The sequence below is a fragment of the Plectrocnemia conspersa genome, unplaced genomic scaffold, assembly GCF_051122295.1.
Source record: "Plectrocnemia conspersa isolate PC_06_02 unplaced genomic scaffold, ASM5112229v1 ptg000012l, whole genome shotgun sequence".
In the NCBI taxonomy this organism is placed as follows: Eukaryota; Metazoa; Arthropoda; class Insecta; order Trichoptera; family Polycentropodidae; genus Plectrocnemia; species Plectrocnemia conspersa.
Window position 1 is genome coordinate 19,365,926 of NW_028277176.1, and position 72,089 is coordinate 19,438,014.

At 30.8% G+C, this 72,089-nt stretch overlaps 1 long non-coding RNA gene and 2 other non-coding genes across 3 annotated transcripts; all 3 read right to left on the reverse strand.

Moving 5' to 3' along the window:
• Positions 1-15,408: 15,408 nt before the first annotated feature.
• TRNAN-GUU (transfer RNA asparagine (anticodon GUU)) lies at positions 15,409-15,481 on the reverse strand. Its single transcript has one exon. It is a non-coding gene; the product is annotated as a tRNA-Asn (tRNA).
• Positions 15,482-19,539: 4,058 nt separating this feature from the next.
• On the reverse strand, positions 19,540-19,612 carry TRNAN-GUU (transfer RNA asparagine (anticodon GUU)). Its single transcript has one exon. It is a non-coding gene; the product is annotated as a tRNA-Asn (tRNA).
• Positions 19,613-50,032: 30,420 nt separating this feature from the next.
• On the reverse strand, positions 50,033-53,471 carry LOC148228503 (uncharacterized). Its single transcript, XR_015811622.1, has 4 exons — positions 53,344-53,471; positions 52,059-52,653; positions 51,789-51,995; positions 50,033-50,600 (listed from the first exon to the last, which is right to left on the reverse strand). It is a non-coding gene; the product is annotated as an uncharacterized LOC148228503 (long non-coding RNA).
• Positions 53,472-72,089: the final 18,618 nt, after the last annotated feature.

A 72,089-nucleotide genomic window follows, 5' to 3' on the forward strand; every position in this document is an offset into this window, starting at 1 on the left:
CTTTTGCAGAAAACAAAACCTAACATTTTATTAAACCAAATAGACTGAATGTGCGGTTTAACCGAGCAAACTTTACACAAAAAGAGGGTCCCACAGAAGTGGTCCAAAAAGAAAACAAACATGGTACAACTACTTGATCTTGGGCTTTGTACACACGCGGATCCGCAAAGTAATCAAACAAACATAACCTCGGATGGCAGTAATTCGATATCGTTGAATATTTCTTCACCAATACTCTTGCTAGCACTGTATAAATGTTTATACGCGTGTAGTGTTACTACGTGGGGCGCAAACACTATGAAAACGCGTATACTTTTGAATGAAACGAAAACTTGTTCGCGAAATTTGATCCCTTTTCAAGGAGGGCCAAGGGGACATGGGAAGTAGGCAAAAAACGTTTTCCCCAGCCGCACAGGCACAACTGTTGCTCCTGACTGGATTTTGGCTTTAAACTCATTTTTTAGGCGAATAAATATTTTTAAGAATTTCTAATTAAATTTGACTAGCTTTTCCGGCATCTATTTCACTGCAAAGTCACAATAGCAAATTTAACTACAAAACTCAAAAGAATTAAAATATAATTAGGTCAAATCAAATTTTCTTTACATTTATAAAATGTATTGCTTTACAATATTATATGTATATTTTTTTTTGGAAATCCCAAAAAATCATAAATCCCAACTTGGATAAAAAAAGTCAAGCTCAAGAATACATAATAAAAAACAGTATGTCCCAGATAAAAATCAATTCCTACACACAACACTTTATTGCGTTGTAGGGTCAGTTTTATTACTTTCGCAGAAACAGGGCCAGGCGCGTAAGCGAAACATCCGCGCTGGAGGTTTCAATATAGTATAGATGAGCGTTTCCTGCGAAAGCATTTGCACAGGGCCGGATTCAGTTAACGTCGAGCCGTTAACCTTTTACGGGCGCGCGGCGCTCATTACTCCCGGCTCGTGTCCATCATCATAAAACGACGTATTGCGAATTAAGAAACGAATTACGCACACCCCGCAGTACACAAATTAGCGAATTAGCCCAAACTCTGCCGAGTTTCGGGAGCATTTATTTTTTTGACGCAAAAGTATAGGTTAATGAGCCGCTCACGGTGTAATCTAACATAATACCGTTATATTATATTCACTGGTTCACAGATAAATATAACGCATTTTAAAATATACATAAAAAAATAACAGATGATTTAGCTAACGAGTTTCCTTATTTTGGATGAAAATATGATTATTAATATTATGCTGTACAATAATTAATCATCAGCGCAAAATTTTACATGTACATTCGGGATATTCTATCTTTTTATTTAAGTGTAATATGCGTCGCTCGTAGTCGCAAATATATTTTGCCTGTCTAAACTCTACGAATTAATTTAGCCAATCAGTCATATGGAAAAGACAGTCTTGCACAAAATTCTTGGTAAATAATATATAATTACACAAAGCATGTATAGTCTGTCCAAGATGTTAACGACCATCGTCGTTGTATTGTAAATAAGGGTGCGTGTACGCATTCATGCACTCATCTACAGTTTTCCACGAATTTTTTTACACCGATATGAGAACGTTACCAATACTAAATCAGGGATGTTTTTAAAGTAGGGTGACCATGCGTTGGAAATTTCATTAAAAACTATAATGTTTCGCGCTCAAACACGTTCGCGATGTTATTGTTCTTTGTTTACATATATTATTAAATATTTACATTCTGTTCCGTACAACCCATAAATTATGTTTTAGATGTCTCTGCGCTTATACCCGCACCCGATGGTTAACCGTATTTTTTGTAAAAATTTGTCCCTTAAGTGATTTTATGACGGGTCATAAAATCGGGCCATTTTCGCTCGCCTTTATTATTTTGCGCCAAAGTTGCCGCCATCGGTATACGTCTTAAATAATATTTTGGTGAGTGCTGTCATGTTTTTGAGTTAAATATGTATACAAATAAGCAAAATAAGTAAGCAAGTGTTATTTTACATTTTCCTCAACAAATAAAATTAAAAAAGTAAAAATTAATTGCACTTGTAATTTCACATGGTCACCCTATTAAATTCTCTCACCAGTACTATGACGATGGTCGTTCATATCTTGGACGGGCTGTACGTACATATGTGCTAATGATTCATTCTCAGAATGCTTTAATATAAAATTCAATTAGCTTTCAAGTACGACGAATCTAAAACACAAATAAATTTGCTAATGCTTTATTATAAAATAAAAAGCAACTTTATATTAGAAGGTATACTTATTTTATGTAAAAATTTTAGCGGTGTTTTTATGCAATAATCTATTTTAGAGATTCAATTGGCGACGCAGATATCCGAAAGCTTAAAGAACTCTCTTAAATTTTTTTAATAAAAGCTTTGCCACCAATCTAAGACTGGCAGTTTGAATGTATTAAATTTCAAGTATTCCACCAAAGATGAACCAACTCAAAATTTAGTTAATGTTGATCTAGTGAAATCTATAACATAGTAAAACCCAGTGAGATATATTACATTTGGTTTATAACCAACCCTATGTGCGACTCTAAATAAGATTCTTTGCCACATTTTGACTAAAAATAAGTAAAGAAAAATAATAAAATTGAATATTCCATGTAACAGAGTATACAAACTATGCAGTTTTTTGAACGGGTTGGAAGCGCCACTGCTATCCTAAAACAGGTTTTAATAAATGAAAATTAAAAATAAATAATTTTGTTTATTTATTTATATTAAGAGGTAAGACAAATCACGTATTATACTTAACATTTCCTATCACAGTTGAATATTTTGAAATAAAATAATAATCTATCAAATTCAGTTTAATTAGAATTAGTAGAATTTGCACTACAGTGAATATTATGTTTTATTGCATATATATAAAATAAATTAACAAAACTTGACATCATTTTAAGTTTTTTTAAACTAAATCGAGAATAAAATATTAGTATCTGTACATGTTTATTAAGAATTTAACTTAAAAAGGTAATGTTAAATTACTTCTAATTTTTGTTCTAGAATTATTAATTATTGGCATATTAAAATTCGCTGGGCAAAGTTTTTTACATAAAATTTATAAGATACCCATATTCTACAAATGAACACCTTCCTAACTTCTTAAAAGTAGGTGACACGTTGAGCTTTTTTGCTAGCTTCTGTATCGTTACTCTTGGACCTGCTTTGATGGCAGCCCTAATATCCACACTAAAAACCCCTAAGGACTATCCGCCCTCACGTCAAAAAATATTGTCAAAATTCCCGGAACAAAATTTTTAGAACCACATTTGACACTTTCTAAATTTATTGGCATCCCTGCCCATTGCATTACATATATTTTTAATTGGTTACTAAATATCATTATTGATACGAATAATGTAAACAAACACCAAAATAATAGTGAAAATAACTTTAATTTATAAAAAGTTTTACCTTTTTGAAAATGCAAAAAAAAAACACAAAGTCGAATGGAACAATATGATACTTTATCTTTCAGCACCTATTTATGAATTTTCGGGTTCTAAACATTTGAAAAAGACCACAAAAATATTTTTTTCAATTTTTAACAAATTTATAGTCTGTTTTAGAGTAAAATTTAAAAATTTTAGAAACACAATATTTTAGCCTTTTTCACAATATTTTGCCCTTTAAATACTTGAAAAGTTATTTTTTGGTTTTATACCATTTTAAAATATTTAGACAAATAATAAAAAAAAACTTTATATTAAGTTTTTTTATACGATTATTTTGGCTCAAAACAGACTTAAACATATTTTTTTTTGGTTTCCCAACAAATTAATAGCCTGATTTGAGTAAAAAGTTAGAAATTAATAAAAATACAAAGTGTCCTTAACATAAACAATAAAAAAATTAAAATTACATTTTTTGCCTCGTCGGTGATTTATGTTCATTGCAATCGCAAATAAGAAATATATATTGGAGCAAAAAATAGTTATTTGTTAATGTTGTAAATTTTGTTAAAAAGTTTTTTCTACGTAAAACAATTAAATAAAAATTATTAATTATTGTCAAAAGTATCAATAATTCAATACTTGTTTTTTTTAAATTTCTGTTCCATATTATTTAATTATAAATAGATAAAAAATTCTACTTTCTATTTTTATATATAAAATCTTTCTTATTTTATTTTAAATAGAGCGAATATCTGATTAGTTTTTTTAATAAAATGTTGTGCAAATATTTAAAGTATATTAAAAAATAATTTTTAAAAAAAGGTAACCTTAACCTTATATAACGAGAAATAAAACATATAATAAGAAAAAATAGGGATAATTACAATATATTGCAACCAAATATTTACAATCTTTTTCGTCCACAAATTTATTGATTTAAATAAGTACTTAAAAATTCCTCAAAATTCTTCTAAGTTTCTTTTTGAATTTTATAAATTTGTAGCATATGATTTTTTTTAAATATTTTTGCAGAATTCTTAAACTGAAATTTTTGTTAAAGATTTCATTGAAGGGAGAAGGGATAAGTTTGTTTATTTCTATTCTAATTCTACACTCTCTAAAATATTTTTATTTACTATTATTTTATTTATACTTTAACACACTTAATTTTTACCTGATATTATTTAATGATAAAAGATATAAAAAATTGTATTTATTTCCTTAAATTGTATTTATTATATATATTTTGTGAATTGTGTTAAGATTTCATTTTTGCCAATACTTAATAATTTTTTTAATTAAGAAATAAATTGCTTAGCATGAAACCCGTATTTTTTAGTTTAAATTTGATTTTACAGATAGCTCACACACGCTTGAGAAACCAATGCTCTTGTATATTGAAAGCATTTTAAGTATTTTAATAATTTATTTGAAAAAATACAAATGATATGTATCCAATCATATAAGCTCTTGATAGCATTATGCAATTTTAATCAACTTTGTGTCAACTTTAATAAGGCATTAAGCTATCTCTCCTGTGAGAATACGATCACATTGTGTAACCAAAAGGGTTGTACTGTAGGGATTTGTTTGATTTAATATTCATTGATTTGTCTGCAGCGTTTGGTAATAAACCTAATAACGTTGAAATTATTTATAGGCAATAATTCAACCGAGATTTCTCATGTTTTATAGATATTAATAATCATGTATACATACATTCGTTATTAACTTATGGTCATATGTTTCGACTAGCCATTTAAATTTCAAAGTCCTCGTTTAAAAGTTTGTTCCGACACAAAATTAATGGCCAATTTGCAAATATTTCTCTATAATCGGGACCCCTATTCTCCGTAATAAGTATAATTGAAAGTACCCGTTGGTTTTTAAAGTGCTCTGTGTATCAACAACGTCCCGAAAAAAATGTAAAAATAACCGGCAGTAAAACTTAACCGTGCTGCAAGAGGTAATCATAAATCGAGACCTCCTCTTAACGGTCAGGAGTGAGCTTAAAGTTTCATGATGTACGCAAAGGAGTTTCAGAACACTTTCCTCGATATGAATTTTGCGTTGAGGTAGGGTTTGAGTGTTTCAATTTTTATTTTAATTGCCCACTTTGCTTATTTTCTATAAAATATAAAGACAAGTTGTATGTACAACTATAGTACATGCTTATATATATTATTTATAGTGTCGGTTACATATACTTGTTTTATAAAATATAGTTCATAGAAATATAACATCAATGTACACATCAAATAAAACAATTCGCCCACTGTTATTCGTCGACATTTAGAGACGTTGCTGAAACAACGGTCAACGGAACAATTTAATAAATAATTTTACTTATGGTTTTTAAACGATATTTTACAATTATTGTGACGTATGAGAATCGCATTCATCTGAGGGGCAAATATGTGTTTGTTTGTTTGTCAGCTTTGGTCTCAATAGATATAATTAAAAAAAAATTAAAACCGTAAATATTTGATATCTCGAATCTCGAAAGACTTTTTTTAATTAATCGGGATTTAAGACCCCCGAAAAATTTGAGCAAACCATCCCAGAATGACCAGTTGTTTCATAAGAGTATGTTTTAAATTAATCCATTCCTAATTCCTACTTTATTGGAATATAATAAAGCCTCATCAAATGCCTAGATTGTTTACAAACTAATTAAATCAATCAAGAGCGAAATCAATTAGGCCAATCCAAATACATTTTAGGATCGTATTGCTTTAATTACCACGGCCCTTGACTACAACTACGTGCGACTATCGAGGCGTAATAGTGCGGTTCGTGGTGCGGTCGCCAAGTTTCCTGCCCGAGGAAGTCTACCGAACACCATCTGTTGACCACAAAGAGAGGCTTCGAGGTATTTGCATAATGTCTACCATCGCTGCATAATGTATGCACACAGTCTTTGAGTGTTGGCGTTTCAATCCGCGCATCGGTACATAGTGTGTAATAATATATTCACAACTGTGGCCGGGGGCGTTCGCCCGCTGGTCAGAGCTGATCGTGATTCGTAATCACATCTCTGATAAACATTGACAGGATTGTCCTAATTCAAGATTAGGAGAGGCCAAACTTCAGTCGGAGTAATTGTTATATTTGCGAAGAACCTCTCAGACTCGAACTATGTATAATGTTGAAATTCGATCTGTAAATTACTTATTCAATTCGCGGATGGTATAGATTTACATTTACAGGGCGACTTAATAAAACCAAGCAATGTTTTAAATACTGATATGTATCAAAAATGACTCGTAGTAGTGGAAAACCACACATATCACAATAAAAATGTTTTACAAAAATCAGGCTCCTCGGATCACCATCCTGTGTTTTTTTTAGTAATCAATAATAATCTCATTATTGTCTTTGACTATAAAAATGCTGATCAAAAGGGTTTAAAGGGTATTTTCGGTTCCTGTTTAGTGGTTGAATATAATAACTATACCCCAACTAATACTAAAACAATCGATGTTGATATTCATTGTTAAACAACCATAATCGGAGAAGTTAAAATATCATCAGTAGTCATTACCCACGCGTATTTTTTTATATAAACGTTTAATAAAACATATTTTTTAAATCAATATCAACTAACTTAATAAAATCTATGCATAATAATAATAATAAATTTTTAATGATATATTTCTTATCGCTATTTTGATTAACTATAGCTTATACAAAATCTATCCTAAGCTGTATTGCAGAAAAATTTATAAATGAATAAAAAATACAATTTCATTCTTTAAACACATGCTCTTATTTTACTGTGAATAAGTAAAAATAATAAACAAGAATTGGGTCGCGAAACCCATACCTGAATTTGTGTGAATTTATGGATAACCAAGTGTATTTTATTATCTATATCAAATTAATTTACTTTGCCTCCATTCTGGCAGAAGAAATATTATCCGAATTGATCGTTCTGAATTTTGAATGCATTCATTAAATATTTGTTTTTGTATGCATTAATTGAACACTGCAACTAGAGGTAAATATCTGAACAATAACCTTAACCTAACTGAAATTTAATGCAAAAGTAAACACCGAGTATATAATATTGCCGGCGCACAAATTAAAACTACGATATCAAAAATTGTAGCGGAAACGATTTAAAAAAAATAATTAATACTCCTATAAGTTTAGTGATAAATTGGTATATAATATTTATAAAATATAAATTTAAACTTTTGATTTAACTACATAATTAATTCTGGCGTAAATCAATCATATTTTCGTTACTTGCAAGTGACGAGTTTTATATGTCAGACTATATCTTAATAATGAAAGACATGATGTTATTATTTTTTTAAAGATAAAAACTTACTAAAATCACTAACAATTAAAAAGGTAACATTAAAGATAATTAAAACCCTAATAAAAGTAATTAATGAGAATTAAGCTGCAACTTGAAAAATGTGATTGTCCAATTTTTATTGAATTTTCAAAAGAAGCTAAAATATTATTCTAATGATAAGTATTCTTAAAATGAACTGTTTTAAAGACGAGATTTTATATTAGCCTTGATTTCTTTTGAAGATGTTCAGATTTAGGTTAAAAATAATAACTACACAGAATAGAGTATAAAACACGTGAAGTTGATAATTATTAAGTAAGCCAATTTATTATTCTTATCATCAATATGGCGCTTAATTTTTAATCTTATTTAACGTATATGTATAGTTCTGCAGCAGCAATTTAATTAAATATATTCACCATATTTATTACTTATTCCCAATACATAGCTACTATGTTTATAGTTTCCACAAAATAGTTGAAGCTTCTATTCGAAATTATCTAATTACAAATTTATATGGAAGTAGGACGAAAATTTCCATTATAAAGTTGTCGAATGCCCAAAATAGGAATTGGATTCTCAGACATTGTGTATATCAGGTGAGCAAACGTTTGCTTTGGTCAGACGAGTGAACTAATCTCGTAAGCCAGAACAACCGCAAATTCCGGCCGCAACGTGAGCCATGCCCGACTACTGCCTGCTTGACACACTTGTCTTTGGTCACGTCAGATGCTTCCAACCGACGATTGTCCTGGATGTACTTGATAAATTTATTGAATCCCCAAGAGGAAAAGCTGCACAGTGTCAGTTCTATTGACAGCCAATTGTAACACTAAAAATTGTAAGCTATTTGTGAAATTTTCAGAATGTAGGTTATTCGAATGTCAAAAATATTTTTTATTTTATAAATAAAAATACATAATTTATTTACAGTCTTCGTTATGTCCAGTAATTTTTCTATAGCTAAGAAAGCTCATTGAAATCCTTAAAAAAATATTCTGTTTGGATCTGAATATACTTTGCTAAAGAATCTTAAAGCATTTTAAAGAAATTAAAATCACTGTATACTGATGTAGATCTTAGCAGATCTTAGATATATGCAACCATTTAATCAGCAGTACGGGATCGGTTATTGTCATATTGCATTAAAATACAACTGAATCGTACTAATTACAGGTTTATACCTGTTGACGTAGTGGTTCAAGTTTACCCTTATTTAAGGCAAAACAATATTCAGCTGCATAATACGGAGACATCACGTAACAGAGACGTGCCAGAAAACTGAATCGACACGAAGGACATCGATGACTCGTCCAGATAACATCACGAGAACGCATTATGAGGACACAGCTCACAGCCGACAATAATACAACTCGACACTCCAGCGAAGACTCTAATTTTCTAAAAACCTGTCATTTTAACTCCTTTGTCTAATAGAGGGATCTAAATTTTAAAATATATATGGTAATTTATATAAGTTTATAAAAATAAATTGTCAAGTTTGTTGTTTATCAAGATTTGAGATTTAAGCCTTTTTAGTGCATTGATTTAGTGATTTGCTTTGCGTGAATTCTATTCTGCATAATAAGAATATAATATATTTACATATTATTTTCTGTGAGACATAAACATTCCTACAAAATAAAATGTGTTTTTGATTAAAATATTTTTAATGAAAACCAATAAATTAATTTTATATTAAGCAATAAAAAACGACGCTTCAAATCGCTTTACCAAAACCGTCCCCTTAACACACACATACACCAATAACGTATCAATAAATTCATTTAAATTGAATTTCATGAAATAGCAATTAGGGCCACCCGGTAGTAGGGCGGTGGGGCTTAACCCTTTCGCGTCCCGAATTTAATAAACTTTCTCCAACGTCCGGCAATTTTCGACCTCGCGATAAACTTCCTTAAAATAAATACGGGCATAATTTAAATTTGACGATCGGTGCCCCCCCGGGGAGTTTAACGCCTAATTTGCGGTTCCTACGGTTTTTGTTCGCCGGCACTTGGCAGCGGAATTTTCCGACGATTTATCTGCCGTATTAAGGTCCACACACACGCGGAGGGTCGGAAAGTGTGAGGGTGTCGTGAAAAATTACCCCTAGCCTCGACTGCTTATGACTGCCGCTTTTTCGTACTCTCGGCGGCCGTAAGTCACGCAGACGTATTATACAGCGCTTCAAATCCGGGGGTCCGAGGCAATTTTTATTGCGGCCACCTAAAAAATGCACCTAGATTAGCTTCCAGGTAAGACCAACGTTCAACTACAAGATAAAAACATAGTTAATGTTTAAAATATGCGCCATATTAATTCAAGCTCTTAGGTAAATACATATGTGAAGCTTAAAAATATTTTTGGGGTAGAAATCGTTTAAGATGTATTAAATATTTTCTTTTAAGATAAATAAAATATGACTATTAAAGGTTACGCTTAGATTTTTACGAACTTTTGTCTGCAGTATGTGACCAACAAGTTCCAGGATTCAACCATGATTAATAAAGTTATTCAAAGTTACATTTTCATTACACTCTCACTCTTAGAGCTCTTACTAATTCTGTATGAGCTCAAAAAGAAGTATATTACGAACATTTAGATTTAATTTCAAGAAGTTTTCTAAAACCTGCATGTTTTATATGTATAAGATAGTTTTATATATAAATGTAACACAATAGTAATAATACATAAAAATACATACTTCAAAATTACGTAAATATTACTGGTTTATAACCATTTTATCTTTTATGAAAGAAAATTTGAGAACTATTGTTTAAATCTATATCAATAATAATTAAATCTACATCTATAATAATTAAATCAAATTTAACGTTTCTATTTTTTAAAAATAAGTTTAATTTTTTTTAGAAAATCATTATTGTTTTTTTGTGGAATATACTGCTTATAATTATTATATCTTATGAATTAATTATATTTACATTCTAGTAATATTAGCGATAAATATCGTGTAATATTTTGGTGACCATATATTAAAATTAAATTCCATTTGACCTCTAACACGTAATATATAATATATAGTTTATAGTAGGTCTACAGTTTGTATAGATTTGATATTTTTTACCTTTTGCATAAGTAGTTGATTAAGTTCTTTTAACATTTTTAAAGAATTGTATCTAATATGAATTTAGATTTTATAGTATTTAGCAACCAATTATATTTAAATTGTACTATTGCTGGCACATTAGATTAGGCTTTGTTTTTTTTACTTTTTGGAAAATTTAATCCGTAAATAATTTATTTTTTTGCTGACTTACTATATGTATGATATCAAAAAAGTTGCCCCACAAGTAAAAGGAGTAGAACCTAGCAAAGTAAATTATTTCAATCAATTCCATTTAGAACAGTTTGCTTAAGTACAGAAGAGGCTAGCGGAGCCACTTAATAAGCGTCGTGCAGAATAATCAAATTATCCATTTGAGTGCAAAGCCTACTGATTTAGTTCAAAGGCGGATGGCACCACCCCTGAACCCCCTTGTTCGTAACGGTTGCATTAAAAATATCCACTGACGAATCTCACTCTATTAATTAAACGCTAATTGTCGACATAGTGCAGCGTCGTCGCTCAAACGATCGCTTCTCAAAGAGAGCTAAAAATTATCGACGATGGTTTTACAGACGATTTGAAAAACACAGTAAGTTGCATAAAATAAACTTTTACTAAAATATAAAAAATAATAAAATAGTGTACTTGTACAAAATTAAGTTATGTATCCATTTTACTATTACTGTATTTTTACTTTTTAAATCTTTCTCGAATAATATTATGAACAAATTGTGTCTGTTGTACTCTTAGTTGATGTTTAAAAGTGCACAATACTAGTGATAAGCGTATATATGTAGTGCATTCGAACATATTTCGCACATGAAACATTTTCGTTTCGTTGTGATTGCGAAGTATTGAAGCGCGCGGCATAATAGGGGAACACGGCTTATCTCGTTTAATCCCTTGCTCCACTTCCGTACAAAGAGCTTATTACTGAGACTTATTTATGTGTCTTCCCCTTTTGAACAGAACTACGTAGATGTTGCGGTTACATACATGTAGGAGAAGCAAGTTTCGCGCAAAAAATATTTTATTAAAGAGCATATATTGCAATATCAAAATATCACCCCAAAGACGTTGCAATGTCTGCATACGTACTATTTATATGGAAAATATTTTCTCTTTTATTTTTTCGGGTGAGGGAAATGTTTGTAGACTAAACCATAAATAAGAACTTCTTATTGAATTCTTCGCGCGAGCAGAGTTAAACTTTCCCAACAAACGCTTCGAGGGTTAAGTCTGGATTCCAACAATCGCTTCGTTCCCTTTGTGAACGCGATCTACGTGAATATTTCGATTTTTTCATCTCGCACAAAGAGCATCGGTAATAGTAGTAGATACTGAAGCGCGGAGCAGATATGAAAATACCGGAAATTGCAATGCAATTGTGCTCTTCGCGACCCAAGAGCAATATTCGCATTTCAATCTAAACAGCGTAATTGCCCGAATACGAATTGCAATCGACCACATTACAAAAGCCATTAGAATTATTGCAAGTGCTATTAATTTTCCATACATATTTAGATTTAAAATTAAAAATAACCAATAAGTAAAATGCAAAAAAATATCGTACATTATCATATTTGATTACCATGTTTTTAATATTGAAAGCCAAAATTACTAAAGTGCGTTTTTAAAACTCTTATTTGTGCGATGTTAAAAAAAGTGTACCATAAATACATATTTATCCCCTGGTGATGCTAAAGGACATCTTTGTCGTACAAGCATTTTTGATGATAAGCGTCACCACCACGCTAGAAATGGTCGATAAAATCTATGAAATGATAAACGACGATCGATGGATGACTATGTGCAAGATAGCTAAAATCATGAATATTTCTATCGAACGGGCACTCAATATTTTGCATAAATATTTGGGAATACGGAAGCTATCTGCCAGATGGGTGCGGCATTTGCACTTTGTCGACAACAAACGTGATCGTCTGACTATTTCGGAGGAGTGGTTGATAATGTTGAACCTCAAGAAGGACTTTTTACGTCGCTTCATAATCGTGGACGAATGACGGATACATCACAAAACACCAGAGACCAATGAGCAGTCGAAACAGTGGGAAGCTCCAAAAAAAAGCCAAGGTGTATTTATTGGCCAACAAGGTCATGGCGACAGTTTTTTGGGATGCGAACGGTATAATTAACATCATTTACCTTGAAAAAGGAAAAACTATCACAGGAGTATATTATGCAGAAGTGTGGGACCGATGTGACACATTTTTAAAGCAAAAGCGATCGCATTTGTCGAGTAAAAATGTGCCCTACGAATTGCTTCCTCATACACCATATTCTCCTTATTTGGCCAAATTTGAAGAAATGGCTCGGCGGTAGGAGATTTGAGTCAAATAAGGAGGTGATCACTGAAACAAAGGCTTATTTTAAGAGCTCCGAAAAATTGGTGAATCGGTGGAGAAATGTAGAGAGCTAAAAGAAGATTACCTTGAAAGATAAAACTAGTTTTGACGAAAAAATATGTGTTTTCTTGCATAGACCGATTAATTATCAACCGACCTTCGTATAATGCTCTATTTTTTAATATTGCTTTCAATATTTTTCCACATCTCAGAAAATTGCTGAATTTATAATGACTCCAAAACCAGGAAAAGTACACGAGAAAGTATTTTTTACACACAAATTAACTGAATTAGCTTAGCATAAGTAGAATTAACATAAGTATTCGGAAAATTATTTCTAAAACATTTGAAATCCATAAACTAAGAAAAAACCTAATTTCAAACCATTAAGTTGGTTTCTAAAATTGATACAACGTGATTGAATTAATAAATTAAATTAAAGTTAATAGAATTAATAAAAATATAAATAATGATTTAAAAGAAATATATTGTTCTGCAGTATTTTTCGACATCAGTCAGGCATTCGACCAGATGTGGCAAGAGGGTTAAAATAAACTCAAATTATATCTCCCGTCACAAGTTTTTAAGCTATGGTAGTCATACAGATATTTTCACGTAATAATCAACAAGGAATACAATGGGTAGTGTACTGGGATCAATACTTTATTTGATATTTACTGCTAATCTTCTAAGAAAAAGACGAACCACAATTGCGACATTTGTGAACAACACAGCTGTGATGGCTTCGCATATAAACTTATCGAAGGCGACAACGTATCTTCAGGGGAACCTTGACAAAACAGAATAATGGTTGGAAAAGTGGAAGATCAAGGCAAATGAAGCGAAATCAACACAAATTACATTCACGCTGAAAAGGTAAAAATTGCCCACAATTGTCTTTAAATCAAAATCTTTACCAAAAAAACCCAGCTAAGAATGATAAATAGCGAATCAAAGATGTCACTGTTGTTGTACAAAGTTGTACTGAAACCAATATGGACGTACAAAATCCAGCTCTAGAGGAGTATTATCGCCATAATCCAGAAATTTCAAAACAATGTGCTGCATATAATAGTACATGCTTCTTGGTATGAACCTAACAAAGTATTGCACGCTGACCTTAAAATGGAAACAGTTGAGAAGAAAATCGAAAATAGTTTTATAGGATACACGAAAAAACTAAAGATATTCCAACAAACTCACAATTGGACTACGAGACTAGAAATCTGACGACACTTAACTGACATAGCAATTAGACACGCAAACCATTAGATCATACAAATGTATTTAGAAAATTTATTCTATATTTCTCTTTTATTGAATATATGATATTTTATACTTTATTTTAAATTCTGTGAAAAATAGCATCCAACAGGCTGTTTCTCTACATGTCAATAAAAGTGTTAAAAAATACTTATTATCAATCATTGATAGATTATAAATAAATATCGTTTTAGGGACTTTCCCAAGAAAATTATTATTTACATGTGTATAATATATCCAGATATATGTACATATAGTTATACATGATTTGCAACTATTGTAACTTAAAATAATTTTTATTTTAAGCCTCGCATTCATAATTCCTTTTCTGTTCATTACTTTTTGTCTTCCTAATCCTAATATTTGCTTTACTCTAATATTATTCACGTGTGCGATTTATAAAAAAAAATGTGTTCTACTACTCAAACGATAGGTTTGCGAGTATTGATTTATATTTGTTTAAATCATATTCTATTGATTCATTTAATCAATACTATTATGTTTAAGCTAATGGAAGATATTTGATAATGATCTTTATTTCTATGATTATAGTGTTATTTTATAATATTTTTTAATTGCACTGCGATGCATTATATATGTATATGGCTTACGTAAATTATTTTTATTATAACGTATTAAATTAAAATTGTTTTTAAAAATAATTAGCTATTTATAAATAATGATATTTAATATAGCGTAAAATAAACATATTTTTTTTACAAGAAAGTATCGATCGTCTCAAGTGTAAATTGGCTCCTCTCCATTTTTTGGTAAAAATAACTGGATAGTGCTACTTCTGATACAAGAACTATAAAAACTCAGGTCCTTAAAATATAAAGTAATCATAAAAAATTTGGCAACTATATTGATAATCGTCACTGAAAGCAACACTGCAAATGCTCGCAAATATAAACTGTACTTGTGAGAATTTTCTGTAGTTTGACAAAAATGAAGATCAAATTATCAGCAACCATCGTTAAAAAAACTAAAAAAAACTACGCCCCCGGGTGGGCTCGAACCACCAACCTTTCGGTTAACAGCCGAACGCGCTAGCCATTGCGCCACGGAGGCGAATACATGTCATATTAATTATTATCGAGTGATGGAATTATTTAATTGTTTTATAAATAATATTGTTGATAACAATTTTTGCATTATTTTCCTTATCGTACTAAGAATGATAACCTTTTGTTTGCACTGATTACCTGGTTAGTGATTTATTATTAATTTAATATGAAAAATTATGTGAATAATAATCATGAAAAAATATCACTCATTTAGTTTGATTTTGAAAAATAATCTACGATAAATTTTATAAATAAAGAAGGCATATATAAAGACAACACTTTTTATCGATTTTTACAACATCAAAATGTATTTCCTAGTCATTTCAAATCAAAGATAAAAAAGTAGTTAAAATATACTGAATAACCAGTTTATGTAAACAAAATGCACCTTTAACGAAATAAAAACTCTAGGTTAACATTTTATTATGTACACGGTACAATATTTATGCTACAAATATAATTTGATTCATATGTAAAATGACATGATTATTTTTTTAAAATTGCTTTGCTAAAATACTCAAATTATTTGTATTAAATTTATCACATTGGTTATGTATATTATACTTATAATTATTCTTATTTACTGATATTAATAATATACATCACCACATATTGTTTAAATAAAAGTAATATTCGAAATGTAAAGATGTAAAGTCTATAAAATATGTAGTACAAAAGAATTTTATTTACACAACTTTATTGGTTTTACATTGAGTGAGCCTATGTATTATATTTTTGACAATTAGCACAGATCTTTTATTAAAACAGTTGTAAATATTTTGAGTACTTAAACGATTTTTTCATTATATATTTGAATGAGTGATCCATTGAAAACATATGGTATTTTACACATTTATTTATTATGAATATTATGAATATATAGGGTCGGAATTGCGACGTCCAAAGGGCTTTGACTGGTAACACAGAGACCACCGGGTCGAGCCATACCAGCAAAATCGAATTATTTATAAAAATGCGCTAATAATTAGAACCAGTCATTGATTAATAAATTTGATGCACATAACAATTTTAAATTAATTATATAGATGTCTAGTGGTTAAAACTTTTTGTATGTAATTATTATGTCGGATTGATTTATCCAGTCTGTACAGTTTATCCCATAATGAACTGTTACAACGAAAGATTAAAAAAATAATGTTAATTTAACCTTTAAATTCACAATAATATTTAGCCTTTGCATTGCTTTAAACAAGCTAGCGATAAATTCCAACATCAGTATGTATTATACGTATATTCAACGGTAGTGATATAAAAAAATTGTTTCCATTTTACTAGCTATCTTAGCTAAGTATTTAGAACATATATTTGTATACTTTTGAATGTGTATATTTCCATTTTCTAGCATTTTTTTCTGCAAATATATCATCAAAATAAACTATTTCTGGCAAGCCTCTTTGAAATAAACACACATGTCACCGGTAGCAAATCATGTTCAAATCTCACGAGTCAACTCGAGAAAGATCAAATATTTCCACATCTTCTCTCGTGCCATCATAGTGTGCACAAAGATTTGAATCGATCAAAGTAATCCTATTACGCCAGCGGAACAGTAGCGTGGCACGCGAGCGCTGCCACAAGTAAACCACCGCCATTGTCCGATGTTTGGATTCGGAACCGCTTTTGGGAACCCGGCTTCGGGTCCGGGGACCAATAAATGTATTTACTGCTCCCGTGGTTATTATTACTTGACGTATGGGACGCCATCCCTCCGACTAAACCCTTTGGGGATGAACAGAGTCGCGCCGCCCTAACGTATCTACACAATTGCCGAACGAGGGCGGTTTAATTCCACGGCCACTTCTACGAAATTAATTCATGGTGTTCTGGTAATAGATAAAGCTTGAGAATATTTTTTTATTAAAATAAGATAATCTCATATATTTGTAAATATATATTTAATTATCAGAGTTTATATGTATATAAAAAAAATCGTTTAAAAAATAAGAACATTACAATATATTCATATTTCAAAACACAGCTATAAGACGACTTAATAAATTGTAAGATAATATCTGTTTTCTACGGGTTCTATACTTTTAGTTCAATTTTGGTCTATCCATTTTAAAGTTTAAATATTTTGACAAGAAAAATCGACTAGGATTTTCTTTGTATCTTTAGCGTTTGTTTGTGAACATAGTATATCGAATTAATAATACAATTTCGAGTGTCACTGCCGGGGCTCGAACCCGCAACCTTAGAGTTACTAGTATAAAACGTTACGGACTACGCTATTCAGTCCTAAATAAATCAATTATAAACAAATGGCGATACATTTTGTTTATCTAAAAAATAAGTACATGAATATCTCGAAACACTTTTCAACTAAATTCACAAACAAAACTAAAACAGCGATAATGAAGGATCTAAGCTTAAAAATGCACCATCATATGAGCAAACTACAGGTAAAAAATTAAAGAAATTGCCATAAAAAGGCAATAAATTAATTAAATTTATATTTAAAGCCATACTAAAAGAAGCATACTATCTAATGTTAAAAACTCCTGAAGATGCCGGGAAAATCGCCGGCGAAATATAGAGGGACTAATTCAAAAACAACGCGAGAAAATCACGTAATTCAATTTTTTTTAAATATATATATATATATATATATATATATATATATATATATATATATATATATATATTTATTTATATAGAATTTATATTTCTGTTGAAAAAACATGCAAAGGATTAAAGCGGATATTTGAGAGAGTTTGTCGTCGTCGAACTTTTTCATGCCTTGTTGAGTCAGTTCGTTCTACTTTCCCTCGCCGCTTCATACGAACGATCGAACTGGGGAAAATTGAAAATTGTGAAAAAATGTTTTTCCATCTTTTCGCGATCGGTTCAAGATGTCACCGTTGGTCCCCTCGTCCCATGTTTGTTTTGATATGTAGCCCCACCGGATTGTTCTCGATATTTGCTACGTTCTCCGAATAAATAACGTTTTATTGCCAATCACAGACTCCGTAGGTAAGTAGTAGGTTTCTCGGGAGTCGGCTAAAGTTCGATTCACCTAACATTTGCACACACACATGCCGAATTTTCCCATACATTATAAAGGTTTCGGCGCAAAACTTATAGCGGCGTGCGAAAGTTTTCTTAGCAAGTTTTGCCGGCTCGGGTAATTACCCCGGGAAAGGTGCCTAATGGTAATTGGTCTTGTCCCTCACACATGCGTTCAGAATCAGAGTTTCGACCTAAAAGCTCCACAGTATCACATTTCCATTACCGCCTTGAAGTAGTGAAAAAAGTTGCTATGGCAGAGAACAATCATAAGCTTTACGAAAGTGCCGCTTAAAAAAATATGGGATTTGAAAGTTATGGGCCGCTTGTATTAATCGAAAAGTTTTCACTTTTGCATTATGCTCATAAAAATAATTCAGAATATTACTTTGATGGTAAATAATTTAATAGAAATCTTCCAAAGTATATGGATTTTATTTAATATTATAAAATTTTGTTATTATTTATTGAATATCCCTAGCGATTATGTTTTGACTCTCGTTAAAAACTTTTTAATCAAGCTATTAATAATTCAACTTAAGTTGTATTGTAATTAATACACAACAATAACTTATTGATTATAACAAAAAATCATTAATTACGTTTTATAAACTAGATTACGTATCTTTATAATCAAAATTTGTTTAACATATTTTTTTAACGGTTCGCAACTGAGATTCTATATTTCGACAGTAATGTTCAAACTATGGGCAATTTTATTTTAGTACAGTTAAATTACATAAACAGTGAAAAATCTTATGATAGTGAATTTTTGTTATGCAGTTTTATTAAGACATGGTACAAAATTTTGTAGCACTTAATTTAAGCAAAACTAAAATTATGACTGTGCTGGAGAGTATTTTATCATATGGATGTGTCACGGTTATTCTAATAAAATTACTATTGACATTCTAGAATCAAATATTAGAAAACAGAATTTATAAACAGAGTAGTGACTAATATAGAAATAAAAATAATACTTAAATAAATTGGTTATCTACAATATTCAATAAAATAAAATTTAAAAAAATTATACGCCCCCGGGTGGGCTCGAACCACCAACCTTTCGGTTAACAGCCGAACGCGCTAGCCATTGCGCCACGGAGGCGATTGCACTTTAATATCAATGCTTGTGAAATCGGTCAAACATTTTTATATTAAAGAGTGAACATTGAATGTTTTTAATCAGACTTATTGAGTACTTAATCTAAAGTCGTCCCACTTGATACAATTCCACACAAAGCCCGCTGTCGCAGCATCCCACGCCACAGACCGAAGCGTTCCGGAGAACTAAGAGCAAATACACAACCCGGCGCAGCACCGAGATAGTAATATGAAATGCATAAATAAACCAAGCACAACGACGGGGTTTTCAGGTTGCATTAGAAGCGGTCGCCGGTTCGGGAGCACGTTACATGTGTCCCGGTTAACGAGAACACCGTTTAGCTTTCCGCAAACAAAAATGCTCCCATCGGAGCTCTCTCTGAAATCCTTACACTCGGAATGGGACCCACGGTGCATTTTTCATCTTCCGAGGTCGGTTATTAAGCGATGGTGAGAATTTCTTCGAGTATAAGTATATAAGGGGTATATGTGTTGCAGTGATAAAATTGCGCTTCCATTTCTCTTTATTGTTGCACACCATCTGCATTGGTACTACGATGCACTGTTGCGGGATATCTTCACTCGGTTGTATTGCACTGGTGTAGTTATAAGTCTTATATATGTTTATAAACGCGTATATATGTATACAATGAACCGCTGCAACAATATAATCCTGCTAGAAAATAATTCTGTCTCGGCTTGAGCTTTTAAATTCGCTTGCATGGTTTTGTGTGTTGTGCTTTCGGTTATGCAACACTTTATTTACTACTCGAGTTAAAATGCTAGTTATAATAAATATTTATATTATATGGATATAGAAAAAAGATTGACGGATTTCCTAACTAACCAAAATGTTCAGAGGCGATTGAACTGATGTTTACTACTCGGGGCTATTTTTTCACCATAAAACAGTTTCAGTGTTTTGAATTAGCAGCTAATGCAGAAAATATTGTATTGCACAAAATTGCTATAAACGACAACAGTACTACTATATCTTTACTCGATAAAGTCTTTAAAAAACTATTTACTTTGATTTAAGCAATATTGAACTAGAGTTTCAGCCTCAATTTTTGTTTTAATGAAGTATTGCATGATATCAGTTTTTCGTTTTTAAAAGTTGACATGTTGTTCATAGACAAATAGATTATGTGCATACTGTGAACTTTATGAAATCAATATCTATAAAATAGTGTAAAAAATGCATTCTTGCATCAATCAAACAAATTGTAAATGTATCCAGTGAAAATATTCGTTCACATCAATATCATGACTTATGCAGAAGCTATTTTAAAGATAAGTCATTGTAATTTGAGATTTTCATAGCTCTAATTTTTTATGCTCCAACTTAGTCTTTTTGAATTAGTATATGAATTTATTGCCATTGCATTGATTGATTTAAATCACAATTTTTTTAACTAAATAAGTAAGCTTAAAAATAAATTTGCCTTTTCATTGTGTTTTTCATAAAGAATAATCGCAATTATCTTCTTAACTTCGAAAGCTTCTTGAATTACAATTGCATAAATAGCCAACACACTTCACAATAGTATAGAAGTGAGGTGTATTTACCTCTCATATGCATACACAACTTTCCAAACGACCTAGATTTTAATACTACTGTTGATGTAATTTACAACTCTTGTGAAAACATTGTTAAGTTCCTCGCTTACATTTTTTGATGCAAGCGTTGCTCCGTGTGGCATGTAGTGATTTCAGATAATTTCGAGAGATTTATTTTAAGCTAATGCTTGGGGACTTGCTGTATGTCCTGACATCGACTATGAATCCAATGCAGTGATTTCACTATATCAGTCAGTCTTATAATAAAAAAATCATTGAAAATTACTATTCAAGAAATCGAGTTGCAAATTTTACTGTAACATATTGAACGTATGCAATTAAATAAACATCTTAAGCTTGATCTGTTGCCTCATCCCCTTGAATGGCGAATTTCAAAGCATCGCAAAGATATTCCGATATATCATAAATTCTTTTTTCAACTGTATTATTATCAATCGGTATCTATCGCAACTGTTTTCTATATCATTCCAGAAAATAAATGCAACCGTGTCAATAGACGCTGGCAAAACGAAACTTTTCTTCTATTGTATGTGTTTTTTCTTGGTACGATGCTAACAATACATTTGATAAGACAGAAACTACTTGTTTGCACGCTTATTTTTGTTTAATAAACTCATCTAATATTGTTTGAAATAACTTTATAGATTTACCAATGTTGTTTTTTTCAAGCAATTTATCAAATACTTCCTCAAGATAAATAAGATAGCAATTCTGTAGTGTTTCTATTTAATTGTAGTATTTCCACTGTATTGTTTCAACATCAGTATCTTCATTATTAATGGATTTTTATTTGTGACCAGTCAAAAAATATTTATTCCTTAATAGATATTAGAAATAAAAATATAAAGGGTTTAATGTTATACTTTTCGCGCTCCTCTTTGAACTAGCTTGAGTCTCTCAGATTAGAAACCCTTGATTTAGAAAAATCTTGATTACAAAAGAGTGCGAAGTTGGAATATTTCCATTAATTATAGTAACACATAAGTATGTATTTATTTACGATTATTTGCTCATTTTGTTACATATTTGCACACCAAATGAATTTGCAAATTCAATTATTTTTTTATTAGACTAAATCATTAATAAAATATAATAAAAAAACGTAAAGGGCAACTGATAACTTCAAGGTTTCAATAAGGTAGAAGTCCAGACATCTTAGTTGGCACAGCAGAAGCTTATGACAACATAAAACTATAAAAGCATATGGTAACTAGAAACGTGTGATTTTTAAGATACGAGAACCATTTAGAAATATATACAGATGACCCAGCAGATTGGAATGTTAATGAACCGCTTATAAAATACTAAATTCATAAAAACATTGCTCAAAATATAAAATTTTAATTTATTAAAAAAAAATAAACAGCGTAGCAACAATAAATGAAAAATGGTTATTGAAAATTTTTAAAAGAAAATGGTTCATCGTGAACTGTGTAAATAGTTTTAGATCTTTAAATCTTTTCTGATAATTTGAACAATAAAAACAATGACTACAAAAATGCATCTGCATGACTATCGACACACCAAAATAATGTCACGAATAATGAAAATTGTTTAATGTGGGAAATTCGTTGCCAAAAAATATGCTTAGATTCGATTGTCATGTTTATATTGGAAAATAATCTTACGACGTATTATTGCTGTTATTATTTATAGTAGCTTGGGGAATAAAATGAGATTTTTGGTTTGTCAGAAAATATAAATTACCTTTGAATATTAAAGCTGCTATCATAATACGATGTGTTTTTAACGACAAAAATTCAAAATTTGGCTTTTTAAATTTGCGTTTTTAACGACAAAAAATTCGAAAAGATACATCATATTTGTATTAAGCTGCTATTTATATATCTTTCTTGCTAATCTGTTAATATAAGAATTTATTCTTTTTTTTATAAGTATGAAAACGTATACTGCTATACTTTGATGACGGTATACTTTTAACATATTTACTTTTATAACCCTTAACTTCGCATTTATTTTCTATTCTTTCTTATCTGTGACAGAGAGATAATGTATGAACTTATTTATCTCTCAGACCTACACTATTTACTGTTTAAATAAAGTCGGATAAAACTATGTGAACTTACTAACTTTTTAAATTTTATTAAGTTTATCTAAATATATTTTACTGTGTTAAACTACATTTTAAATAGATATATCTTGTTTTATAAAAACTTTTACTATATTGTAATAAATATATTGTAAAATCACAATCTGTAAATAAAGTAATGAAATGTTTTAATAAATCTAAAAGCATTTTTGAATTTATAATAACATTTTACTGTTGTGTGGAAATATAACCACAGGGTATTATTAATACGTATATATTCGAAAAGTTTTCAGAGTAGACTATGCGCAAAGGATTTTTTCTAAATCTCAAGATCGTCGTTTCTTATACATGTACTACGTCTGAAGGTAGTCAGAGGAACTGCTACGTTAAGGGGCTAAAAAAAGTGCACATTCTCCTCAGCAAAGCTGGTCGCAAGTTCTTGGATACTTTAGGAAACAAGTTGAAGTTCGACACCGGCGCAAGTGGAGTGTGCCATTCTTGTTGAACGTGTGGGCATACCAACTCTGGAGCCTACATTCCATACACTTTATAAAGCATTCGTTAAAATAATAACCATAGTTTGTTATTAGATTAATTGAATATTTTTTATGTTTAATAGTTATTTTGAAAACAAAAATGTCTATACAATATTTTGACAATGTATTTTGTAATTTACGTATATTTTTTATTGTGCGGTTTTACAAGGGTCGTATAAAAATCTAATATGACCTACATGTTTCGTTCGTGGTTACATTTTATAGGGTCATCTTGGCAATGATACGATTTTATAGACGGTAAATCATCAAACGTACTAAATACTGACCTCTTTTTTATTTTTGTAAAATATTTTTTATTTATATAAAAACATATTTCATTTAAATAATTGATTAATAAATGTTTAATAAAATACATTATTGCAAATAAAATATGTAAGTATTGATTCCTAATAAAATATGTACCAGATCAACATTTTACAGGATAACTCATTAATGACTAAAATATGGAATTAAATGGATGTTTAATGAGCTTAAATTTAAAAAAAAAAATATTTAATAATTTTCAATTATTGTTATAAATATTCAAATTATAAAACTATCTTTTACACTTCGCTGCCTTGTTTTGTGTAGTATTTAATAAAATAAAATTATCACACGAAACATGTTATATTATTTAATTTACGTTTATATACATTGTTCAATATTCAGTAGACCGTTTAACACTGAATTAGAGAAAGGCTTTATCCCAAAAAACAATAAATCCACGCGTACAAATATAATTTCAGACTGGTCTATTTGCCGTCCGAGCGGTCTCTTATTGCTTTAATGGAAAATTCGTTGAATTTTTCCCGCATCGCGAAAATCAATCAATCCAATTTATTAATTAAAATCGCCCATTGTGCACTTTGTCCGTGCGAAAAAACTAAATAACGGTCAACGGAAAAAAAAATCCAATTTTATCGAGGACCGTATGCCGAATTGGCGTTGGCGCGTAAAATAAAATAAAAAATAACCGGAAAACGTTTTTTTCCCTTTGTAATTCGAACGGAGTGGTTTGATTGAATGATTGTTGGCACGGCTCGGTACTAAAACGGAAAAATCAACAAAATCTCTTGTTATTATCGGAAAGTGAAAAATAAAACACGATCGTGTATATAAAGCCTTGCTTTTTTTATTTGCTGAATGTTGTATATTTTATTGTATTCAGGAATACAATAATGACTCGTTTTTTGCGAGCGACAGACGATCGTATCGGCGGTTTGTGAATCGACAGAGGGTTAACTGATTTTACCATAACAATCGAATCGTAATCGTTTTATGAATATAATATTTTCAATTGTGCTATTTAAAAATATCTAGGCACGTTAACTTGTACCACTCGTATACTGAAAAACGAATATAGTATTTTATTTATATAAAAAATAAAAAATCACCTAAAGACGCCACGAAACTTTGAGCATTATTTTATGTTTATTTATATATTTTAACGCTAAAAATTATTTTAAGTTATTGAACTATACTATTTCCAAAATATAATGGCATGAATTAGTACCCATTACATATTGTAAAAGTGCTAGATAGCGTGCAAATATACCAGCCGAAGTGGAAGAGTTAAAGCATGAACACATATCGTGGGTGTGTCCAAGAAGCCAATGCAATTGGCTCGCAAACATTATCATCTGCTATTCGCTAGAGTTGTTTCAAAACAGCATTATTAGCTTATAATGTCACGAAGTCACAGCAACAGAGACGAACCAAGAGAATGCACTAATGAAAAGAGACATTACGAAAACACATCATTAACCGACAATAATGCAACTCGACAGGTTAGCAAAAACTCTTTGACCTCAAAGACTTGGCATTTTACCTTTTTAGCCTCATAGCAGTATCTACATTTTTTTGTATATATTAATAACTGTAACCGACCTTTATCGTTTCCAAAAAAGTAAAGAACAATGACGCCGCCTAACCACAATATGCACTAAACAGTCACTTTTTGAGCATGTAATGGTCTCTTGTGAATCAAATGAAGACACTTTGTACACGCGTGTATATCGACAGCTGTCTGATTTACAGTGCTGCTAGCATAGGTAACTCGGTTTGGATCATTCTGTATATAATACTTAAAGATTTTCCTTGAGATATGATTTATTCAAATCGTATGATTGTCGCTCGATTTATTAAGCAATCAACGTCTGCCGTATCACTATTAGTCATGAATCACATGTCGTGACAGTAAAATATTTGTTCTATTCCGCGCACTGTCGGTGTTGTCAGAAGCTTTCCTTTTACATGTCTAATAATACGTGAAACCCAGTGTTGCCAGCTCCTTAGTAGCATTACTTGAGCATAAGGGGCGTGCATCGCCAATACGCTCGCGTGAGAGGCCTATATTAAAATGCTCTAATGCTTATCCATTTCTAGTGGAAAAGTAATCTGGTGAATTTCTCCCCGGGGCGTGTGCATTGAAATTGTACGACGGGAAATGCGTTTCCGCAAGGATAAATGCCAATTTATCACGATGCGTTTATATGTGGGTGCATATTTAATATCACAAATATTTATTTATTTCTAAATTAAGTCATATAAAACCAGAATTGTGGCTAAAGCTAGTTATGTATTAAACCAAAATACTATAAATATATAATAATATTGGAATGGACATTCACTAAAAATACATTTAATAGTAAAAAATATTAAAAAATGTTGAATGGCTTCATTAAAGTTTACATTTGACATGAGGTCTAAAATTAACTTACACATCTCGCAATACAAAATAATGTTGGTAATAAAGGTAGCAACGTATTGATAATGTCAATTCTATGTGTAGCGTACTACATTATTTTTTGCTGATCATAAAAGGTCAATAGAGCAAGAACATAATATAAAATAAGGATTTAATAGAAGACTAAGCCAATTAAAAATAATCGTAAGATATATTTATTAAATTATTTAAATAAAATGAAGATCTTCGTGACCTAACAGGATACCTCAATGCGTCACGACTATTAAAAAATCATCCATAATTATTACAATACACAATAAATGTAATACAAGTAAGATAAAATATAATACGTATGAGAAAGATAAAAAATCATAAGATAGTAGAATTAAATGGTACGAACAAGACCAGCTCTTCGTAGCTTACATTAAACAGATTAATGTGCAATACCAGCAAGGAGAGGAGAGCATAAAGGAGCTGGATGGCAACAGGCCATAAACAAATGTGATTGTGCGGACGTTTTGACTCTAATGGGCTTCAAAAGAGGACGCGATCGTAATTCTTGAAGACGTCACGAAACCCGAAACTAAAATTCCTCGATTAAAGTTTACTAGTAGCACCCTTCAGAAGTGTAACTTTCTGCGAAAACTCGATAGTGAATCGTGACATGCTCTTAATGGAAATGGGCTTGAAATCAAAATCGAGTATACATGCAATTATTATTTATAATGTTGCATATTTAATATCAAATATCTATAGTTTAGTGATATTAATTTGGTTACTAGCTACCGTATAATACAAGTTCTTAGTATTTGATACACTATATTGAATCATGTATGTTCATACGAAGCATTGCATAATACAACTTCATGATAGTGTGCATATCATGTGTGGTGTTAACTAAGACGGAATATCATTAATCGATTGACTAGGTAAATGCAAAATAGATTTCTAGTAAATTATAAATTAAAATTTCAGGTCAATACACTGTACTCGACTAGCAAACATATTTAATACATAGTTTATGTTACCATTAATTTATATTGATTTATGTTTTATTCATAAATTATTAACTACTTTTTTATAAGAATCAACGTCACACTTCTAGCTCAAATTGAGCATATAATAAGTTCAAGTTACGGACGTATAATTTGTAATACAACTGCACATACATATATTATCATATTGAATAATATAACATGGGAAAAAATATCAAAGGCTCACATTGTGTCATGGATATTTTTCTTCCTGCAACTTTTATGCAGTCGTTTGCGAATTGTGAGACAATGAGCTTTGGATTGCTTTCAAAGCTCTATCATAAATCGCTCTAGGTAAGAGAATAATAAATTTACGACCAATAAACGCGTATTATTGTCTATATAAAATTATTAAAGTGTCGCATGGCAATAAAACCTCACTTATATATTGTGAAAAAAAGCTACCCTATGTATTCAATTATTTTATAAGTGATTGATTTGATATAGGAAAATAAAAAGCAATTGTCTAAATATTATTATCATGATTATCTACCTTACAACGCCTCCTCCAAGAATGTTCTTCAATTATTTTGGTCCTGCGCCAGGTTCCTCCAGTAGTTGGCTCCGGCTGCAATGTCATTTTTTGTCAAATAATTATAATTATGGAAATGTCTTAAATTAACTCTAAAGTCATTTTTTGACTTAAAATTGAGTTAACGTATATTATTACTGGTCTAATTAAGCTTTTATCAAACGTAAGAAGTCAACATTTTTTTTATTTCGTCCGTTCAAAAAAAGGCTTTACCTGTCAAACTATTATATGAAACTGATATGTTAAAATAAAATCTCCATTAAGCAAAAGTTGAAATATTGATTTTTTCAATATTAAGCAAAACCTTATTTTTATGATTATATGAAATTACTTATGTCGTATAGAAAATAGCTATATTGTGATGCATTCAGTTCAGTTAAATATGTTAGGTGCTATTGTTTTAAATCATCATAAAATTACTAACCATTATCATTTATTAAAATAAATGCACTAAAGACCCAAAATATAATATAATATGCTAATGCTTAAATTAACTTATTTTATTTATTTGAGAGCATATACAAGTAGATAAGTTGATTTGTTGTGGTCAATAAAAAAAGAGTTGGGTCTTTCCGCGCAGTGCCGTTTGTTTCGCTCGTGTGTCCACCGGGGCAAATTAAAGAGATTATCGTAAAAAAATATTGGACGGGAAGGGGTTAAGCGTACCTGTTTATTTTTTTGTGCAAGATAGGGGGCAACAAAAGGACGCGCCGGTAATCCCGGGCTGTGAAATATGGCGCGGCCGAGCTTTCGTTAAAGCTGAGGCGAAGTGAAAAAATGAATTATGCCCAGTTATCCTCAGCCTTTTTCCCACCTCGCTCCGACATCATAAAAAGCTTTGTTCATAAGTTGCGACGCTCTGAAAATTCACGCAGAAATATTATAAAATTTATAAATTGACCCCGTGTGTTTCGTCGCTTTGTTTAAACATGAGCGCATACATATGCAAAGTTTAACATTGTTATATATTACATAATAGATATTATATATGAATGGCTTTTTAAATATGGGAATTGTTTAACGAACGTGCTTAATGCATTTTCAGTTTCCATTGTTGAAATATAATGACAATGCTAAAGAGTATGCTGTATTTATATTTTTTATCATTTGATAAAAAAATATATAAAACTTATTTTATATAATTCGAAAATGTATTTTTTAAATTGTGCATTTTTACAGAATTTGGTAATATAATTCTTTATAAAAACATAAGAGCAAAAGCATTATTCTAAATTTTGATAAATTTTGCTCTGGTTAAAATATGAATAAAAAGTACAGATTATTTATTTATTAACTGTATTTTATAAAAATAATTTCATTATAGTATTATTATTTATTAAACTATCACCACAAAATTTTGTGGTGATATTTAAGACAAATTTAGTAGTGTTAGGCTCGTTAAAATATATGAAGCACATGTAGTCGTTTCGATAGTAGATCTTCGGTATTTAACGGATTTATTTCACACATTACTTTTTGAGATGTGAAGGTTACTTACTCGCATTTCGTTTGTGACGTTCCGACCACCAATGCTTACGTCATCATCTTGACCATATTTCAGCCGCCGCAGACTTATTAGCTGCGTCGTATTTAATTAAAAATTGTTTTTTGATATTGTTTGTTTGTTACTAAGGTGCATTAATTTTCGATAACAAGTGCATTAATTTTTGAATTGGTTTATTCAAATGAATTTATATTTGTATGATTTAAATTAGCTTGTTTTATAGGAATCCGAAATTGGTTTCGCGTCGTCTCTATTAATTTCGATTTTAATTGCTACTCTTGAATTTTTAACAATTATGTTTTTAATTTTACTAAAAGTTTTGGTTAAAGAAGGTGTAAGAACTATTTTTAAATCTCATCATATTTGGTAAAATTATTTTGGCCAAAGAGGGTGTTCAAACTATTTTTTAAATCTTATAATAAAATAGGAAGCATTCTATTGAATGAAAAAGACAACATCTATAATGAATCAAAATCTTCTCAATAAAAAAATCAATTTAGGCAAACCACACTTTCGATTGAAATTACCATATTTATTTTGATTCAACCAAAACTTTAGACATTTATATACATAACTAAACTCTGCGATTTCTCGCAATATATAATTTAGGAACAACTTCTGATTTAAAATTCTACAAACAATTATTTGTAGTTTATTTAAAAGTATTATGTAGTACATGTGTTAATGCCTTTTTAAAATCAACGTATATCTTAGCTTTATGTTTTCTAGAATTGACATTAAATTTTATTTTGGATCTTTTCTAAGGCCATTTGGATATAGATTTTGAGAAGAGACGTTACATTATTGAAGCAAATATATTTTAATGCAGCTTAACATGGTACGTCTATTTTTTAGCATTTGTAGCGACAAACCTATCATAAATTAGCAAAATTAAATTGCATAAAATGAGGCAAGCTATAAAACAAATAGACCCAATTACTTATTTCGCAAGTGCACAGAATTTAGGTGTGCCACTAAAAAATAAATTTAATATGGCCTGACACAATTAAAATAAACGAGTAATGTTCGCCTAAATATAAAATATTAAGAAATCCAGCGTTGTCTGACGCAATGCAAGTTTTATAAGATAAGAAAAAGTCTAGACAATCATACAAGTCTAGACAACGATATAAAAGATATTGGATAGATTAAAAACGAAGAAATTAAGCAGAAGTCCTGCAGCGTTGTGTAGACGTCAAATCCGACAAATAAAACGTCAGACTGTCCTCGACAAAAACCCCCTTTTCTTTCCGATACAGCACTCTTGTGGTGGCTAGTCTTTGTCTGTCTATCCTCTTTTATCCCTTTCGTTAACAGGGAAAGTCGTTTCTTTAACAGGACACCGGAGGATCGTTCCACCGATACGAAGATTGCTATTATTTATATACCACAACTTAGGTATGTGTTCAGGGGTGAAAACACATAAAGAACTTTATACGAAGAAAGTTGTTCTACATAATAAAGTTTGCAATCTATTATATCCGAAGTGTTATTACACAGTACATTACCCTGGCACCTTAGTGCGACTTTATTTAATTAACCCTAATATTATTCCGTAAGATAAACCCTAATCTAAAAAGATAGAAATTGTAATATATATAATATTTGTATTATGAATTAAGAATCAAAACATACGCGAAGAAAAATACATATAACTTAACATTGCTCTCGTTGCAAGAATGTGTTTTATATATCTTCTGAGAAGACTCATTGTAAAATATCTAATGGATACAATCGTGCAACTGGTAATAACATTTTATCGGTTTTATTCAGCTTATGAAATATTGTTGCATATATAGTAATAATAATAATGGTTTTAAATTACGTGTAGTATATTTTAAAGACAGCTAAACTCTTTCTAACATTTTTATAAATAAATTATTACAATTATCTTTAAAATAAATTGTTTATCTAAAATTAATTTTTAATAGTATACACAACTTACTAACTATATATATTTATTTTTATTGTTAAAACTGATATTATAAATAAAATATAATTTAAAATTGTGTCGCCGTCGATATTGATTTTCAAGCATGTAATATTCCAATTAGATATCACCGATATCATAAGTTGTAACTCTACCATGAATAGCTAGAGTATCATATCTATTGCGAAATAAAGAGAAGCCAAATAGTATAACAAACATCATAAAAACGTGAATCTACAGCCGCATATGAAACACACACCATTGATTTTGTACATCACAAACTCAAAGAGTTCATACCATTACAGATTTCATTTCATCGCGATATCTGAAGGCTTTGCTCTGCTCCGGAATGTCTTTGAACCGAAGTTTTTTACCCCTCAATAGCGGTATTATTTCGCGTGATTTGAGTGTTCCAAGGATAACGCTTTTTCTTCTCCTCCTAAGAAAATAATATCTGATTTTATTTCTTGTGTATCCTTCGAAAACAACGTAAATATAATATATTTATGCTTTTTGTCATACATGTTTTTTTCACGTTAACGCCGAATTTATTTGCTATCAAAAGCGCCATTTGTACCGAGTGTGTGTACTCCAATTATGAAAAATTGAATTCCCACTGTGAAAGTATTAATATTGTACAATTTGGGTCAAAAATTGTTATTCGTTTTATAATTAAGCGCGAGCGTAAATTATTTTCAATTCGTGCATGCAAAAAACCTATTATAAAAACCCGAATAATTGTCCTGTCATATTTCCGTATCTGATCGAAAGATCTGAGGATATTCGGATTGCATTCACCACATCCTGTTTTTGTATAAAAATCCGGTCTATTCATAAGTATTTAGACAATATAATGCGGTCGATTTAAAAAAACTTTCAATTGCAGGGAAACGGCTGTCTCAAGGACCCTCTGAGTTTTCAAATCTTTTATTCGTCGTCGGGAGAGCACTTGCAGCCCTAAATAGGACTCTACAAAACCTTCGTATTGATCCAAGAATAGGGAACTCGACACCGATAGGAAATAGATTTGAAAGGTTTTTGATGTCGCACGCAAATATACTCCCTACGATTATCGCATTACATTTACATATTTTTTTTTGTACACAATTAGAACATTACTATTTACATATAAAGAATATGTGTTAGGCAATTTAAGAAACACAGTTAAGAGATATAACATTTGATTACTAGTCAAATAATTAAAAATAACATTTAAAACTTCTGAATAAATATTATTTTAAAATTATAACCGTACATATTAAAAAAAATACCAAAAGTGCCAAAAATTAATTAGAAGAAACGATTATAATACACAAAAAACTCTTATACCCAAAATAAATTATGCGACCCTAAGCCTTAATTGCATTAAGCACTTTAATATGGTAATGTTTCTTACTTGAAAGAAAAAACAAATACGCAATAAGAAATGCTTCAATTTATACACATATAATAATATGCAATATTTATTTACTGAAAAAGAAATTAGAACGTTTTTAAATCTAAAAAATTAAAGGGTTTGCATTTTCGTTAAAAATAAATTTTGATCCATGATTAAGTCCAAGTGGAAATTCTTTATCAAGCTTACACAATAAATTAAAATTATGTTAAAAAATAGAATAAATTGTGTTTGTCTAAAATAAATTAAATGGTTTCTTTAGTCTCATAATACGCCAAGAAGACACAGGGATATAACCTATTAAGCAGCAGTAATTTAAAAATTTCCAGAGAAAGTCGTCAGATTAATTACTGTTATACTAAACTTACTTATTACTTTAAACTATTTTACAATCTAACAAATGGTTGCTTAAATTATAATTTTACTGAAAACAGAAAAAATAACAAACGGTAATGCCTTCTACAGACCAAAAAGTTGAAGATATTAGAAAAAAATATTATTAAAAATAATAAAACCGTTACTTAAACACTTACCAAATCATTTATTTGGTTTTTAAATTAAACATTCTGCAATAAAGCAAGTGAATAGGTTGGCAAAATATATTAATGGAGACTCTAAAAATAAAAAAAATATTGCTCAGCCGTATTCTTAGATATAACTCAGGGTCTTGATAAAGTGTGGCACTCTGGATTACTTTACACTAGAGTCTCCAATTACTCGAACCATCAACTACTCGAGTATCGAATATTAAAATTTTAAAATACTCGAGTACTCGAGTACTTTCGAGTATTTACCAAATGTACCAAAATAGATATTATTCAAATTCGTGCACATATAAATAAATAAATAAAATACTTAGTATGTTAATTTTTACAATTATTTTAACTTCACGAACATACTTTTTAAAAACAATAATGCAAAAAGTGTCTCGAATTTAATATTACTGCTAACCTTTGGTTTTATTATTCCCGTTATGGAAAAAACCCTTTTCGTTGCTGTTGATGTTGGTCTTTTTGTCATTAACGCGTTGGATAAGGCTTCTAATTTATATCTGTTCGCTTTTTATAGATATAAAATTTTTTGAACTCTCTTTTCATGTTTTTTTCTATCATTCCCTTCTCTGCTTTTCTCTTATTTCCTTCGACTATTGACAACATAGCATTTTGTAATTCTTCTTGAATATATTTTTTTTCTTAACAATATACAATATTCTACTCCTTCTAATTAATGCAAAGAATTAAAATCTATATCCTTCGAAGATGTATTTGGGTGAATCCCTTTCACTCTAGAGCTAAACGGTTCGCAAAGAACTGACTTTACTTTAAATGCCTTTAAAACACACAATTGTTTTGATTTATATTTTAAGCTGAGGGATTAGTATAAACAATTTACAACACTTAACGCTACAACTGCATAGTCATAAAACCTAAACTTTTTTTTTGTTGATATTTCATATTGTTCATTGCCATAAATTAGATAAGTCGGGACTGTCGAACAGAAAACACAAAAGAAATTTCTCCGTCGTACCCACTAACATAGCCGACGACCGGAACTATGCAACTATGGAACTATGAAAAAATTATACCTGATAGTAACCGCTCTAACTCGGGACAAGCGCCAAATAAAAGCAAGACGTTAACCTTTACCGGACCGAGTTAAAATTATTTTAGTTTCTGAAATATTTCAAAATTTTTGTATTTCGAGTATTAATCGAGTAATTTTCAAAATACTCGATTATCAAGTACTTGAAAAATAGACAAAAATACTCGAGTATCGAGTACTCGATTACTCGAATTGGAGACTCTACTTTACACAATATATTTATTATTTAAAACACACTTTTTAATTAAAATCGAAATAATAAACACAAAAATGTACCAAATATCATAAGGTGTGCCTCAGGGCAGCATTTTTGGACTGATGCTGTATTTGTTATACATGTAGCCTTCATATTTCATATCAATATTCTTGAGAGATTCTAGAATAAATTTCTCAGGTTGTTGACTGGTGCTCCATGGTTCGTGCTTAACAAATATATATTTAGTGACTCAAATTATGTCAATGTAAAAAAGCAATTATAAGATAAGTAAGCAATATTTTACCAGATTATAAACTCACTCCAATATACTGTCAAGTAATCTGTTAAAATACATTATTATAGCTAAACATAGACGTAAGTGGGGAAAATATGATAAAACTAACAAACAGATTAAATTTACATAAGCAAAATCATGACCACTAACGAAAGTACTACCAAATAACCTATAATAAAATAGAGATAAGACAATAAAACATACTATAATTTTATGTTAATTATTTAAAGAAACCCTCTAGTGGAAGACTTCCTTTATATTATTTTTTCCTTTCTCAAGTATCTACATAGTTGCTGGGAGAAAAGAAAGAATATAATACATAAAAAATAGTCCTCTAATAAAATTATTAAGCTTTTAATCTTTATTTTTAAATTATCCCATTTACACATGTAGTGTATATATGCATATAAAATATTTACTTTTGCTTAAAGCTAATTTAATTTATGTTTTAAAGAGGAAATATAATAAGAAATTGCCTCAAGAAGATAATATAATACAAGTCAAATGATACAAGAAACCCATTTAAGTCATAGTGGGAGACAAATGGACCCCGATATCCGAAACAAATACTTTCCCCTGTCCTGGCAGACGTTATTTGCTCTACCATTGACAGGGCCTGATATCGGTTAAGCATGATTTTCAGTTACGCGCAAATAGCGTGTTTACACCAAACACAACCTTTGTCTCTTAGCTCCGCTAAAATATCGGCCCGTTGTTAACACGTTCGCCAAACCCAATCTGATCTGAAAGGATATTTTTAGACAAAACAACCTTAAATGGATCGTTTCGCATGACTGATTCAGAAATTATACAAATTAAAAGCGTTTACTATAAATAAATCAACAAATCTGACGTTTACTAGATTATCGCACTGTGATAACTAGTCGGAGATATTAATTTTAAGAGCAAAACACGCACTGGCTGTCCCTTGGATTCGCAAAATAAACAATGACCCTTACACGTCCCTCGCATGAGCAAACTTTCATAGACAAGGCAAACAATGCGAGAAGAAAATAAAATACCTACCTGCGAACATGGTTTTGCTGAGTTACAAACTTCCATATTTCAGCCCGAAATCGGGCGAAGGAAAAACCTCACAGTAAATATTGTCTAAAATTAATGCGCATCCCCTAGAGATACGAGATGATTAATAGAGTATTGTATAGGGACGCAGGCAAATAAGGGATGCTTTAAAACGATAGACCCTTGATTTGCTTAAGAAATTGCTTTTGCGTCAACAATGCGAATTTTGTTTTCATAATAGCAGTTTTATAAATATTTTAAGTATTGCCACATCAGATTTTCACCCCATTTTTATATTCATTTCTATTATTTTTAAACTTATATATTATTGATTTTACATGTTACTTTTATACAATACGGATCCAAATAGTAATAATATATAAAATAATTCAATGTTTAAAACTAAATATTTTATCAAAATTTAATTATTAATATACACTGTACACTTTTTTGCCTTGTTTCAAGAATAATAGATAATTAAAGTGCAATTTTTAACGTTATATAGTTATCTAACGAAGTATAACGTGTCTTGTTTTAATAAAGGTGTATTTCTTTCATTTAAAAAAACACAATTATAATATTTTAGCCTTCATCCTTCCCTCGGGTATTTTTCTACACAAAATGATTTTGTTATTCGAATACATCGCAAAATAAGAACACTACACGTCTGTAATTTTGTGACTTTAGTTTTTAGACTGTATATATATTATTTTTGTATGCAAAAAAACTGAATAGTTGTTTCACCCATGTAAAAATAATAAAATTACAGACCTTCGAGCTTAAAATGACCCATGTGAGTTTTCTTATGAATTAAGGTCTATTTTCTTATTCACATTATTATTTAGGACTCAAACAGAAGTTAAAAATTAAAGACAGTATTGAAATAATTATATAGTTCTTAAAAATACACTGCACATTATTCTGAAAAAATTTGGCGATATAAATATTACAATAGTTACCACGACCAGTTCGATCTATATGTATAAAATTACCACTGATCTAATTACAAAAATGGGTATACTTAAAAAAAATTTAATACTTAAAAATATTTTTTAGTGCAGGTTTGCTTTCAGGCCGGCTAATAGCCGGCCACACACGGGCGGATTTGCCCGTCGGACATCTGACGGATTTGTCCGGGCTTGGCCACAGACGCAAAATGTACGAGCTCGGATCTGTCTGACTGAGCTCGGTAGATATTGTAGAAGAAAAGTTAAATTTATATAGTGTTTAAAGTGAATTCTAAATTTAAATGACATTTATTATTATTAACCTTGATCTCCTCATACATTTTCAATAATGATAATAACTTTAATTTTAGTATAATTAATATTATATTTTTTATTATGTATTAATGTATGTAATATTTACATATCTAGAGTCTCTAAGTGCATCTTAAATTTATATTATTTTTTCTATTGTATAGTGATATAAAAGAAATGGGTCATAAAATAATAAAATTTTGAAAAAATTTAGTCGTTGGCGGCAACTTTGGCGCAAATTAATAAAGGCCCGGGTCATAAAATTATTTAATTGGCAAATTTTAACAAAAAACACTGTAAACTCTGCTCAGATCTGCTTGTCCGTGTCCGATCCGTTCGTTTTGAGCACGGACAACAGTCAGACAACAGACGGATCTGTCCGAGAGTTTTAACCCCACACACTGGCGGATTTGCCCGTCTGACTTCCATTTCGGACAAATCCGACGAGCAGATCCGCCCGTGTGTGGCCAGCTATTGGTTTTATACCGAGGAAAATGTCCATTTTACCAATACATGCAAAAAAACGGCTAAATATGGCATATAATTGTGGGTGCAGTGCAATAGAAAAAATATCATATTATACATGAAGTACATGAAGGAAATCGAGGCAGGCGAATAGTTTAGATTTGTGTCAACAACAAAAAATTATAAACCTAACAATTTATAAGTATTTTACATATCAACTTGGTAAAATATTACTTACTAAGAAAATGATTTTGATTGATTTTATTTTCAAATATTAAAACATAAATGTCACCAGTATTGTTCAAAGTAAAAAGCAAACCAGTTACATTGACATTATCATTTAATAAATAAACAATGGCATTTGCAATTAACAAATAAATGCGTAGTTGTTCAGAGAACAACGCATTTATTTAGAAGAAAGAAACTATTAGGTCATTCTATAACAAGCTTAACCATTATATTAGATTCTAGCGCAATTAAAATATAATATGATACATTAGATAAAATTATCGCAAATTAGAGTTGTATAAAAAAACAAATAAATTGCTGATTACTATTTTACTAATAAATTAGATATCATACATCAGTATCAAATTAATGATAAAATATCATATGACAAGACTAATTCATTTCTCACGATCGGTTGCTGACAACTGATAATGAAATAAAAAACAACATCTGCATCTCTAGAATCACGTGTTCTAATTAGAGATAGATTTTACATTTGCCACTCTCTTGATTACTCATACGAATATTGCTCACACAGAACATTGCCATTTTATTTATTGGCGATGATTTGTTCGAAATAATAGTTTTGGAAACAAATTTATTTCATCGGCAAACAAAAAATACTGCACAATGGAACAATGTGACAGTAAGTGAATTGAAAAAATGTTTTAGTTTACGTATTATAATGGGCATAGTTCATTAATTCAACAAATCGCATAATCGCGACGCCAATATTTTGAAAAACTATGTCAAGAAATAGATTTAGACAAATTTAAACTTTTCTGCATTTTGTTAAAAATGCAACAATTTCAAATATTACAGATAGGCTGGCGAAAATGAAACCAGTTGTTGATTACTTTTTAGGCAAATTAAATCATGCTTACAAGTCAAAGCAAAACCTTTCCCTGGATGAGGGAATGATTCCATGCTTATGTAGATTTATTTTTCGGATATTCAGTCCTCAATCAAATATGAAATGTTAAATAGAATTGTTTATGAATCAAATACCGATTTTTTTTGTAATTTAAAATTATACACCGGAAATACAGGAAGATTAGTAAACACGGCGTGAAGATTAGTAAAAGTGGCACCGTGTTTATGCTGACAATTTTCGAAATAGCGATTTACTTGCAAAATATTTATTTTTACGGGAAACAGAACTTGAACAAACCAGAATCTCAAAAATATAAACCAAGGCCTTACAGATAAAACATGGCAGAAAAGGTAAAACGCTCATCCAAATTTGTAAAACAAATAAGAAAAGAGATTTCAGAATGATATCTACTTACACATAGGTGATAGATCGATCGGCCTTACAATATATAAGCCTCAATGTATAATGGATTGTAATAAATATATGAGGTGTTGATCGCGGCGATCGTTACCTAGTAACCTAATATTTCAAAAAAAAAACAATGGAATAAACAAAAAAAGTTGTTTTTCATTTATTTTATTGCGCATTGTTTTATTCGTTCAGTGTCTATAAAAATTTGAGTCGTAATAGTAAAATTTAATTTAAAGATTTTCTTTTGAGTAAGGCTAAAGCATTCAGTGTAATTTATCGATTCTGATGACATTTCACCAGTTTATACCACATCTTGCCGTGGCCTTGTTGTCGATCCACTAGAAAGGTTTTCAGATAAGCTAAAAAACCATCAACTAATAAAAGTATAATAAAAAGTGCGGAGAAATATGTGAGAAGAAAGTGTCGTGTTTGTTCTGCACATGGAATAGGGAAAGATACAGCGTACATGTGCAGAATTTGTGAAATTCCGCTTCAAATTGAGTGTTTTGATACGTATCGAAAAATATTGAAATAAATAAAAAAAGTGTAATTAATAAAAATAAATATAAATAGTGATAGTGTGTGGTTTAAAAGTGCAGTGATGAAAATAAATGTGTCCGGTACGGGTGCGAGCAGAAAAAGAACGCCGAAAAATTGGGTGAGTGCAAATTAAATTATATTATAAACAGATGTTTTTTTTTTAAATCGTTTACACAAAAATTTATAGAAGCATTTAAACATATATATTATTAAATTATAGATTACTAGTTTGTAACCATTGCAATCATTTTCAATTTACACAAAATATTAGGAATGAAAATTACATATTTATTCGTTCATGATTTTATTCTTCAGAATTTTTTTTAAGCGCAATAATATTATTTTTTCTAAAATCATTTTACTTAATGACTGCAATAAACGACGATAATTTATCCGGTTTATAGATTTTTTTCTCCTGGTTTCTTAATCTGTGAATCATTACGGTTTTCAAATGGGGATGAAAATTTAAAAATAACAATCACCCGGTAATGGATGATATTTTTTGCAAGTTCTTTGACTACTGTGTCATCTAATTTACCTACATATACCGTAACAACTTAATTACACACAGAAGTTTAGGTTGAAAAACCTTGTTAATTGATTTACTATCAACCTGGATGTTTTTATTTCTTTTGATTGGACTGGTTTTATGTTTACCTAGTAAGACAGTTTGCCCCTGAAATTTATTTCTCTTCAAGAAGCGTATTATAAAATATCATTTTTTATATGAAATAAATAATTATTGTTCATACGTTTCATAAAAATATTCACGTGCCCTAAAAAGGCGACATCTCATTGCATTGCGTCGCAATGGGATAGGACGATTCTTTTTACAAAAATAATTTATTTTTCATTTAATAGTACGTAAAAATAGTATACTAGCATCTCTGTTTATCATATAGAGGCAAACTTGATGGTATCTCAGTATTTTTTATTAAAAAAAACGCATGACTCAGGACTCATGCCCGAGTTCATTGATCTAAACAATGCTTTTTCAAGACTCGTATACGAGTCCTCGGTCGTTAAGCTGTTAATATATATTTTCAATTTTTTTCTTCACGATATCTTTAAACATTTGCTCTTTTATTTATTTATTTATTTATAAAGTTAAGAATTTATATTTAAATTAATTTAATATATTTTTCTTTGCGATATATTAAAACGTTTGCTTTGTTGTTTATTTATTTATTTATACATTGAGGAAAATTATTTATTTACGTATTTAAAAACTGCAAATAGAACGTAAGAAATATAGGGATTGCGCTAAAAATATGAAATAATAAAAAATAAATGTTTGAGCAATTATCGCGTGAGTAAGTTGCCTTGTGACTAATGTTTATGTTAGCAATCTTCCTGCGACCAATGTTCGTTTCAATGTTTATATAAGTCGAATAAGACCCAGGCGACTTTAGCGCATAGTCGATTTGAATGACGGATGAAGGTTAAATTAGTCATCCGAGTAATGAGTCAGTCCAGACCGTGAGCAGTATATGTCTGAGAAATACATAATTGCATGCTTTGATTTTCTTATCTGTCTATAACAGATAAGAAACGGCAAACACTAATTTTTGCGATAAGAATTATAAAAGCAGAGTAAGATAAGAGTTAAGACATAAACAGAGAGAACAGTATTAGTAAAAAGGATTGCTTTACAAGTGATATTAATTTAACAATGTTTGTCATTTCTAAAGAAATATCATATGAACATATCAAAAATTATGTTTGTATTTATATTATTGCAGTTTATATTTTTGCATATGTAAAATATTATTACTAATTTGACTAACCACAATTTGGGTGCATCTTTAGACATATCAATTAGATTATATTATATTATAGTAAGTAATTAAAACATCAACGAATCCAAAATATGCTGAAATATCTATTAAAACCCACGAGCACCTATGTAATTATTATATTAATAATTTATTTTGAACTACTAAAATTCTGACCAAAATATTTAGTGCATGTTTAATTAACGGCCACTTTCCATCACATAAAAATATATTATATGCATATAATGTGTTTTATAAATTATTTCTTTAGTTATACATGCAAATATATTACTATCTGTGGTATCTTAAAACTGTGAAAGATCGACCACCGTACATGTACGGCGATACTGCTCAAAGGGTTAACAAGTTTAACTATTGTTATATTAAATTAAATTTAGAAACTTTTACACAAAAATAAGGTTTATTATTTCTTCAAAAGTTTCCTTTTACATTTTCAATTTTTGTGTGTGTGAAGTGATTAATAGTAAATTAAACCGCTGTCGGATTAATCTTATTGTCATTATCCCCAGACATATAAAATACACATTATGCTATCTTGAGCGACGTGTGCGTATGCAAATCGCGGTTACCGATGCGGTTGTATTTTTTATGCATTCAGATAGGCTTTGGCCAGTGCCTAGAACCGCTGCATATCAGCGGACAACTGGCGAGAGCTCCGTTGAATATTGCATGAGACAGTCGCCTGTCACCGGGGGTGAGGTTGGTACACTTAGCGGCTGGTTTATGCATGAGGTCCTCGAGGCCCCCGGGCCCTACCCGGGCACTAATCATCCAGTCGAGTATCATTGTTTAGCTAGGGTAGTGACATGGTGTGGCCGGGGTCAGCTTGCCAATCAACCGCACCAGAATGGTTAGCGATCGCTGAACGGATTTTAGGAGGATTGATTGGATTGAAAAAAAAACTTAACTCTACCAGACTGAAACTGTCTATCTATTATTTGTGACTGGTCAGAATAGTAAAGCATCCTTTAAAATGTTGAATATTTTTTTATGAGCAAAATGTTACCTAAATCAAGCATTAAGAATGAGTAGTTATTTTACTTATTGATTGATTAAAAAGCAATCCCAATAAGACTAAGTTGAGTAACGTATTTTGTGTTTTTAAATACTGCCGTAAAAATACAATTTTATTATACTTGTAAGTACTAGATCACATTAATCAATAAGTAATATACTAATTATTAACACCATAATGTAGACTATGTAAATAAATCTTGTATAAACACATAAATCCAGATTTAAAACTTAATGAAAATGAATTAGGAATGCACAAAGAATTGAGTTATTGCATAAAAAAATCCGTTGAAACTACTGTAAGATGTCTGAATAGATGGCTAAAAAAAGTCTGAAATTTGGGTATCAAATAGCGACATAAAGATCAAGTAGCTTAAACCTTATGGTTGCTTTACATAATCTACGAGATTAAATGCTGAACAATTTTAGGACAAATTAAATTATACCGTTGCAGCTTTTATGCTTTCGTATTATATTAAATCTCAAAAAACTATTATTATCTAGTTTTTAAGTAAACATATTGTTAACTGATTGTAGCAATCTAAATAATAAACTACCTAAAAACTTTAAAATTCCTAAAACCACCCGAAGCAAATACAATAAAATAAATCTGGTTTTGCCAATTTATACAATTTAAAAATAAATAATTGCGAACATGATTTTTAATTCTTAAATATTCGTTCAGTATTAAATCGTCCGAAGCGGATTATATATTCACGCGATTTTTGAGTTTTGTTATATGTTTGATACTGTTTTTATAAATATATTGAAATGCGATAAGAGTAGTAGTCCGAGCGTTGAGGCGTAGTATGGTTTATACATAAGGTCTTGCGTGGCCGTCGTTTCCCCACTACGTACGTTAGTGAGGATCATAAGTATGCCCGCGCAACGTTCGTGGGAGTTTAGACGCATGTACGACCTGTAGGGGCACAGGTTTCCTTCTGATCTAACTCCTTCATATCATTTCTGACGAAGTTTTTCTTAGGATCAGTTTCAAAGGAAACATCTAATACTATTTAAATATTTATAAAAAGATATATAGATTTTTTAAGTGTGGTCATTTGACTCATTAAAAATATTTTATAAATAATCAGCATAGTTGTTAAAAATATAATTATGTAGCAATTGACTTCTGACATAATTTAAATATTTTTGGCTCAACTGTTTCATAGAAAGTTCTAATACTTTTATTGTAATATTTTAATATATATTGTGATTATATTGAGACAAAAAACGATAGTCATTAATTGTTGCTAATTAATATTTTTTTATAAATTTATTATGACTTTGTTACTGACATCAGCGTGTTTATTTTTACTGCAATTAAGCAAACATTCTCAATGAAACTTATTATTATTAGCAAATACATTTCAAAGTAAAAGTAATATCTTGCATTACTATTTTTTTAACCACTGTGTTTATTTTTACAAATGATGATGTTCTAAAAACTAATTCTTTTATAATATTTTTTTGTATACTCTCATATTGTAAATCAAAATATAATTAAAATAAGTCTTTACAAGCATATACAATAGATATTAAAATTTTAAAACGTACACATGTGTATCTATACATTTAATAGTAATATTTTGTAAACGGGCATTTAAAATTTAATCTTACATTTTTTATGTCAGCTTAGTATACAATAGTTACAATTAAATTATACATTTCTTAAAATATAATATATTGGTAAATATTTCTGTGAGTAACAAAATTGCTTTTAAGGGTGAAGTTTTTATTTATTAAGTACACCATGCCATACAACTGCAATAAGAAAACTGAAAATTTAATTTGTGCTAAACTAGTTATTATTATCTGAAACTAAAATATATAATAAATTTAATATATAAAATACATGGTTTATGACAATTCATTTCCAATAACACAATGCTTCTAACTGATGTAATGAAGGATCGGAGGTGATATGCATTAAAGTTTTTGAATTAGACTACACATGAGGTATATTTTAAAGATTATGATTGAACAAGTTATCTTTAGTGTATTAGTTAAATGTATACAAAAAATACTTGTAATTAAAACGAAGCTTAATAAATATGATACTTTTAATATGATTTATTTAAATTAAGTGAAAAATCTCGATAGTAATTTTATTCATTAGAATTTTCTTACTGTAACTAAAGTTGTAGAATAAAAAAAACAATATGTGAACATCGTTAATAATAGCAATAATTTATTAAAGGTATTTTTTGTTGGTACAGAATAGCGTTATACACCGCAACATCCACAAAATCTCGATTGGACGTTGTTTTGATTTAGTGTTTCCGCAATATCGGCGTTATTGCAATTGGGTGCATCGGTTCACGCTGCGTCATAATTGTTCTGCTAGAGACTTTACACCGAATGCATTGATTGAAATATGAAAGCCATTACGTGCCACCAGATGTTGCCTCTGGGTTCACATTGAACTGGATTACACAGAAACTTCGTTGAAATTATTTGTTTTGTTCCAACTATTTTATATTGACCATCAACTCAATGTGTTTTCTTCTAACTATATTTTTATTTTTAATTGTATTGATTTTTTTTCTTTATAAGATTTGTACGCCTCTTATTTACAATTTCTAAATCACGGATTGACATAAATTGCAATAGACACTTTAGCAATGCTGTTTGGTGTCTTGACTGTTGGAGGACTTCAAATGCATTAAAGCATTAAATTATTCAGTTAAGCTTACAGCACATTTATTTATTTTTATGTGTTGATATTATGCATTAAAACATATGTTAGACTAATTATTTTAAATAAAAGCATTATATAAAATTATAACCATAACCAGAACTCTGTCTTAAAATCGTATTCATCTTTATTTGTATATTTATCGAAATTGTCCCAAGGGTTAGACCCAATATGTAAGGAATATGTTCCAAAACACTATCGAACCGTTCTTGAGTATCCTCGTCCTCTTCACCACACTCTCGGATAGATATAGTATGGTGGTTAAACGAGGCGTTAGTATGTTTGAATTGGATCCATTTATTTGTGGTCTTTATCGAAGCTGGTGACGTAATTGATACGGACCGAATGTGTGCCTGATGAGGACTTGGGCAAAGCGTGGCTTACTTACATCCCCCTTTGACAAGGACTATCTTTCAGGGTATCTTGTAATGCGGAATTACAGCGTCTTGTTACTGCTGAAGAGAGATATACGTAAACCGATTGAAAGCTCTCCCGCATGTACGAGCTTGTGGCATTGCCAATTTCGCCGTGTTTGTCTCCGTTCGAGAGCTTTTCAGACTCACGCTCGGCTGTAAACAACGATAAAAGCTCCATATTTTATGATACACACGGAATATTTTACAAATCTCGAACGTACTAGTACGACTTTGTTTATTGTCGGATAATATTATTTTCCGTAGTTCGTGGGTGTGGAAAATGAGTGTTTCCCAGCAGTTGAAAGTTAAAAGTCTTTTGAAGCAAGAATATTAATATTTATTTAAGTAATAACACTCATAGCAACGTCTTTATAAACAGTATTAAAAAGTTACTCACTTTTTATGTGCTTTCTGTAACTTATAATATAGATGAATAATATATTTAGATGAGAAAACTTAGATTGACTATTTTTAATATCTGTAAACAAAATTGCTTTGAAAAGATATTCTATCTGAATAAATATTTAAAAAATATCGAAGCTGTTTAGTTGTGCTTATAAATTATATTTAAAGTTGAAAATAATTACATAAATAATAATGAAATATTCACATAAAATAGACTAAGAATACATATATTAAATAGTTTAGATCTTTTTTAAAACGCCAACTAATTTTTCGTTACTTATCCATTCTTAAATTAATAAGTTTTTTATTTTAGTAATTGCTATAGTCTAAACTGCGGTAATAAATAGGTGTATTAGATACTGTATAGACAATTAATGATATTGAATTTTCCTAATCTCTGAGCTATGCATATTTGCGTCATTAGTCGGATCTGCTAAAAAAATAGTACTTAGTTAATTTTGTTCTTTGAAAAAGATTAATCAATAATGAAATTTGATTGTAAAATTTCAAAATATTTTAGTATTTTAATACTTTGCTTTATCCAGAAGCGTATCATATTTTGCTTTAAATTACAATTTATAATTACAGCAACTAATTAGTTAATACTAAATATAATAGAAAATGATAAAAATACTATATGGTAAAAAATATTTAATAAATTTATATAGAATACCATGTAGGTATAAATATATGTTTGTTTGAGATACAGTTTTTATAATAGGTAAAGTTTTTTGTTATCTTTTAAATACCATATACATATTAAAAAGTATATCTTAAAGCTTATTTCAAGCGGCTTTTGAGTCTATTGTTATAGCATTAGGTATGAAATTTACATCACACAACTTATTTAAACTTAACATATATATTTTCTAGATGGTAATCAATAATTAAAATTATGGTTGGTGTCATTGCAAAATAATACATTTTTGCTGTTACTACTACTAGCTTCATTTTTAAAATAAAAAAATCGCCTCATCTTAAAAGGTCAGCGTGCCCGCATTTTGTCACCACTCCATTAATATTCTTTATCTGAGTCACTTGAGTTCAAAAATGATACCTTACCCGTTTGTTTATAATATCTTCATATTTTTTTATCGCTAACCTACCCACGCATATACCTATTTGTGCGTCTCAAATATATAAAAAAAAAAGGCAACGCGTATTTTCCGCGTTACTTGTTTTCGAGCATCGTCGGTGGCCCGATTCCGGGCACGCTCTGAAAGTTTGGCACAATTCAAGGGTTTTCCTCTCGAGATATATCAAATGATCTGAAGCTCGGTGTATTACAGCCGAAGGGAACATTAATAACTTCTGACTGACGCCAAGAGTGTAATAAAATCTGGTCGCTGGAAATATTTTCGAACAAAGCGCCACTTCGCGACGACCAACTCTTTCGGGTTATTGATGGCTGACACACACTTGGACCGTCTTCTTCTTCTTTTCAACCTACTTTATATCGTCTCGATCCACTTTGCTTTAATTAATTCAACCGCAAAATAGTTTACTTTGTATTACCTTAACAATTTGTTTAAAATTGAAATAATATGGACACACAAATGGTCCGTTTCTTAAGATACAACAAAAAACATATTAACATCAAAAGTACTAAATACTATCATAAAGTAAATGTTATTTTACAATACCATTCTAACAATAATTAAATAATTAAAATCTGAATTATTTACCTGTTTCAGTATGCTTCGTGCATTATACTTCTGTATTTATTAATAATTTTTGATTTAATTTTTAATGAGTTGAATTAAAATTATACGTTTTATTTATACATGTAATATAATTTAATTGAAAAGTATTTAACTTTAACTTAGAATTTATTAAATGGGTTTTATACTTGAATTACTAAGACACTAATTGTAGGCAAAAGCAGTGAATAAACAAATGTTTATGATAATTAAACTTTGCCATTTAAGTACTTTTAAGTAGTAGGTAATCCGGAAATAAATATCGCTTTTTGAATACAAAAATATCACTTTTGACTTTTATTTTTATTTAATGAATTTAATTTTTATATTTTTATTTATAATTATGCAAAAATAAGTAGTCTACAAAAAATATGTTTCGTTCAAAATATAAAAAAAATAAGTTAAATTTAGAAATTATGCATTAGTTTTTATAAGGGAAATTTACTTATTTAATTCATAATAAGCAAATTAAATAAATAGCTAAATGTACGCATAAATTAGAAACATAATAATAACAAATAAGTTTAGCCTTGATAAAACATTTTCCAAGAAATAATACTGCCTAGATTGACTAAAATATTTATTGTTTTTCTAAAATAAACACGTTTATTCTTTAAGTAAACTTGAGACGGGCATTTGTAACTGTATGTTGGTAATTGTAATAAATTAACTAAATTATACAGATTTTGTATATTATAAACATTGTAACAAAAAAACACATGTAATTTAATGTAGGAGTAATATTAATTTCATAACATATTTAGTTTTTTAACGATAATCTCACGAGCGTTGCTTGAAATAATTTGATATTTTTAGCTATTGGACACTTTATAAGCAATATATTTTTTAATTAAAAAATATTACATCAAAAATAAATATTGTTTTAATATTTATGTTATCTTTAACACGAGTCAACATAAAATACATTTAGTGGTAATATATTATATGAAAATTAATATGCTTACTTGCAAAAAGAAATTATCTATGGAATTTGATAGATCACTAGCCTGTAGTTTCAAGTAGAACAAATCATTGCTATATATTATTATTAAAATGTGTATGATGTTGATGGTTTTGATTCATCTGCTAATGATGCATTTATCGTATTACATTTTTTAATTGTTTTTACAATAGATGAATAAAGTATCAAACTTCTCTCTCAAACAATAATCTTTTAGAACTTCTTTTCATTTTCTGAAAGGCATATAAAAACGATAAAAAATGCATAGATAAAATTGAACGCATTTAAATCTACATATTTCGTAAATAAATAAAAACATAAAGCAATTTTGTGATTCATTGAAAATTAATTGAGAACCGCGAGTAGCTTGACATCATTATCTAATAATCTTTCCAGCACAATAGTTACAAAGCTAAATTCATATACATATGACGATACAATAGTTTAAATATTAATTAATAATATTTAATAAAATCCTACCATTGTTTGAGATTAAAAACGCTAAAATCATTAAAATTAATTATTATCTATAAAACATTAAAATTTACCGGTTCTGTACCAAAAAATATCATATGCATTAAAGCATTAAAGTATATAGATGAAAATTAGTAGAGAAAATTACTAATGTAATATTATGATACTGCAATAAAACATATGTCGAAGCTGATATGGAAGTATATTAAAGCAGGTTACTTTCTAGAACACTAAGTAGTCTAGCCATTTGGCGGCGGCGACCAACTTCTACTCTAGAGTCCTGTTCCGTTACTTAATTGTGGTCGTGCTTGTTCGCTAAACAGGGAGGAGAGTTTCGCGTTACATTTGTAACCTAAACTTTGCATAATCATGTATCGGAGTTGAGTTTATACGATTTCGAGTTTAAGCTGATTCTGTTTGAATTCGATTATACACTAAGAGTGTATGGGTGTGTAGATTATATATTTATTTGAGAAAATAAAATATTTTATCATAGTTTTAGTTTAATATTAGGATCAGGAAAGCGTAGTCCGTGGTGTTAGTCATGGCAGCAAATTCGAATTTTTATTAATAAAAATGCACTATTATTAAAAATTGCCCCCAGATACAAAATTACATATATGATTATAAATTTCGAAACATAATTATTCATTAATAATTATGTAAATAAATATCACTAGTTAAGTTTCTAAGCCGCGTTGTAACGCATTAGGTTTACACCTGCACGTTACAACGAAAAATAAAAATAAAAAATAAAAAACGTTTTAGCTATATAATATTTTTTTATTTATTTCTTATACAATATAGTAGGTTATTTATACAATAAGTAAGCTTCTTACGTAATAAAAAATTCTGCTTTTGTTATGAAAAATTAGATTTCCGGTTTGGTAGCAAAATATATTTTTTTTTAATTTTATTTTTTTATTTTTTTTTGCGAAGCAAATTTTATTGAAATTAAAATTTTAATCTTAATAACTTTTGCTTCGCCAAAATACCCTAAAAATAAGTGAAGTGAATAATTTTTTATATTAAATACGATATATAATATATATGTAGGAACAATATATAATTCATATTTGAGCCTAGTATTGATCTTTAGGCTATATGTGCAAATGTATTAAATATAGAAGACATATATATAAAAATCAATTAATTATCTTTGGTAGTAAATATTTTATCATTGTAAAATAATGAATAAAAGATCCTTATATAATAAATATAATATATTAGTATTTAAATAGGAAGAATGCTACACTATCAAGCATGATGAACAAATGTCTCTGGTCTGTTTGTTATTCTTTGTTCTATGCTCCAGAATTTTTCTATTATATTTGTTCTCCCAGCTCGTAGGTTTTAACACGTCTTATAAAGTAGTCTTCTATCATTCTGAAATAGAAACAGAATAATTATACATTTATAAAATTATTATATTAAATAATCAACCTTATGTGTTATTTTATTTGATAATGGCACCCGTCTTTATTTCTGTTAGAATAAGACATTGATGAGATTTCTCAAAAATATAGAAAAAAAGCAACGTTGATATTTTTCTTCGTCTTGAAATCGATATCAAGAAATGCAATAGATATGCGGGCGGAAGCTGAAGGTGACTTCCTCTCGGCACGTTCACCTCTATGCATGGTGCGAACGCCAGATAAGCGAAGAGACATTTGCACATCATCAGAATAAATGGAAGGCACCTGCGAAGTGCATCACCACACGTGATGCAACGGGGAGCGCGTAAAAATAAATGGCGCCCATCCGAATGTGCAAGGTAAGATTTTTACTTTACCTGCTTGCTCGCCAAAGTGTTCATTAAATTTATTTTATGACCGGTCGAACGCGGTAACTGCTCGATTAAATGTGGTTTTCTAAAGAAAATTTGGTTTTATTTTATAAAATACTTTCTTAATTATTTATTTTATGAAACTTGAAGCACTTTGTTTCTTTCAGTCACAGGAGCGAAGTAATCCTGTGACTGAAAGAAACGGTATATTCCTGGCTAAAAATACAACAAATGATGAAATATACAACAGTGTAAGGGTATGTTAAAAAGAATGGTAATTGTATGCAAAATTATCATGTAATATGGATTTTCAATGTAGTTATTTATATTTATTAAACTACTAACTTTTTAAAATTTTCTCGTAAAAATATAGTTTATAATATCTTAAATGATATTGACATTTATAAATTTAAATATATTATTAGTAAATTAAGTAGAATTCAAGTCATCAAGTTATTAATTAAGCATTCAATAAACAGGTATTAAAAAAACTTTCATAAAAAACATTAGAGAATGAAATATAAATTGCTGTGTTAAATACTAGAAGATATTATTCAGTCATTCGCAGATATGGGTTTTTATGTTAGTAGTGACTTTCAATAATACACTTCAAGATATTAGTTAGTGTTAAGGGATCTTTATTATTTGAAGATCATTGTATTGCAATTTAAGGACATCGAAATCAACTAAATATTTTTTTGGTTATTTAATATGTACAGTTTTTACAATTGTTATAAAACAACTCCTGAGGGGAGTTAAGCACTTTTAATAATTAATAACAATCTTACCTAAGAATTTGTTATGAAAGTTATCATAAATTTTGGATCTGGCTTTAGCATATTTATAACTTAAGGTCTTTGCTCATTCTGAGTGGGCTCCTTCTGAGAGGGGATTCCTTGATGTTCCATCTCGTCGTTGGCTTCGGGCCCGCCGATCGTGCCATCGCTCACTTGTCCTGTCGAAGGACCGGGTAGTTGTGGCATAGTAACCATAACCTTTGAATGAAAGATAACGTATAAAAACTCGGTACAACAACACATAAATATTAAATAGCTTACAGGAAGATTTTCTCGTTGAATGAGTATTTTTCTTTGCAGTTGCATCAGCCGAATCTTCTGACATTTTAATCTTATCGATAACGGTTGTATATTCCAGAACGATTGCTCCATAAATTTTTCCCGGTGAGGAAACCATTTCTCCATGTGATGCATAAGATGTCGCTTTTTCATTTCATGTTCGGTTAGCGGTCCCATATTAAATTCGTTTTGGTCTCCGAACTTTTTTAGGTGTATTTTAATATGACTGCAATAAGGTATGGGGCATTGAGTTTCCTTGCAATAGTTCGCATGATAGCAACACATCTTTATCAGTCGTATGCACGTATCACAGTAGCCATTAGTATTCCCGGGGCATGTCTTATTGTGATTGGTCCATATACGCAACAAGTTCTCTTTAAAACTCTGCGCCTGCTCGGTTGTGAAGGCACATAAATTTCGATTCATTGCTATCGTATCGCAAGATGCGGGGTTACAGGGATCAAGCGACGCAAGTGTAAACGAATATGCCCTGTCTGAATATTATTATATTTAAACTCCCGAGACTCTTCTCATCGGCAAAAGTTATTGTCTGTCGCAAATCAGGCTTTCGATTGATCTGAAAGATAAAATAGTTTTCAGTAACTTTTCATATGTTTTGTAGTATTTTTTATAAGTGAATACAGATAAACATCGACAATTTAAAACCCAGTAGTTAAAAAATTCGAAATAAGGAAGCAAATAACAAGTTTTAAGAAACTAAATAAGATAAATTTAATGTAACGAATAACAAAAAACATATTTGGCAAACAACATCATACAAGTATATGGCGAATGTGGATTGAGTATGAGTCACAACTCAAATAACGAATAATGTAAATTGATCAGTCAGATACGCGTCATTCTCACGGTGACTAACATTGGAATCATTCGAAACAAAAAATTTTAACCTAAATAAAACCAAAAGGCAAATTTTGCTTATTCAGAATCATCATTTCTTTTATTCTGAAAAATGTTATTTTGAAATATGTTTGACAGGTTTTTCGAAATATATCGGTATGCTAATTTAAATCATATTAACCTATAATATAATAATTTTATATTGTTTGGACAACTCATTATCGACGTGTTGTAATTAGTAGTACAAGATAAGTTGAAAAATATTTTTTGTTTTTAGTGACGGATAGACCTTCGTAAACAGAACGCAGGACAATAGCATGCTTCTTTGCCGAAAGCAAAAGAGAATAGACACTTAAACGGGATCTATCGTGCCGACATAAACAATGAGCACTCTTAAAAATAGTCGTACCTTTGCAGCGTACAGGTCAAGGTCCCTCAGTAGTCGGCCGCACTGCTCAAGAGGAAGTCCGCGATCGTAGCACTGGAACGCACACTGAGAGTCAACGAAGTCGAGTGGCCCTGGTCTGGGCTTGCTCCACCTTATATACTCTCATCATGCCCCACCATATACGTTGGTGGGAGTTAGAAGAATGCGCGCGCAGTCGACGCGAGCATGCGCAGGAGTTGCATTTATCGCCGCGGCGCGGCGGTCACTTGACTTGGATTAGAGTGCAATAAACAACCAGCGTAAATACCGAAACTATATGACATAAAAAAATATGATTTTTACCAGATTAAAACAAAGATTCACGTTTCGCTCTAAACAGATTAGATTGGTCAAGGGCTTGAAGGATAGTACGTTGGTTTCCTCTTTCCAAACGCTTTCGCCAAAACAAGCATTTGAACTATTAACAAGCTTTCGATAAAACGATCGGGTAAACTGAAGCAGTTAATTTAAACTTACAAGTTTAACTCGATCTTCGAGAAGCCTTTAACACTATTTCGACGCAGCAACGCGACAACTATATTACAAATTTTACATCCATATTTCAACTGTTCTTAAACTTTAAAAAGCTTGGTAGCTAAGGATTGGTAGCACTTCGCCTGATTATGGACAAGCGCAGCAAACTCAATCTCAACATTAGGCATATCGAGAAACTCTCAATCAGGTTCCACTAAACTCCCAACTACCCTTTGCCCCAAACGAAACGTTCATAAATATGTACAGCAGCAGTGACTCAAACGGAAACTCACACCTAAGTGACATACTGGACTATAAACCGCCATAATATGTGCCACTTCACAATAAATAAAGCTGGAACCACACCCAGCTGATAGAAGATCCAACAGCCTAACTGCAATTAGCTTACATAACACAGAATGAGAATACAAACGCACCTCGCGCATTCTCAAAACACAGAACTGCACTTTAAAGCTTGAACCATTACTTTGTTCCAGTAACTTCTTTGACCATGGACTTCGGTTTTGCCTCGTGTTGAAAATCACCTTCAAGACTCACGCTTGAGAGCTCAAGTACTGACGACAGTAAGGGCCCATACGCACTGTCGGCTAGCCGCCGGCGACTAGCCGCCCGGCGACTGTACTTAATATGGTTTTAAATGGGTGCATACACACGCAGGCGCCGAGTCGCCGGAGCGTCAGGCGCGATCCTGCGCAGAGGTGATGCACAGGCGACTTGCCTGTCGCGGCAACCTATAAGGGCCCATACGCACTGTCGGCTAGCCGCCGGCGACTAGGGACCGCCGGCTCAAAAACGCAGGTAGCTAGGCTAGGCGGCTAAGCCGAGCGACCCGAAGTCGGGTAGTACATTCGCGAAGAAATTGCAATATTAATTTTAAAGAGAAAAAAATATTATTTTATTTTCAATATAATATTGAATTTCCCAGTATGAAACGCTTTTTGTTTACCAAATGCAATTATAAATGTATCTGTATTATGTTAATAAAATTAATTTAAATTGAGAAGCAAGAAATAATATAAAATAATTATGCATATTATTTCACAATATTTTTTTTTTTCGTTATCAATATTCATATAAAATTATTGTAAACGATTCGGGATACAATTTCTACGATGAGCGTTTCTGTGTCGAAGCCATTTTTTTGTGAATGATGTATGCACCCATTTAAAACCATATAAAGTACAGTCGCCGGGCGGCTAGCCGCCGGCGACTAGGGACCGCCGACTCAAAAACGCAGGTAGCTAGGCTAGGCGGCTAAGCCGAGCGACTCGAGGTCGGGTAGTACATTCGCGAAGAAATTGCAATATTAATTTTAAAGAGAAAAAAATATTATTTTATTTTCAATATAATATTGAATTTCCCTGTATGAAACGCTTTTTGTTTCCCAAATGCAATTATAAATGTATCTGTATTATGGTAATAAAATTAATTTAAATTGAGAAGCAAGAAATAATATAAAATAATTATACATATTATTTCACAATATTTTTTTTTTTCGTTATCAATATTCATATAAAATTATTGTAAACGATTCGGGACTCAATTTCTACGATGAGCGTTTCTGTGTCGAAGCCATTTTTTGTGAATGATGTATAAGTCGCCTCGAAAGTCGCTCCTCGTGCGAATGCACTCATCTAAACCCATGCTTTTATAAGTTGCCGCGACAGGCAAGTCGCCTGTGCATCACCTCTGCGCAGGATCGCGCCTGACGCTCCGGCGACTCGGTGCCTGCGTGCGTATGCACCCATTTAAAACCATATAAAGTACAGTCGCCGGGCGGCTAGCCGACAGTGCGTATGGGCCCTAAAAGCATGGGTTTAGATGAGTGCATTCGCACGAGGAGCGACTTTCGAGGCGACTTATACATCATTCACACCCTCCCCCCACATCCCCTATCCAACCTCCGTCTCCAAAAAAGATAGTGATGCCGGAGACCATCAGTAGATAAATCGCGACGGTCTACCCGTCCAGGTCGTTCACGTGACGACCTAGGAAGGAGGCCTGGTCTAGCGCCTGTATGCGCAGTATGCAGGCGCGAAAGCCAGGCTAGGTACATCCGGTCGCTCATGGGCCGAAACTCCTGAGCCTGACGCGACCGTGGAAGGAGGGCGTGGGCCCATGGACCTTCCACATCATTCACACAAAATGGCTTCGACACAGAAAAGCTCATCGTAGAAATCGAATCCCGAATCGTTTACAATAATTTTATATGAATATTGATAACGAAAAAAAAATATTGTGAAATAATATGTATAATTATTTTATATTATTTCTTGCTTCTCAATTTAAATTAATTTTATTAACATAATACAGATACATTTACTGCTGAGAGATCTCTGTAGTTTAAAAATACTTTAGTATACGTCTCTTAATATGACTTACATTTTTTCGTGTATTTTTAACGTTAAGACTTAATTTGTGTATCGTAGGTGTGTGTTAAGAAGTTTGATAAAAGAAAATTTCTTATACTAACAGTTAAATAAAATTGTCATATTTATAGCAAAAAATCATATTCAATATTACGCGAGACAATTTAGCCCACTAATCTTTAGAATCGATGACTATGACAAGACCAAATTTAAATTTAAGTATAATCATAAAATGCCTAAGCATATTTTGCTTCAGCGGCAGAAATTTAATATTTAGTAGCTCCAGACCATTGGTTAAGTAAATTGTTATAAATAGTCTAAAGCTTAATAATTTAACTTTGGTATTTCCCTTAATTTGTTTTATCGTAATAATATATATTTTTCATATTTTCTTAAGAACAAGTACTTAACTTTATTGTACGTATTTCACAGTAAACCTAGTCTTGTAATTAACGTTTCAATAATAATAAAAAAATAAGTTAACAAATATATAAATATATTTATCAGTACTTATTATTTATCACTCAGAAAAATATGTTGAACCTATAAGGATTATTAAAAGTTTATACAGTTTTTTGCTTCGTTATCACTTTAGTATTTTCATTCTATATAAGAGCGCATTAACATTTAGTCATAATGTTTATTTTCTCATCACAAACCATGAAGGAACGAAGCTGTCGATGTCGGTATAAGTCTCAGGTTTTAGTGGTCGCGTCTTTGCGGCAATACACAACTTTTCTTGGATTTACGCCAGCAAAAAGGGCGCCGGAAAAGACAATGGAAATTTAATGCGACCAACGGAGAACCAGGTAGTAGTGTTTGAGAGTTCCAACAACTTAGCACTGGAATATGCAAGAAGAAACTGGTGCTGCCCGTTTCTTGCACAATTTGTGACATCCTCGTGCTGTGTGGATGCAACGCGGTGGCAGTCTTCAGAAACACCACTTTATCTTTTATCTCTTCGTATACGTTATAAAACTCTATAGCCTATGTTGGAGAGGCACGTTTTGGTAAGATTTTTTGCTTGACAATACATATGGTTTGGAAGTGAAATATTTTTCTCTCATTGGTTTGCGCTATTGATTTAAGTTTTTCGCTTAAGCTTTTAGCTTAAAAAGCAAAAGTCATTTTATTTGAGAAGGGGAGAAAAATAGCGTGCTTGATGGAGCAGAAGTGTATAAAACAATGCAACAAGCTTTCAGCTTAAGGGGCAATATTGAAAAAAGTTTGATCGCCTAATCTTTAGGTATTTTCTTACTTAAGTGTTTTCGACCCACTAGGTTGAGGATTTTTGATGCTTACGATTTTTTAAATTTTAACATTTAGCTTTATGAAATACGGTTCACGAGGATCAAATCGCGTAGCCTCACAAACCCAGATTTTATACTAAAATGTTGCCTGTTATATATCATTGCTTCTTTATAATTATTTTTAATTAATATGTATATATTGTGTAAGTGAAGATATATTTAAATTTAATTTATTTTGATTTAAATCGCCATTTATTTATAGCTGTATATTTTTAGTGTCGATATTTATAGTAAATAAATAAAATTTGTATAATTAAAATTTGTATCCTTTTGGAAGCCAGTTAGCCAATCAAGCGTGTCCTGGAAGTAGTCGAGTGGTTCAGTGCATTCGGGAGTGTGCAAATGGGATATTAATGGGGTAGTGGTGCGAGTACCACTAAAAGGTGTTCTTAGCCCAAGCACTCGCATAACGTTCCGCTGCAATTTATTTACGCGATTATCCGCTGACTTAAAAGCCAACGTTAGCCCATTAACCCAGAAAGTGACCTGTGTAAATTCGCTAGTCTGAAAATTTCAATTATAATTACTTTTTATTGCGTCGTTTTGCGTCGCTCTCTAATTGGTGATATTATAATATGAAACTTTGAAAAGGTCAAAACGCGTAATCCTCTTTTTAGAAATGGGAATCAGTTCATTAGATAACATGATAGACATCCACTGACTGCGTTGGAAATTAACATAATAATTCCATTGTTTTGCAAATTTACAAAATGTTGACTCAATTTCACTTGAATTGAATTGGAAATCTATGTTAAAAAAATTATTAATTTAGTTGTATGTTACTCAAGGAATAGACGTGTGCTAAGAAAAGTTTTAATACGCACAGATAAGCAAATACAATAATCAGAAGCTGCATGGTCATACACTAATTTGTAGAGTTTGATAGTGCTAATGACGCCATTAGTTATCTCAATTGTTTTATAGTCACATATACATATAAAAACATGACATGAAAATATGTTTAATACTAAAATTTTAGAATATCAAGTAATAAGTTTTTATAAAATACAATAAATTTAAATGACTGTTTTGTTAATTATAGCTTAAATTGTTATCAAATCACTTGATCAATAATGTGCATTGTTTTCAAATTACTTTTTATTTAATTTTAGTCCCAATTATGAATTTTAGAATCAATTTAAATTAATTATATAAATCGTAAAGAGAAGGCTTAAATATATACTAGTTCTAATCAGAACATCAAAGAAAATATTCCATTTTATAGTTTACAGCTTTGATAAATAAAATAAATAGTCTTAAAAACATCAGCGATAAATATGAATTGTCACTAGTGATTATGTGCCGAGACAATTTGGAAATTCTAATTTTTTATTGAAAAAGTTGTTTGAAATATACACAACATTAGCATTAGAAATATTTATTAAAAAAATAATAATCAATAAATAAGTCACTCGTTGGTTTATTATTTTTTTACATAATGTATTAAGCCTAAAAAAAACTAATAAACAACCAAAAATATTGCATAATAAAAATAAATAAACTTTTTACACACATATGTACATATAGTATAAACATTATTTTAAATTTTTTGCTACGATTTTATCGATAACTAAACATAAGTCTCGGGCAAAAATAATCCTTTAAAATCCTTTTGAGACTTCAAAAAATCTATGACTATATGATCACTAAATGGCACTCTATTTCAATCACAGAAATTTCATTATTCAGGATTACAAAAATACATATACATTGTCAAAAAAATAGTGATGTTTGACTTTTTAGTTGGTTTATAAAGTCAGATATAGTGAGTAATTATAATTAAATATACGCATACTAAATAAAAAAAGTGCAAAAGTATATTGCATTACATAGGTTTTTTTTAATATATAATATATAAGTTAGTGTAGTAATACTAAAATAGTATTTTATATTTTCCCCGTATTTTTATGTGAAGTTGATTCTTTACCATGATATTATATGTAATAATAATAAATGTATGGCATAAGCACTGTTTAAATAAAAACGCGTCATTCAAAGTATGTTTGTACAAATAAGAAAATATCGATAACATAATTGTAAATAAATAACGCTAAAGACAGATTATATTGTACACAAACTAGACCTCCTGATTGCATTAGCACGTAATCCTATATTCAGCAACTTTAATAAAATCCTGTTTTCAATTAATTTAATTTTAAAATAACGGGACACAAAGTGAAAAAACTTCAATTGATTGAAATAATAAACTTATAAATACATGTACACCGCAAAATAAAAATAATACATATTAATTGAAGACCAAAAGTATTTGTAAACATAAACAAATTTTTACAAATGTTTTTTTAAGATAAAAACAATAAATATTAACAACAGGTATGTGCAAGTCTCAGCATCTTTTTCGAATTAATTTTAAATCAAACTGCTAAATACTTTATTGAATTAAAACAATTATTTACAGTATAAAAAATACAAATAGCACATAAAATTTAATTTATAAAATAGACTAAAAAATATTATAGATTAGCAAGACATCGCAAGTACATCAATTTCTTTTTTTTCTGATGGTATTCACTCACAGTACTAGAGCACATGTTTGGTCTCTACATATTAGACCTGATCTCATATTTGCAAATGTTAATTTATGACATGCAAATCATCGAAAACATATGTAAACAAATCATAAATTATTTATAATTTTTATAGCTATTTTATTTATAAAATTTCCTTTCCGAATTGGTGCTTTGAAATCTGGTTACCTTAGTATAGGGTGTTCTTTATGTGTCTGGTCTTAAGCATGGTTTCATTACTTACAATAACGCTGTCGTAGCTGGGGCCTAATGACTCAGTTACCTGTGATTACAGTTTCGCTTTGGTAATTACGACGTCGGTTTCAGACGTTGCAGAGGCTTGCGCTTCCGACGCATCCGCCGTGTTATAGTATTAGTACGAAGCGATTTGATAATCGGATGATTCGTACATTAGGAGATATCATGTACGTATGTATGTACATATATATGTCTTTCCATTGTACTTTTATTAAAAAAATTATACTACCAAGTAGTAAAACTTTAGTACCTTTATATGATGAATTGTTAATGTATCATGAGATGCTCTAGCGATTATAAAAAAGTTTGGGACAGGAAAATTTATGGAGTCATTATTGTTGTTATATTACTACTACTAACATACCAACGAATATAACGTTAACGCCTGACAATAGCATGATTTTATACAATACTAGCTTTAAATTCAAACTTATTCTTAATTTTAATTTTTATTCTTATTGTGATTACAAATTTATTTTAATAATTGGCTACACAAAATAAGTTTTGGCGAGGAATCCTTCGTCTTTAATGTTCCAACATACAGCTTTTCATATGAAAAGCACTCGTCCCTCAAATAAAAGTTTGTGACGTTACGCGATTGCCCTTGTGGCTTATCGATTATCATTGCAAATGCAATTATAATGATTTAAACGTACACGTCAAGTCAGTTGGAATGAATTAAATTCATGGAATTAGGATGTATTCGTCCTCAGTGGCCCAGTTGACCTATTAATGGCAGTCAGAATGACATGTGCAAATGTCAGGTCACTACTGATCGACGAGAGAAGTTATTGTCATTGATACGTACATTTTCTGTTATATAGTAAAGATTAAATATATGATATAAAATAAAAACACTTATAAGTCATATTTGTTAAAGTTAGTATTAAACGTAATATAAAATTTTTCATTTATTAATTCATAAATAAGAAAATAAAGTGTTTTTAATAACTGTTTCGGTCAAATCTTCATTGTAAAAATATTGTTATAAAGTTTAATAATAAACTTCTCGATTCTTCAAATAAATATATCGACTGGTATCTCGGCTATAACTTAGCGGATTTTGGTTTTCATGTGCTTCAATGTTTCGGGTTTTTCGGCGTAGACATAACCCCACCAAAAAAATCAAACTGTATTAAATCGCACGACCTTGGTGGCCAGTTTATGTAACCAGAACGTAAAATTACGTGACTTGCGAACTATTCACGCAAAACATCAAACGTTGCACCCGATGTGTGGCACATTGCGCCGCCGTTTTGAAAACATATGTCTTCCACATCAATATTTGCAATTTTAATTCACTTATAGCGCTCATCATTGACTGTTAAAACCCGATCCTTATAATTTTCAAAAAGTAAGGTCCAATGACGCCGCCTGACGACAATACGTACAAAATAGTCACTTTTTGAGCATGTCTCTTGTGAATTACATAGGAATTTTACTTGCCCCACATGCGGCAATTTTGTTTATTACCATACCATGTGGTCTTCGGCCACACTTTTACTTACATCAGCAATATTCTAGGCTGAACGGGCGCCATGATGATGCACAGGCTTCACCCTATCTCAAATTATTTTACTTTGTTGCTAATTATTCGCTCAGTAGGACGATGAAATTGAATCCCATTAATACACAGTTTGTAAAAAAATGTTATTTCTGTAGAACAATTGAACAATTTTAAAGCGTTTTAACGTAAATGTTGGCATTTTTTAAATGTATTGTCGCGATTTAACATTTGATATTTTGAACACGCGTCATTATTGACAGCTGTCTGATTTATAGAGAAAACTTGAATTGGATTAATATATATATCTTTTGCGAGCGTTATTGGGAAACAACAACACTTTTACAGAGTAAAAATTTTCTGAATTTTCTGAACTACTGAGATGACTTTATTACCAGTTACCAACTACAGAAAACAACTCAGCAAAGTGTTTTAAAAAAAAACACAATTATATAAAATAAAAATAATGTTAGTTTATCAAAATGGTTAATTAAATATCAACAATATTATCATAAAATATTTAAGGAATTAAAATTTAAAGCATTTAAGCGTTACTCTCCGCAGAAAGCTTTCATTATAACGAAACCCGTGTCTGTGCTTTGTTGTTGACGTGCAATTTTTCACGTGATATATGAAAGCATAACGGTGGTTCGTTTAATTTATTCCAGCCCGTCTTCCCCGTAACGGGTTGATTCGATTATCGCGTTTGAATATTCAAAGGCACCTCGATTTCTGTTTGCGTTAACTCTTTGATAAATAATTACTCGTTTAAAGGCGGAACGCGGCAAAACTTTTTGTTTGAACATTCCATTAGCGCGGCGCGCGCGGCTCTCTCTATCAATATAGTACTTTGCTCGTCGCGCGATTCGGCGGTGCGGCCGCGATCATGCTCGCGACCGAAACTTTGATAATTGAATCGAAATTGTCCGATTCGAAGCCAACTTTCTGGCGATGCGGCAATAAATGCGAATCGAGCGAATTAGGCTAAACTTCCATTTTGAAAGTCAAAAGTTATACATTCGAAATTTCATATTCGAAAAAAATACAAAAGCAATTAATTTATCATCAAAATTAAATTTTCCTGATAATTTACTTCCTCTATGACAATGAAGTAAAGACAAGAAAAGCACCCGTTTCAAAAATGAAAATATAGATAAAATGCGTTATATAATATATTAGTATGATATAATAGTTTCTAATTTTATTAGGTTTAATATTTGTCTATGAAACCACTGATAATAATAATTAAAAATAGTTTTAACTATTTTTAATCAGAGACGTTTTAGCTCCTGAAATTACACGCTCCATTATTTTAACTCAAGTGACCCGATAAAATATTAAAAAGTTTTTGTTTACATTTTAAGTCTCGTTAACATCTAATGCTAAGATTAAACAAAATAATTACTTCGGGGGTTTCTCAAGAGTCTAACCTGGGCCTTTTGCTTTTCACATTATTTATTATTGACATAAATACAACAGTTACAAATTTAAGTTTTATTATGTATGCAGATGACTTAAAATTGTTTTTAATTCATTCGATCTGTGACGGACCCTAAACAGTGATTAATATTCTCTATTGAAATGGACCTCTCCGTCTGCTCTTTAATGTCAGAAAGTGCTATTATGTACTTGTCATTTTTTGAGTCGCTCTAGATTCTAGAGCGACTCAACAGATGGCAAGTAACCCACACACTTACACTATAAACTCACATAATAAGTCCAAAGATGTGCACCCGCGATCTATTCATCCCTACCAACGAACATGGTAAGGAAACAGAAGGCCCCACAACCATGTGTTATATATAAGGTGGTACCAAAACTTGATTCTCTGACCACTACTTCACTCTAGGACTTCTTCGATCGCACCTCCAGGACCTGCAAAAAATATCACACAAATATATATTCTAATAACATCCTAGATAAGACAGAAAATAAGGATTTGGCATGTATTTATCCCGCGAAACAATTTGAAGTCACATACGAGACAAGATTCAGGATTGCTACTGAAGTTGGAGTTACTCACCGTCGACACTTCTTGCACACACATGCAATTTTTAACAGTTTCTATAAATACTAACTATATGGTAACACATCCAGGTTTGAGCGTGTAACTCTATTTGTAAGATGATGAAAAATTTCGACCGTCTTCCATGAGATATTACACCTATGGACAGGCGAAAACTTATAATGTAGAGTTCGAGTTGAAGCTTTTTACTTGTGCGATAGGGATATGAAACATTTTTATTTTATCTGTACTATTTACTTACAAGTTCTCCTTTCAAACTAAACATAACTTTGTTTGATATATTTTTTATAACTTTAACTGCTCATTTTAAACGTTAGTTTATTATAGATTTAATACTAAAATATTTAAGATATTTTTTTTGATGAATCTTGCGAATAACATAAAACAATATAGTATCATTGAATAAATTCGCATGCATGCATACAAATCAATACATGAAAATGCATCAAAACTCGTTAACCTGTCGATGTTAACGTCCGTCGGTATTTGTCTAACAAATTAATGCAACAACTCGCATATTTCGGCTCGCGAACCGCTGATTAACGTTCCGACGCCGGGCTTAACCGGTCGCCGAATGCGCTTCAGCAATTCCGCTTTAGACATTTCACTGAAATTCAGTTAGAGTTTTCAGCGCTCACTCGGTTACTTTACTTTCTTAAGGAACGTAATTTACCGAACTTGTACCGGGATCCCCGCTTTCAAATAATTTAGTTCAAAATGTACTTTAAAAAAAATAATACAATACAATACACGAAATATATTTTTATAAAAAATAATCAACGGATATATTTTATTTCTGTCGTATTTTGGGTTTATACAAAATAAAAAAATATATACAAGTAATTGAAAATAGAGCCTTTAGAATTGTCTTTACTGTTTCATTTTACATAAATATACATTAAAAAGATGTATTTATTCAGTAACACAAATACTTAACTAAATTAATAAAATTTTATGTAGATGCTTAGATATTTATTTACATGTATTTTTAACGTATACATACGTTACTAAGTATGCAAATAATAAATAGATAATTTACTAATTTTTTTATCCTTTCATATAAAAAAATTCGTCGGTAAAAATCGGTTCCAAAAATTAAATTTGTCCATTGCGAGTTTATGTTAGTGGACGATAATCAAATTAACTTGCAAAATTAAAACGTTTGCAGTACTTTGTAAATTGCATAGTATACACGTGTTTCAAAACAAATCGCTCGTTTGCAGATTGGTGGTAATTTATTTAAAAAAAAATATACATATTTTAGAAATGTCGCAATGCATAGCTTTTGAAATTCGTGACTGAATTATAATTGAAGCTAAAAGAGTCAGTTTTGATATAGGCGGCACGCGAAAACGCGAGCTTTTAAGTGCAAAAGCTATGCTTTCACTCCTCTCGCATTTAGGGTAATGTTATTAGCGCTAATTATAAATGCAGCTGTTTTTCTCCGGCGCAGGTAAATGCATTTAATATAAAATTGCAGTTGAGGGACGAATAAAAAAAACTATACTGCTGCAGAGTAAATTAAGGCTTAAAAGTGAAATTAAAAATTTACGCATCACTGCTTTTAAACGCGATTAAAAATAATTTGCAAAGGTTCGTATTGCATAATTTAAAGCTGCAGGGCTGGTCAGAAAAAGTAACTAAAATATAATATTAATTATTCAAATTACTTAGATATGTTGAAATACAAAATCTATAGAGACAATTTTCTACCTGGATTCGTCGAAGTTCAATTGCAATGAATTCTAAGCTCTGACCAGTGCCGGTAGTTGGTGGTGACAGTTGCAATTAGCTTGACAATAGGTGACCTGATAAATTTTACAAAGGTTTCCTAAATATTAACTTTGGCTCGTTGTCGCTCTGGGGATGAAAGTCAAGCTTTGGTTAAACTAAATAATATTGGCGTATTATGAAAAGTTTTGCTATTTTATTTTAGTGCACTATTGTCACATGTGGTGGTTTGTTCAACAGTTTCATTTAGTTTATACAGTATACTTGTAGATATTTTGTAGTTATATAAAACCGCAATGTTTTCGTTGTGTGTTAATGCAAAAGTTCTGTATAGTAATTAAGTCTGGTTTTAGAACTAACAACAATTCACTTTTATAAGTTCTTGTGTCATATCTAGACACTCTTTTAAGTTATGTTCTTAGTCGATTTAGTAAAATATATGATAATAAAATCCTTATGCGTTTAAAAAATCTTTAGAAAAAGAAATTAATAACGAACAGTTCGGCTTCCGCGAAATTCCCTTGACAGCACATCCACATCGTTTGAAGCATATAACTATATGCGTTCATTTAAATATAAAAAAATAAGAGCTTTTTAATATATGCTATCAAAAAAGCTTTTGACATGGTAGGCATGACGGTTTGATTCATAAACCAACAAATACAAAACGCCAGCTAAGCTTAATACGCTCATACATGAAAAGTATAAGCTATGCTGTTTCACTAAATATTAAGTTTGTTAGGGCTGTTTCGATATACCAAATATAAAAAATTTGCGTTTATATGTGCTGACTAGGGATTCCAATCCCGGGATCCCGGGATCGCGAACGATTTTCAATACCCGATGAGTCCCGGGATTATAAAACATAATCCCGAATTTTTCGGATTGGTTGATTTATCAAGCACAATCGAATTATTATTGACAACATCGTTATATTTCGTGTACAAACTTGCGCGAGTTGCACGTGTCATCTGTGAATCTTTGAGGCTGTGAGTCTGAACGTGCTTTTTCAGCAGCAGGCTGCTTAGGAACCAAAATCAGATTAAGGCTAAATGATAAAACACTAGATGCTTTGATGTTACTTCGTGAGTTTTATTCAAAATAATGTTTTCAATTAATTGTGTCTATGAATGTACATACCTATGTGCATACATTGTCAAAAGTTCATTTTTTTCTTCTCAAATAAATATATAAGACCTTCCCTTTTTTATTTTTATTATATTGTTTTCTATTTTAAGTCCAAGACTAAAATTTTACGTAATTTATACATTGTACGTTATAAAAAACAGATATAAAAATATATTGTATTATTTTTATTTTTTTAAATTAAATTAAGACCATCGTGGCCTAACAGGTTACCCCAATGCGCCACGATGGTCGAAAACAAATTTTAAATTTATAAAACATAAAAAAAAAGTATATATACATAAATATAAAAATACTTAAACATAACAAAAAAATTATAAAATATTAAAATTAAATGAAATAAACCAGATCAGCTCCTCGTAGCTGACATTAAATAGGTCAATATGTAATGCCAGCGTATTAAGGAGCCGGATGGCCACAGCCATAGGCGAGTCGGCAAGTGCGGATGTCCTAGCCCTAACGGCCATCAAAAGAGGTCTCGATCGTGATTCTCGATATTCATTTTAAAATATTTTTATCGATAAAATAGCATGAAAATTATCCCGGGACTGGTCCCGGGATCCCGGGATCGACTAATTGCAATACCGAAATCCCGGGATCAAAATTTTGGCCCGGGATTGGAATCCCTAGTGCTGACGATACAGATATTTTAACAAGTGCTTAAAGTCTCAAGCCTATCGCAAATAAATTACCTAAATGAATATTTGGCTGTTAAATTAAGCCATTTTATAGTGATAATTGCCAAATATTCTTTAAAGTTTATTTTATGATTATGTGCTTTTTAGATACGTGAAATTTTTATGACACATGTATCACACTAATTTATTTTCGCCCAAAATTGAAATATCGATCCATCGATTCTCCATTAGCGACTAACATTTTATTATTATAATTAAATAGAATTTTTCAATAGATACTTCAAGAAAGAACAAGTCGTAATGTAGCAATTTTTTCGACGCAAAAAGCCATCCGGCTTAAAAAAGTACATATATAAAACAAGAAGCAATTAACTCGAATCTCAAAAATGAGGTTCGTTTAACCCCCTTTGCAGCGCGGGCTTGGTGCTTACAACGAACAATAGCACAATAATGAGGTGCTCTCTAGCTGCAAGATAAATCTTCAGAGTCAGAAGAATAAACAGCGCGCTTATCGTCTCGTTTCCTCCGTGTGTGCTACTCTCGTACTGGTTGGTGCTGCAACAAAATCACACTCTAGAAGTACCAAAAGCACAAAGGGGCCTACACGGACGACGCCGGGGAAATTCTTTGGGCTTCCTTTTGAAAGCACGCCTGACAAAGTTTCAGACGATTATGCAAAAAGCGGCTAAATATCAAAGTTGAAACGTTAACGTGACATTTACGCTTGTCGTTCGAAGTAATGTAGCGATTCGTCCGCTAAAATATCGGCTGGGTGGATATTTATTGACCTATCGGCTTCCGCATGACGTTTATGATATATAACTTGAACTATACTTATGGGGGCAATTTAAATAAGATATATTTAAAATAATTGTTCCATAAAAGATATTGTTTGTGCATTACTGTTGTAAAGATTAAGTGCGAGTAGAGTCTCCAATTACTCGAACCATCAACTACTCGAGTATCGAATATTAAAATTTTAAAATACTCGAGTACTCGAGCACTTTCGAGTATTTACCAAATGTACCAAAATAGCTATTATTCAAATTCGTGCACATATAAATAAATAAATAAAATACTTAGTATGTTAATTTTTACAATTATTTTAACTTCACGAACATACTTTTTAAAAACAATAATGCAAAAAGTGTCTCGAATTTAATATTACTGCTAACCTTTGGTTTTATTATTCCCGTTATGGAAAAAACCCTTTCCGTTGCTGTTGATGTTTGTCTTATTGTCATTAACGCGTTGGATAAGGCTTCTAATTTATATCTGTTCGCTTTTTATAGATATAAAATTTTTTGAACTCTCTTTTTATGTTCTCTTCTTTCATTCCCTTCTTTGCTTTTCTCTTATTTCCTTCGACTATTGACAAAATAGCATTTTGTAATTCTTCTTGAATAGATTTTTTTTCTTAACAATATACAATATTCTACTCTTTCTAATTAATGCGAAGAATTTAAATCTATATCCTTCGAAGATGTATTTGGGTAAATCCCTTTCACTCTATAGCTAAGCGGTTCGCAAAGAACTGACTTTACTTTAAATGCCTATAAAACACACAATTGTTTTGATTTATATTTTAAGCTGAGGGATCAGAATAAACAATTTACAACACTTTACGCTACAACTGCATAGTCATAAAACCTAAAAAATTTTTTTGTTGATATTTCATATTGTTCATTGCCATGAATTAGATAAGTCGGGACTGTCGAACAGAAAACACAAAAGAAATTTCTCCGTCGTACCCACTAACATAGCCGACGACCGGAACTATGCAACTATGAAAAAATTATACCTGATAGTAACCGCTCTAACTCGGGACTTCGGGCATAAACGCCAAATAAAAGCAAGACGTTAACCTTTACCGGACCGAGTTAAAGTTATTTTTGTTTCTGAAATATTTCAAAATTTTTTAATTTCGAGTATTAATCGAGTAATTTTCAAAATACTCGATTATCAAGTACTTGAAAAATAGACAAAAATACTCGAGTATCGAGTACTCAATTACTCGAATTGGAGACTCTAAGTGCGAAAGACCATTGATCAAAACAGTGAACACCTTATGAATAATTCTCTGCAACGAATCATAGTTATGATTGCTGTGTCATCAGCGTATATTGATAGTTAAATTAGAATATCATTGGTATATAAAATGAAGAGAAACGGACCAAGTATACTTCCCTAAGGTACACCACCTGGTATTTTACGCGGTATCGAAAATGTATTATTTAGCGAAACAACATAGCTTCGATTCTTCAGGTAAGACCGTAAAATGTGGATAATATAATAGGGAATTCCGTATTTTAAAAGTTTATATATTATTCTGTCATGCCATACTGTATCAGAGGTCTTTTTTATATCTAGCAATAAGAGACAAGAACTTTTTTTCTTATTAAAATCGGCAGATAAGTGCTCTGTTAGTCTGTTAAATTGGTGCGTAGTCGAATGATTTTCGCGAAAAGAAAATTGTTCATTAATAAGTTTGGTATTAAGAGATTCCCTTAATCGAGATATTATAATTTTTTCAAATAATTTGGTAAATGACTAAATGTAAACTGATCGGGCGATATTGAATTGCTGTGTTATCTGATTTTAAAGGTTTTTTTATTATCGAATCAAATTTTGCCGTTTTCTAGATAATTGTGAAATATCCAAATATGAGCATGATTTAAATATTTCAGTTTAGTACTTAAAGCATACAAAAGGAAGGTTTTAAATCAATTTAATAATTAATTTATCCATTCCTAGAGTCTTTTCATTTGATAATCGTTCAACAATACTGAGAATTTCTGATAAGCCGATTTTGTTAATGAAGTGTTGCCTGGTCCACTTTAGTTTGCGTTTTTTGGTCAATGTAATTTTACGTAAGTTGGTAAGATGTAGAAAAGGACTCGGCTAATATCTCGACCTTCTCTTGAATTATGTTAGTCATGTTGTTCCCAGATTTTAAGGGTGGTATATTTAAGTTTTTATTTTTAAACGATTTCGTCAGTCTCAGTCAATGCTTTTAATTTACGCGACCACCAAATGTTTTTAATTTAACACGAATTTTATCAGTTGGGGTGATTTTTTTTTCATGCCATTGCTTTCTAATATTATTTATAATTTTAATAAGCTAAATTATTTCTGGGGTAAGTTTAATGTTATTTCAAATATTTTTACGCAACGGAATTGATGATTTGTTAACTAATGATTATCATCGTCAATAGTTTTCGTGTCATTTGAGGTATAATTCTGTACTTTTATTATTATCCGAGACTCTACTATGCTCCTAAATCAATTCCAATAATAAAAAATAACCTCATTTCGACCTCACCGTTCAACGTAAAAAACCCTGGAAAGTAGTCCGAAGACAGAGCCTAGATGCAGTGCATATTTGAAATCCGGGACCCTTGACCAACGTAATATTCAAAATGGACGGTATCCTATGGTTGGTAGGATAATGCGTCGGAGATTTTGAAAAATTTACAGTAGTGTCGGTGTCGCGTAAGTAATTAAAGATTAATTTATCGGATCGATTCGCTTCGGAACAATCCAAGTGCATGTGGGTCTCGCTTTGAAGTCTCCAGTAAATATTATAGATTCTTATAGACTAAACACAGCATCAAGGTTACCCAAGAGCAAACCGTTTCCGAGAGAATTATATATACTCTGCGGCAATTATTATTGATTTATTAACGTGTTTATTTTGTATCGCGACGGTCTCGAGATTAGTCGTGTTTATTATTATGCGCGCGTGTTTGATTGATTTTTTTACAAATATCGCAAGCCCTCCGTCTGGCCTTGAGATTCGGTAATTACGAGAATATCAATTTTGTATCCACTAATCAGAAGTTTCAGTTTTTAGTTTTATTTCGGAATCCACGTGAATTCTACGTCAAAACTTTGAGCCCTATCTTAAAAGAGCACATTAAGATATTCGAACATCATTAACGCGATCTCTATTTTTCTGGCACACTTTCCAACCTTGACACTCTTAAAGGACAAGCAACATTCTGCATAGCTCTGCATTATAAGAAGGCAGTGCAAACTGTATTGATGAAAAGCTCCCTTCCCGGAAGATGGCATAGATAGAGGGAAGTCTTCAATGGATGCGTCAGGCCAAGAAAAACCTGTGATATGGCTCCGAAAAATCGGTTTTGCCTCCAGCTCTTTTATATAGAGAAAGATGCGCGCTGTCATATTTGGTTTATGGATCATAAAAATGATTATCCTAGTGTTTTAAGCTCATAAAGGCACGTATAAAAGAAATTTAAATATTCTTACATCAAAAAAAAATTGAATAAGTAAAATATCAAATCACATTAAATATAGATACATAATGATTATTTTGAATCAAACGTTAGCAAAATAGTTATCAAGCTCAGATTACAAATTATGTTGATACTGAAGTAGCAAGAAAAGTTCCGACCGTGGGAATATTTACCGACCGATCCGTTTCCGCACGACTTGCACTATTCGCTGTGTTATGTGTCTCTAAATAATTATATGCTTCCGTGTCTCGGGATTTCGCTTCTTGAAGAGAGACTCGAATTCCGAGACTAATGAATATCGGATTCGATTAAACTTGATGGCCGTGCAATTCCGCCGGAACAATCGGCGTATGGTCCAGAATGCAAAGCGATAACATAGTCATAAAACGTTCGACCCACATTCGCAACGGCGACAATGGCTTTTCCGCGTTCGTCACGTCTAGTGTTTGTTTATGGAGTTCGAT